The sequence below is a fragment of the Papaver somniferum genome, chromosome 5 (assembly GCF_003573695.1).
Source record: "Papaver somniferum cultivar HN1 chromosome 5, ASM357369v1, whole genome shotgun sequence".
Taxonomy (NCBI): Eukaryota; Viridiplantae; Streptophyta; class Magnoliopsida; order Ranunculales; family Papaveraceae; genus Papaver; species Papaver somniferum.
Genome location: NC_039362.1, coordinates 147,939,373 through 148,011,461, shown reverse-complemented (window position 1 = coordinate 148,011,461; position 72,089 = coordinate 147,939,373). Strand labels below are relative to the sequence as shown.

The 72,089-nt window shown below is 37.6% G+C and overlaps 4 protein-coding genes across 4 annotated transcripts; 2 read left to right on the top strand and 2 right to left on the bottom strand.

The window, feature by feature from the left end:
* Positions 1-29,311: 29,311 nt before the first annotated feature.
* On the top strand, positions 29,312-34,868 carry LOC113283140 (COBW domain-containing protein 1-like). The gene is made up of 10 exons (XM_026532301.1): positions 29,312-29,723; positions 29,880-29,945; positions 30,142-30,322; positions 31,300-31,496; positions 31,862-31,912; positions 32,054-32,145; positions 32,619-32,722; positions 33,059-33,144; positions 33,375-33,479; positions 34,478-34,868. The coding sequence occupies exons 1-10, from the start codon at positions 29,397-29,399 to the stop codon at positions 34,613-34,615; spliced, it is 1,347 nt and encodes a 448-aa protein (XP_026388086.1). The 5' UTR covers positions 29,312-29,396; the 3' UTR covers positions 34,616-34,868.
* A 413-nt stretch (positions 34,869-35,281) lies between these two features.
* On the bottom strand, positions 35,282-41,220 carry LOC113283139 (golgin subfamily B member 1-like). The gene is made up of 5 exons (XM_026532300.1): positions 40,793-41,220; positions 38,612-38,946; positions 36,312-38,298; positions 35,936-36,142; positions 35,282-35,843 (listed from the first exon to the last, which is right to left on the bottom strand). The coding sequence occupies exons 2-5, from the start codon at positions 38,884-38,886 to the stop codon at positions 35,523-35,525; spliced, it is 2,790 nt and encodes a 929-aa protein (XP_026388085.1). The 5' UTR covers positions 38,887-38,946; positions 40,793-41,220; the 3' UTR covers positions 35,282-35,522.
* Positions 41,221-47,828: 6,608 nt separating this feature from the next.
* LOC113283138 (protein unc-13 homolog) lies at positions 47,829-51,864 on the top strand. Its single transcript, XM_026532299.1, has 5 exons — positions 47,829-48,595; positions 48,689-49,552; positions 49,737-50,192; positions 50,471-50,657; positions 50,746-51,864. Exons 1-5 carry the CDS (start codon positions 48,017-48,019, stop codon positions 51,723-51,725), a joined length of 3,066 nt encoding a protein of 1,021 aa, XP_026388084.1. The 5' UTR covers positions 47,829-48,016; the 3' UTR covers positions 51,726-51,864.
* Positions 51,865-51,904: 40 nt separating this feature from the next.
* Positions 51,905-57,203, bottom strand: LOC113279833 (methyltransferase-like protein 6). Its single transcript, XM_026528484.1, has 8 exons — positions 57,200-57,203; positions 56,880-57,124; positions 56,662-56,771; positions 54,889-55,100; positions 54,655-54,746; positions 53,128-53,230; positions 52,830-52,972; positions 51,905-52,355 (listed from the first exon to the last, which is right to left on the bottom strand). Exons 1-8 carry the CDS (start codon positions 57,201-57,203, stop codon positions 52,257-52,259), a joined length of 1,008 nt encoding a protein of 335 aa, XP_026384269.1. The 3' UTR covers positions 51,905-52,256.
* Between the last annotated feature and the right edge of the window lie 14,886 nt (positions 57,204-72,089).

The window sequence follows — 72,089 nt, the reverse complement described above, 5'->3', positions numbered from 1 at the left end:
AAGAAAACCATTAAGTCATGGTTAAAGTGTATATCGTCGAAGCCAATCCAAGAAGCATTTTTTCTATCTTCCTTTGTCTTTTTCATCTTGTTCTCAAACAAACTCCGGTAAGAGATCAGCCTTGTAATAGGCAGTCCTACTTAGGGCTGCACATGGGAGGGTTTGGGCGGGTATTAGCTAAAACTAACCTCGCACCCACAGACTGCGAGTTTTTATTTTCATAACCAACCCCGCACCCACAAACAGCGGGCGGTTTTTGTTACCCGCCCTCTATGGATTGGGCGGGTTTGGGTTTAAACCCACTTAAACTCGCTTTATATTCAATATCTGAGATCGATATGTTGTTTACCCAGATCAATAACTCTCATTCATCCCAAATTAGAATCATAAGGAAAAGCAACAAAAATAGCCAAGACATTTGTTGAAGATGGGCAAAATAGTTGCCTAGTAGCAGTACTGTAATGAGGCTTATTCATCAGATATAAAATTAAATTGGCTGAATTACATATAACTAGTTTCTCAAATGCTTCCTGCACTAAAAACCCCGAAGAATCATCATATGCCATTCCTTCAAATTTCACTAATCACAACTTTTCTCTTTTATACACCCTTTGTACTACATGTTGTTCAATTAGTGAGGTCTTTAAATTTGATGTAATTTTTTTCACCACTGGGTATTCTTCTTCTTGAAAATTTATAGCTTATATTTTGAAAAAGACAATAGATAAGAAGGAAAAGGGATAGATTTGGAGTTTGGATTTGAAAACGAAAGGATTTTGCTCCTAACAGGGAGGAAAAGTCGAAGAAACTAGTACCACTAGGGAAAGATGGTTATCTATCTTATCTACAATCTACTAGTATCACTAGGGTTTTGATAATGGATGGATAGGATTAGTTTTATCAATGATGTATATTTAGCGGGTTTTTCAGGCGGGTTTGGGCGGGTAGTAGCTAAAACCAACCTCGCACCCATAGGCAGCGAGTTTTTATTTTCATAACCAACCCCGCACCCACAACGGGCGGGTTCGGATTAAAAAACCACGGTTTTAGCGGGTACGGGTGGGTTTATCTTGTGCAGACCTAGTCCTACTTATGTTACTTATGCTTTGTTTAATGGTGATCCCTTGGGGCACCCTCTTGTTAGTTGTACTAGATGGTAGAGTAAAGTTCAAGTATCTTTCCATTTTTTCCTTCTCATAAGTATTGCGTCATTTACATATTATAAACTGGTATCATTTTTTTGGTTATCGAGAATTGGTAATACAAACTGTCTTTCCTCCCTTGTCAATTTTGTACTCCTTAATTCTTCTTATTTCTTATATTCTTATTTCCATATGTATGACTTCTCCTGATTTTTCTCCTAACCCTCTCAATATTCTTCTATCGTTTTCAGTAATCTTTATCAGTTATTAATTAGAGATTCAAGTTTCTTTCGTGCATCAGTTATAGTGTATACCACTACAATACCAACAACAAGTTCACTAACAACAACTATTATTTCTTTCTTAAAATGATAGTATGTGAATTATATTCACATTTCTTAAACATATGAGCATTACTAACTAAAGAAATAAGTCAACAAAAGATCAATTCTAAAATACCCCAGTTATATAGAATATACAGTAAAATAGTAAATAATAATTTTAATATTACCATTTGTATTTTAGGCAGCAAAGGAATGGATCTAAACTGGGATTCGTTGTCGCTCTATTTAGATGATTATTGGTGAATTGGTGTTCGATAATGGTTGATAGAGGTTCAAGAATAATATCCTGGGGAGTTAAGATGATAATTTTTGGTAAGTAACATTGGTTACTAATACAACTTTTATTTTATGTCTCATGTTATGCATACAACAAAAGTACTTGTAAACGGAAAACTATCCTGGGGAGTTAAGCTGATAATTTTTGGTAAGAAACATTGGTTAATAATACAACTTTTATTTTATGTCTCATGTTATGCATACAACAAAAGTACTTATAAACGGAAAACAAGTGTTGTGATTGAATCCTCCTAAATACACCAAAATAATACGATAGCAACACCCCGAAATCAAGTCAAATTTTCACGTGTTTTCAAAATAGGATCCTCGTAACAAACTTCATGAATTCAAATGTGTTAGTTATACAAACAATGACATATTATGGTCGTGGCCAAGCAACTTTTAAAACCTTTACTCGGAGCTTGTCCGGTGTTAAAACTAAAAGTCGCTCACACCAAATATACTCAGTTTAAAAACAAAATAAGAAAAAGGGAAAAAATGATTAGTTGCAACTTAGAAGTACATGATTAATTGTAAAATAAAAAAGAGAGTCATTTAGGGTTTAACCATTTAATTTAGTGACATTAGTTTTCACTGAGTGTCCCATACAATTTTGGTCTAACCATTACTTGTACAAATTCAAGTTGTCACAGCCAAAATCCATCTTAATGATTCAAGAATACTTGCTCAACCTATCAATGTGGATTATGGTTCTAGTTGTTGGGTTGTTATTTCAATACTCACATCTATGTGTTATAAGAATTTTATAAAAATTGGTAATGGTGCTGGATTTTCCTTCTGGGACGATCCTTGGTGTGTCCATGTTTGTTTTGCCACTTCTTTTCCATCCTTGGTGAGAATTGTTGCCAATAAATTTGGGTCAGTACAAGAGCATATCGTTGTTAATATACAACCTGGAATTTGAACTTTAGAAGAAGTTTGTTGTTTATCCGAGATAAATCTCTTGTGTAATCTCTTTCATTTGCTTGGTACTAACCCCTCCAAGTTCTTATTAAACCAAGCTAGTATTAGTTGGAAATCTGCACCAACAAAGGGATTTACTGTTAAGAATTCATACTTGCGGTTACAAAGAGAAATTCTTATGCGATAGGCAAAAGAGAAAAGCGAATCAGCAAATTAACAAATTTATTAGTTTAGCCATTGCGGTTAATGAAGAACAACACATCTCTTGTTAACTCGTGCACCCATAAATCTTTCGCGCGTCCAAAGTAAGACCTCTAGTGTCCATACCAAATCCGCAGATTACAACTTTGTCAGAGCAGTCCAACTTTTTTAACTTTTAAAAATATAATAAATATTATTATATTATAACTTTTTAACTTTAATATATTATATATTTTAACTTGACTTTTTATCCTATATCTGAATGATTTAATAGGTAAAGTCTTAAACAAAGCTTTTGGCTGGTAACCTAGCAACAAGTTGGGCTCCAACAACTTTTTAAAACTTTATAATATTATATTAAAACTTTAATCATATTATATTCGTTAATCCTTTTCTTAATATAAAAAATTTTGGTAGCGGGACCTAAGTTATCAAGTTTGATCATTTTGAGTAGATTTCCCGTAGGGAAAACACGTTAGCCCGTTCACATAGCTTAACAAATATTTTGATTTAATGATTACCGTAGGAACTTCCCTAACAGATAGATTGATGATTGAAAACACCTCTTATTTTCCTAGTAATTTTGTTTGGTTTGTTAAAGTTCCCACAAAGATATGTTTCTTCATTTAGCAGACAATTTGAAACAATATCAGAAGTAGAGACAAGCTAGAGAAGAGGATAATCCACAAACTTCGGAACTTTGCAGTGCTATTGCAAAAAAAAAAATCCTTATTTGTTCTTAACTTGTTATTTCCATAAGATAAATGGCTATGGAATGAGTGTTAAAAACACTCATTCACTACTAAATCCAATGAGGGACTAGTTTGAAGGGTAAAATTTTGGACCATGGGAGAGCAAAACTAGAGACTAAGAGGCTTATGTTCAGTTGCTTGGAGAGAAAAACTCTCTCCAGGTGAACATGTGACTCATATGTATTTTTTTTTAATTTATTAACAAAGTTCCCGAGGAACCCGCGTTAAAGAATTCAAATCAAGTAAAAAATAAAAATCTCCTCAAGAGGATGAACATCAGTCATTTCAACACCATAAAAGCACAATTTCAGTCGTTTTGGGTGGACGACACGTTTTCAGCCTCCTAGTGAAGACTGTTGGACCCTCGTTCAGTTGAATGAGTGTATGAATGATTTTGGGTGAATGGCTGAGAGCTTTCATCCCACAATAACACCTAATTTTATCTATTTTGATCAAACTCTTTTAAATCGAATGAGAGATCTCATCCCATAGCCCTTGTTCCAAGGAAGTTTGGAATGAGTTGATACCTCGGTTGGTAGGCTTGAAATGGAATACACCTATAAAAATCATTCAACTTGTGGAGACATGGCGGAAAATTAATTTTAAAGGTGTTGCTGCTTTAATTTGAAAAGTTTTATTAGATGCTACACTTTGGCTTATTTGAAAGGAGCGCAACAATAAAGTATTCAACGCCCAAGTCTCAAACGTCCCACCAACTGGCTTTTAGTTTCAAAGCAAATGTTTAATCTTGGTTGAAAGTTTTCTTTTCTGATGATACTAATTTCTCTCATATTGTTATGTTTAGCTGGGATAACTAGTTTCAATAGCAACCTCCCTAATTTTCGATCTTGTACTTTTGTCTGTTTATTGTAGTTCTCTTGAGCATTTGATAATTGAACTCTTCTTGTGTTTTTGTACATTTTGTACTGTGTTTTTTTTTAATACAACCCCTATTTAAAAAGAAATACTTATACTGACCCTGATAGATCCATGGGTGCTATCCTTTGCCGAGGGTTTTGTGTGTCCATTTGATAAATCTTGCGTTTCCAAGTTACGAGACTAACTAAAATTATAAAAATGTGAATACATGTTAGATCTTGTATAATAAGTTTTTTTTTTGAATTTTCGTTATTTTCTGCTTCTATTTACTATGCCTTTCCTTTATATAGTGTAAGAACTTTATTCTCAGATTGAGAAATATAAATCGCTAAAGAAAGTTAAGAAGTAGACATTGAATTTTGTTGTGGCATCAGAAGTAGCTTCATCTCTCTGAAATGAAGCTCCAATTTAGGTATTTAAAAAAAAAATTATCGTTTTTGATAGTAATGGCGTTCAATAATTAACCGCCTTATTCTCTTTTACTTAATTCTCTTGTTTACATACTATTAAGCTTTAAACCTCCTTCCAAATTCATATCCACTATTGGAAATCTCATATTGCACTGTTTCTTTGTATATATAACTTTTTTAGATTTGCAAATGGATCATTTCATGCACCAGCAAAGCTTATCAAAAATTCATCTCTATCTTCTAAATCTTTCATGTGGATTCAGATACTGATGTTGCTTCATCTTTATCTTCTGATTTGATTCTGAATGTACTTTTCATCTCTTGTCTAAATCAAGACCAATTTATTCATTCTTGGCCACTCTGTGCTTTGGTAGATATATGTCATGTTCAGGTTCTCTGTAGTAAATCATTGTATGAGGTTCCGAAGATATTAGGAAAGGATGACAATGCTTCCTTTAGATCCAGACTGATGCAGTTGAAGACTGATTTATAGTATTTGCGAAAAAGACCAAAGTCCATGCAAGTTTATTTTAATAAAGATAGATTTATTTCTCATCAACTTACTCTGATATATCAGCAGAGTTCAATTCTTTCAAGACTAGTGCCAACACTCAAGTTATGAAGAATCTTGATAAAATTTCTAATACTGATTTGCTTGGTCTTTTTATTTTTGAGGATTCTAGGATGAATTTCAAAAAAAATCCTAGTCCCATAATTGATTTTGCTAATGTATCTCAACATCAATCTGGTCATTCTTCTTCTGTTTATCACCCTCCCACTAATAAGTGCAAAATTTACTATACTTTTGATAACAGTTTCATGCTTGTATTTGCTATATTTGTTGAATGTTACATTGTATGTTTTCTCTTGTTTGTCTCGGGTAGGTAGAAATCATCCAAAAAGGAGCTAAAAGAATGCCGACATGGACATAGAAATGAAGATGAACCAGGGACCAGGTGGAATTTGATCAAATTTGAAGTATATAGTTTTATATTATAGAGAATGAAGAGACGAAACCATCACAAAAAGAATATGGACAGTTTTATATTCATCATGTGACCGATCCCACACGGAAAAAGCTACAAAATCAGTTTTTAAAGGGAGAAAACTTGGTTTTGAAGTGGGCTAAGTCATATGATTGAGGGGTATTTAAGGGGACATCTAAGACTTCTTAAGACACATATTATTAAGGTTTTGAATAGGAGAAAATAATACAAAGAGCAAACACTACACTGTGGTCTTGGAGTTATACCAACATCGTATCCATTTCTCTTTGATTATCTCATATATATATATATATATATATATATATATATATATATATATATATATATATATATATATATATATATATATATATATATATATATATATATATCAAGGCTTTTAATAAATCCATGATTAGCTAAACTCTTATTTCATTGAAGATAAATTCTAAGTTCTAAACATGATTTGATTTAATATATGAATCTATTTTTATTTCTTCACATGATTATCGTTTGTTTCTACTTTGTTGAGTGTTTATGATTGATTATTCTAGGTGTCCAACTAAGTCAGTTTCTTGATTGATCCAGCGCTAGTAAAGAGTTCAGATATCCATAATTATTAAATAACTCATTACACAAAAAGCACGTGAGACCTTGCAAAGGGATTCCGTGGAGCAATCGCCTATAAAAACAACATTAGTAAACAAATTGAGCTTAGATGTTTGATGCTAGGATCAACCTAAGGTATTCAATACATTGAGAGTTTATTATTGGTGGCTAGAACGAATATAACATGGTAGTCGATCGCTTCCGTATGCGGTAACATTAGGAATTTATGGGATATCAGAGTTTATTGATATTTTACGGTTGGTGATAATCTGTGATTAATGAAGAATATACTTTGATGATTATTTAGTAACAAAGATGTATACTTGGTCATAATTCTCATATGTGATCACATTTTGATGTAATTGTGTTGCACAGTCTAACTACGAAGAGTTTGATAGATTTCAAAAGAATACACAAAATCTAAAGAAGAAAAAGTATTAATTTGTAGTTTTGTAACATGTTTTAGTATTGTTGTTTGTACTAAGATAAAATTAGTTGATCTTGTTGATTCCAGGTGACAAGTAAAGGATCCAAAATTGGATCCTAACATGTCGGTTCTCGAATAAACTCAGGTATGGTGATCAACCGAGAATAAAAATTCGAAGTAAATGATATTTTCCATGATTTTCGGAGAACATTGGTGTTACTTATCTCATTAGGAATCCTCTTTCATCAGCATACGAAACATATAAGGAATTTTTTACTTTCAGGAAACCGATGGCCGCTAAAATCAAAATTAAAACAAATTATATTGTAAAACTGATCCAAAATTATTTATTCAAATAACAATAAGATGATTAAGTTCAATATTTATTTACTGAAATTAGATTTCCTCTTTTATCTTCTCATATTCTTTGTCGCGATAATGTTGATGCTACTTATCTCACTAGGAATCTTCTTTTATCAGCGTATGAAATATATAGAGATTGTTTTTTACTTTGTCAGAGATTGTTTTATGATTTACAAAAAAAAAAATATATACGAATAAAGCTTCATTGGAGGTAGAATTATAAGTTGTAGTGGATCGTGGAAAAATTTGCATATGATGCATGATTTATAGGATATGATACTAAATACGTAATTGAAATGAAAAAATTGAAAGATAAAATAGTGTTCAAAAAAGATTCTAAAATTTTAATTTTTCTTTGTACCGTATTAGAGTTTGTTAGAGCATTTCTCAGTTAAACCCACCAAGTGTTGGTATGTCAAGTTTGGTTGTCATATTTTAGTATCAAAACTCAATTAGAGTCGCTTGATTAAATGTACTAGAAACCAACTTCGTTTAAGTTATACTAGAAAGTCTAGGAATGTTGAGACGTACAAGTATTACTCTGAAGACGTATCGACTACAACGAAGACGTCATCCTTCCACTTGAGGTATTGTGATACTGACTTGAATTTTTTCCATTCCTATTGTTGCTTTAAAGTCGTTTAAGATTGAAAACATAACATGCGAGGTTATAATACTCTAGTATTAGACTTGATCATTTTAGTATGATCAAAGTTTTAAGGATGAATATTTGATTATGAAGTATAACATTTATCTTTTAAACTTCGTGAATGTGACATCGATATAATATGTGTAACTCGTTACCTGATTATGTATTGGATATAGGTGTGATTTCATCCTAGGAAACATGTTTGATTATATATATTTAAAGGAAGTACATATACGAAACTTGTTTCATAATCGAAAGGAAATCAATAGTCATTTTGGTCATGTTTGCATTGAAGATCTATTAGATAGAAAATTCGAACCTAGGTAATAACTTTGGTAGAACCGATCTTGACCTATGTTGAGAGCTACGGTAGAACCGATTTTTACCTAGTTTGGGAGATGCGGTAGAACAGATCTTGACTTATGTTGATAACCTTGGTAGAACCTATCCTTATACCTATTTCGGGATACATGGTAGAACTGATCCTAGCTATTGTTAGGAGTGATGGTAGAACCGATCCTTACGTATATTGGGAAGCTTGGTAAAACTAATCCTAACTATTGTTGGGAGTCATGGTAGAACCGATCCCTACCTATATTTGGAGACTTGGAAGAACCGATCTTAACCTATGTGAGGAATCATGGTTGAAACGGTCCCAAGAGCAAAACCGATCCTTCTTATTCACATATTACTTTACAGTTTTGTGTGAGTATGGAATTAGGGTTTTCTAATTAGGAAATATCCAGATGTCAACATGATTTGGACATGAGTATAATTCTTATCTTTATTATCCAAATATATTCCTTGATACTCAAGGTGATCCCAATCCGAAATATTGAGAATCTTTTAATTAAGTATTTTCGGTTATATGCTTTTAATTTTCCAGAAAATCAAAACATATCTCGTGGAAAGTTATATTAGTTAAGTGCTAAATTGATATTAGATATTTTTTAATGAGAGATTTCGGAATTACAGGTTGGATATTAGTTGGAAATAGGAAAACCAAAATTAGGTACTTATTGCATATCTTGAGAATATTTTCGGTTTTGGAATTTTCTTGTTGTCCAAACAACCTTGGTCTATAAATAGTTGAGTTTGCATTTCTAGTAAACCATCCTAAGAGCCAGTAAAACTTCACTTGTGTTGTTTCTGGTGGAGCCGTCTATCCGAAGAGGAAAGTACCCTAATTAGGCGAAATCTTTTACGACCACTCATTCAAATACTTTTGTTGGATCGAGAAGCTCTACGAGTACCGTTGGTGGGAAACTAGATAATTGCATTGTTATTTTAGTTTTCGATTATTGATTGATTGACTAATGGTTGTTGATTGATTGACTAATGATTGCACCTAGTTGAATTAACTATTCTAGAGAGACTTTTCTTCTGACATAAGGGTCACTCAAACTGGATCAAAGTATTGACGGGATCTTTAGAAATGTTTTTAGATCTAAATACAAATTGTGATCGTCTATTGTTAACAAACTCTGTTCTGTGTGTGATCGATCATAAGTGGATTCAAGCTCGTGGTGTGCCATAAGAAGGCAATTGAATATTTGAAGACAAGAAGATTTTTCTTATTGGTTTTTGTATCTCGCGATTTGTGCATACATCTTGATCGGTTGGGATCTGACTTAGATTTGGTTTATCTTTTGATAGATTTGATCATAAAGTCGCTTAGATCGGCAACTATCATTTGGTAGTATTCTTCAATATCCAAATCTCATAGTTGTGAATCTGAATCTAAGTTATTTATTTGGATTGATCTTACCCGACAAAGGAGCTTACTTGTTCAAACGTAAGAGACTTTGTCATAACTCAACGAATCTTTTTTTTAAAGATTATTAGAGTAGATACCAAACAGCTTTGTTCCTTTGTTGTCTGGAAGACGATCAAAAGGAGTTAGGTGCTTAAGACTTTATATCGGTAAAACAACTCAAGATTGATATTTTATGTCTTGGGATTCACATGCGTGACCAGTAGGTCGTAGACGCAAGGATACTGAAGGAATTAAGTAACTAGGAGTAGTTTACTTGGTCTTAACTATACGAAGTTGGTATTGTACTTTGTGTAGCGGCTTAATTCTGAGGTGAAAATATCCCATAGTATGTTAAAAGCAAGGAAGTTATCCAACACCTTCTGAGCAAAAAAAATATCATGACAGTTTACATACTTAATCGTTCATCAACAAAAGCGGTTCTCAACAAAACTCCTTGAAAATGCAGGGGTACCAAAATACACCACCAACTTTTTCTTAGACAACATGTATGAAATAAACTCAAATACAATTCTGAGAGTTACAACATAATGAATCTCAATCATGAATTATTTTAGTAGTTTATATCTCTTCCTCTTACAATCATTATGTAAACGGAAACAAGTCCGTGAACCTAAATAAGCCGTGAGAGTTCTTGGACGATTCCAAAGATCAATATCCAAGATCAATTAAGTCATATCTAACAATTACGATGGACGTATCTACTTTGATTAATTTACGTACAACCCTGTGATATTTCGATTATAAAGATAAATAATATAATGCGTAAAAATAAATTACACAGACGCCAGAAATTTTGTTAACTAGGAAACCGCAATTATAGAAAAACCCTGGGACCTTGTCCATATTTGAACACCAAACTGTATTAAGCCACTGTAGACTCTAGCATACTATCGATACTTCGGACCGGAATGTAGTTGAGACCGAATCCACCGTCACAGTAATTTAGTTACAGTCGCGCTCCTTACGCCTCTTGTATCTCGCAAGACTCTGCAATTGATTCCCTTAGATGACGTCCTTTACAACCTAAGAGTTGCTTCAACTCAATTGAAGACTTTAAACCAATCTTCCTCCCATAGATAAGCCTATATGTGATATCTGTTTTGATCAAAGATCAAGGTGAGATAGGAAATCGTTTGCAAAAGACAAAATCTAGTAAACCTCAAAATATGGAACTTACAAATCTAAAGAGCAACCTAGATTATTATTCACTTCACAAGTAAAACTACTCCGGTTTCAACAAAGTATCATTATATAGGAATATACTTGTGGAATCACAAAGTCTGAGACGGAGAAACTTTGTGATTTCTATCCATCTTGCTTGATCGGAGTGAAACTCAACAATCAATAGCAAGATCAGGATACATTAACTATCAAGATAAAGATAGTCGGACCTGGCTTCACGAATCCCTAAGCAAAATCTTTTTAGTCGTTAAACCTAAAAAGGTTTAAAGGAGAGGACGACTCTAGTTTACTACTAGGACACATAAGAAAAATGTCAGGCATTCAAAGATCCTAGTTGATTGAGGTGCTCCTCAGATAGACTTTCAAAATCAAAGGTTGCTTTAGATTTAAGATATGGTAGCTTTAGAATTAAGCAATCAATATCCCCCGTTAGATGAATCAAAGATTCATACTTGATGAATTTGGTTAAAAACAATTTATTGTTCTTAAGATTAGTCAACATATTTCGAGAATAATTAATCAAGATAAACTTGACTCGAAACTTTTGTTGTATGTAAAGTCCAATTTAGTCATGCGATATTGTATCATAGATAGAAAGGTGAAAACTTGAGTAATAGGTGGTTCAGTCTTCACTTACCTTTTGTTGATGAAGTTCTCCAAAATCTTCGGTTGATCTTCACTTTTAAATGGTAGAACATAGTGATGTCTGGTACTCAACTACATACTTTTATCCTAATCCGAGACTTGACTAAATGTAGACTATAAATCAAGATATATTTTTGATCAACTAAATTTGACAACAATCTTGATATAGCAACACTTGTGAGTAGGACCGAGAAATGCCCTAACACTCCTTATGAAGCTTGGCATAAGAAAAATCCCTAGATAACTTCTTTTAGAAATTTTGATTGCATCGCGTATTCATATATTCCATCTCAATGCAGAGAAAATTCCGATGAAAAAGGAAAAAAACTAATACTCACCTACAACAAAAAATCTAAAGCCAGAAACAAAGGAACTGGTAATTTCAAGAGATGTTATCTTTGATGAATTCAAAGCATGGGATTGGAATGACAAACCAAAAATAACGAGCTGTCACTACTCATTGAAGGTGAGCCATATCAGCCGCGTCATGAACAAAATACTCAACCATCATGCACGAGATCTCTTAGTCCAACACAACAAAGTCCAAGTTCATCGGAACAAAGTGCCCCGCCTAAAAAAGTGTTTTCCCTAGGAGATATTTATGATGCACATAATGTTGCATTATAACATTAGAACTACAAAAATATGATAAAGCGACAAAAAAAGAAAAGCGGAGACACGCCACGGATTAAAAAATACGAGTAATTGAAAAAAAAAAAAAAAGACATGAAAGCTTGTTAATCAACCAATTAACAAAGAGATAATTGGTCTGAAATGGGTCTACAAGACAAAGTACAATGAAAAAGGTTCAATTTGAAAACACAAGGCAATATTAATTGCAAAAAGATATTTTTAACAACCGGGAATTGATTACAATAAGACATTCCCAGGTTAAAAGCTTTGGCAGCTTTACTAAAAAAATGAAAGTTTACAAAAGATAACGAATTTTCGCACTTCTGAAAGAAGCTTAACATCACAAATTAAGAGGGAACGTTAAAGATATTTAGTAATTTGTGATTTAGTAGTCTAGAAAATTCTACACATTTCTGACGATTCAGAAAACATAACCCTTAAGATTTACCTTAAATTAGATATCTTTCGGACTACGATAAGTCTAGCAATATCCAGGTCGTCCAGAGTCCAAAGAATGCTCAACTTTTCCTAGCTTAGTCGTCATATATTCTTTAAAAAGTTTGATCTTTAGATTTTTATCTCTTGGTCGGTCGAGTAAGAAGTTTCTAAAATCTCTTAAATAGTTTGTTATATAACTTATAAATAGTCGAGTCAAGTTCACTTGTTAACCATCCAAAAGTCAAGTGAGAAAGAGTGAGTGAGTGAGCTAGTAAGATCAAGTCTAAGTGACTGCGTTTGTAAGAAGAGTAACCTTAAGTGCTACACTAAAATGGTTGTAACATTTTCATCATTTAATCAAAGCATTCTCTTTTCAATTAACCAACCTCTTTCTTTAAATTATTCCAAAACCCATTACACTTGCGCAGTTGCGCCAACAAACAATGTGTAATTCAGAAAAACCATCTCTCAGTCTGTGATATATTACCTATCATTATTGGTGTACTGACATATGATTTCGAAGAAGAATTGCACCGGACACTAGTCTAGGATATTATTTAAAATTTTGTGTTGGAGCAGTCAGTGGTAGTTTTTCACCCTTTCGATTCTTTTGTTTTTGGGGATTTTAATAAAGTGACACACTTTAAATTTCATATTTAAGAAAGTGCCATCGTTTTTTCAAGAATTTATTTAATGCCACACACTTGACCTTTTTCATCCTGTTTTTTTCTTTAAAAAATTAACATTCGTTAGTGCATAGGTGGCGGTTATTCAGCCTTGTAAAAGACATATAATCCCTCAAATCGTTTTCATATAACCGAGTTAAATTGGATCATTGTAGTGAGTCATTGCCGATATATCTATTTACACAAGCGATACAATACCAACTTATCTAAATTCTTCCAAGTTCAGGCTCTTTCCTCACTTTGACCACAACACCACTTTCACCGGACCAAAAACACCACAACAACTTCTTTTAGACTGGGTCACGAGTCATGAACTACCCATTTACACAACAAATCATCCTTCACTGTCCTACAACTTGAAAACTCACTCAAATCAGAGAGTAACGTATGCCCAAATTCCTCCAAACTCTTCCCGGTTTCAGTAACTGCTCCTTAGTTCCTATCCTCCAAGAAACAACACAACTCGTTCTTTCCTCAACTGTCTCTACAACCAAGGTTCGACTCAAATCAAACCAAACTAAAAATTACACTTGCACCACCAGATCCGCTCAGTAACAAACCATGGATCCTCAACCAATTCAACCAAGCACCTTAGCAGCATAGCCAAATTTAGCCAACTGCCGGACCTTTTGAATCTCGTCACTAAAAATACGTAATCAAGTCCCTGGCCATTTCAGCTCCTTTCAAATTCAGTCCACAGACTCTAAACACCTCCACCAGTTAAACTAGTTCAACCATGTACCCTAAACTTCTTAATTTCGGCAAATAACACCTCCATCGGAACCCCACAACAACTGCTAGTGCCCATATTTGGCCACCACCAATTTATACTCTTATTCTCTCAGTCACAACACCATTTCCATTCTCCCTAGCCTGCTAAATTGATCACCCACTGGTTTCCTTGGTCCGAACCTAGCCTGACTTCATATACATATATAGCATACCCGATCACATTGATCTGCATTCCCAAGCATATTACAAGGCAGGGGATGTGATTCTCTCTGGCATAATTTGCAGCCAATATCATTCTTTCCATACCACGATTTTCAAAATCCTCAAGAACCAAAACACATGTTGTTAGAGCACTGCTCGGTCGAACTCGCAAGCGTTGATATCTCAAGCTTGTTTGTCAAGTTTAGTTGATCAAAATTATAGTCTTGTTTTCTAGTCTACTTATAGGAGTTTCAGACTAGGAAAGATTGTGTATTGAGCATTAGACTTCACAACGCCTTACAACTGAAGACGAAGATTTACTGAAGAACTCGGAGGAACTTCATCAACAAAAGGTATGTGGAGACTAAAACTTATCTATCACTCAGAAGTATTTTTTACTCTATTCTATCTCCTATTGAGACAAAAATCGTATAGTGATATAGACTTTCATATAACACACATTTGATATTTTGAGCTGAGTATAACTCGCTTATGTATTTCTCGAAATATGTGTTGGTAGCTTTTTTCTTTAGCTACATTCATCATTATTCTTGACGAGTTTAGTTGGAAACTAAATAATAAGTCGAAAGATAATCATGTGGAAATTGCCGTGAAACATCTTATATGATTTATGTGAGACAATCATTTGATGTCAACTTGGAAAGTTTCGTATTGGTCATTAGATCACTTGAAAATTGCTTATAAGTGAGACAGTCATTATCGTCTTCTAAGAATGTTTCAATGATTGAAATGGGAGTTCAGAACTAAAACCCATGTATGGAAAACATCACAGTATACGTACTTAGTGTACAAACTGTGTTGGTATGATTCAGGTTCGGAAACCAAGTTTGCATACAGGTATGCGAACGGTTTTAAATGAGAAGTCTGGGAACCAATTTTGCATACCAGTATACAAACGGTTCTACCTGAGTTAGGTCTGGAATGACAGTTTGCATACCCGTTTGCAAACTGTTGGACAAGACCAAAGTTTGGAACTTTAGTTTGTGTACCCGTTTGCAAACTGAGTGGTTAAAGTTCTAAAATCGGTTAAGTATGTTCTCATACTCATGAACAAATACATTTATAAACTAAGGAATGCAATCTTTGCAAACCGTGGCTTAATGTTCATGAAATGATTCTTGTACTTTGTACATTATGAATCAATCCGATTTTGCTTCAATTGAATCATATATACTTCTATGTAATTGTCAACAATTGAACAACTTTATGAAGCACAATTAGATTCATTTGATTATCTTTCATGATCATCATAGTTGATATAGATGTGTTAGATGAATGTGGTTAAGACAAAAGCGTTCATATGACTAACTTTGATTAACTGTTATTGAGCCAACTTAATATACACGTTTAGGTATGGTTACTCATATCTAAATGAAAGTATATTTCATTTGTGTGTGACAAGCTAAGAACATCTAACGGTGGAGAGATATTGCTTTGGTTTCAAGCAAACTTAGCTTGTATCTTAAATCAGATTTTCATCTAACGGTGAATATGAAATGCTTTGTTTCTAAGCTAACTTAGTAAACCCTGATTTGAAAGGCTACAAATGAGTTGAATTTTATAGGAATCCAAATAAAGCCATTCGGGATAGAGATTGAGTCGCGCAGCTCAACATTTTCTTGATAAACACCGCCTATGTATTGCTAGGAGGTGAAAGTTGGGTCGACCAACCCCATATATGTCGGATGTCTCATGTTAGTCGCAAAATCATCCACCTAGATGAACATATTCTTTATTTGTTCATTTCCATAAATGATTTGTCATATGTCATTGTAGTACATCGACCTTATGGTTTTCATGCTTCCTGTTGATACATGAAAATAATCAACCCTAAAATAGGTAGCCCCTTAGCTAATCAAGTGTCCCTTCTGGAGAGGAGGAACTAAGGGACTAGGCCTAACCCATTGAGATGGGATACATCCAAGGTTATTTTAAGGGTGATTGGGCCTTGATCTAAGAAAAAAGTCCCTTTAGGGTTTAGTATTAACTTAAGGAAAGGGAAATGGTAGCTTAGTAATATGTTGATCTTATGGGCACTTATCCATAAGAGGATCATTATAAAAAGAAAGAGGGTACACCTCTTGAGATTATCATTAATTCCCTATTACTTCCATAACCATATCTTCTCCTTGGGAGTACTTTCTGCGATTAGGGATAGTTCCTCCTTCCCACATTCTACCCATCAACATTGCGACCACAGTGGGGGTTCTTAGCTTCTTTTCCAGCACGATACTCCCAATTGCGAGCCAGGAGGTACCATCAGGTGGCACACATCTTAATCCGGACCATGTCACCGTAGAAGAAGTGCAAGGAGAAAGTGATGAAGAGATACATTTCCGAGCGGTAGTCAATACGCCTATTGTGCAAGGTGCAGGAGGACCCCAAGAAGCTGGAACATCTAAAAGGAAAGGAGACGGTGCTAAAGATAAGACTACAGTCGAAGCAAGCGAGCGAGAAATGCCTGAAATGCATGAGGAGTTAGACGCATCTATCAAGAGACAACAGGAATTGCGTGGACTCTTAAAGCGAGCGAGGGAGCAAAACGCGGTAACACCAAGAATGCTCAGTGCTAAGAACGCAATCCCGGGCATGACATAGGGTGCAATTGCAAAATATTTGGAGTCTAATTATCGGGTTACAAAGCATGATGCCTATGATTCGCTAGAATCACCAAACTCGGCGGAAGTCATTGACTATTTATACCTGGAAGACTATACATTTCCAAAGTTCAAAACACATGGAGGAAAGGGAAACGCGATAGAGCATATGAGTCGCTTCATGTCATCTATGAATGCTTACGCTCAGGATGAGAGTTTGTGCATGCGGGAATTCCCGAAGTCTCTGACCGATAATGCCTTTTCTTAGTATGATAATCTTAAACCCGGAAGCATCAGTTCATGGACCTCCATGGTCTAAATCTTTTTAAAGAAGTTATATTACGCACAAAGGAGAGTCACAACAATAGACTTGGGGAGATGTACTCAGTGGGTAGGAGAAGAGATCGAAAAGTATAACACTCGCTTTCGAGATTTTACGCTAGAATGTCACGGAGACATCCCTGAAGAGCGATTGGTGGAAATCTGTATCCAAGGAATGGACACCATCTTCCGATTGAACTTGACAAACTTCAAATTCCAAACCTTCGTAGAGGTCGAAGAGGCTGCAACCCGGATATCAGACTGTGCGTATGAACTCGGGGACAAGTGGACACAATTGACAGTTACATTCTGTTAACGCTGCATCCAATGACCAAGGAAGCGATAGAGGAAAAGGTGGAGATGCTGCTTTTGGCCCTTACCGAGGAGGACAGTCCGGAAGGAGAGGGGGAAGAGCGGATGAAGGAAGATTGAACCCGCCGCCACCACTACCGTTTAGTAGGGAGCAGATAATAGGACTTCTAGAACAATGGGTGGCTGACAAAGAAGAGACTCTTCCGCCCGTGGTTACATAACCTACCGCGACAGATAAGATGCACTAGCGATACTGCCATTATCACAGGAGGGTCCATCATCCGACTGTGGAATGTTTCTCTTTGCGCTACATAGTGCAGAGGAAACGATCTAGAGGAGAGCTAGAGATAGGAGAACAGAGCATCCAAAAGGATCCGCTCCCTCAACACCAAGTCATGATGGTTTCCCATGAACCTATAGAAGGAGAAACCTGGACACCATGGGAATCATTTGAAGCATCTGAGACAACCATCTTTTCAGACACAAATGGAGTCGCTAGCAAATTCACACAAACTGTTTTGGCCCAGGAATTCTTCGACTCTCTTGGTTTCAGTGAGGACCAAGTCCGCGAGGCATCAAAAGCTATCACAGCAATCGCATCTGGGAAGGTGTACAACCAGATGCCTAAGGAAGCTATCACTTTCACTGACGAAGATATATGTTATCCAGGGGAACACCTCCGACTCTTATACCTCACAGACCATATTAACATGCATCCCCACAAGCGAGCTTTCATAGACGACGGAGAATCCCTCAACATGATCTCCCTACACATATTGGAATCCTTAGGAATATCAAGAGCGTCAATAAAAATGTGCGCAAACTGTGAGAGGATTTGGAGGATAGACTCAGACGGCAATAGGAATAGTGCAACTGATGATGAAGATCAGACCTATTAGAGCACTCATTCCCTTCTACGTGCTTGAGGATGATACCACATTTCATGTCCTACTAGGGCGAGGATGGCTTCTGAACCACAAGGTATTAGCGTCTACATATCACCAGTGTGACAAGACTAATATTAGAGGGAAACAATTCCAGATCCCAGCTACAAGTAACCCGTTAGGTCCAGAGGAGGCTTACATGGAAAACGCAGTTTTCTACACACAACCGGTCACGGACCAAGGAGAGTAGTCGAAGCGCTTTACCACCCTCCCCAAGTGAGAAGATTTCCAACCTGAGGCACAAACGAAAGGAAAAGCTAAATCGGTCTTTGGTCCGATGGGACCTGTCGCAGGGAATAAGAGAGATGTAGTCGAAACAAAGAATAGTCAATTTAAACGCTTCTCCCTACCGGAGGGAGGACATGTTTACCGCTTATAACAATTAGTCGGGGAAGCTTCCAATCGATAACATGACTGCGCTATGTAATCAACAGACGAGGAAATAGTGGAGGCAACCCCAGTGATTGAGGATTTGCAGGAAGAGGTGAGCCATTGATATCGGAAGAAGAAATAATAAAAGGCTTACCTGAAGAAAAGACAAGACTCGACCCGACCCTCGACGGGTTAGAAGAGGTAAACCTTGGCACGGAAGATGAACCTCGCTGTGTACGCATTAGCAAACACCTGGAAGGAGAGAAAGGTCACGACTGGTCAAGCTGCTCCGTGAGTATCGGGATGTGTTTGCATTTACACATGATGAAATGCAGGGTCTTGACAGCAGTATGATTGCGCACAACCTCAATGTCTCGCCCGAGTATCATCATGTTAAACAGCGGAGGCGCAACTTTCCGGAGAAGATAAAGCTGGCGATAAAGGAAGAGGTAGAGGAGCTGCTGAAAGCCAATTTCATCAAACCGATCCAACACCCTATGTGTCTATCTAACATTGTACCAGTATACAAGAAGAACGACAAGGTCCGGTGTTGCGTCGATTACCGAGATTTGAACCGGACATGTCCTAAAGATGATTTCCCAGTACCAAACATCGATATAATGGTAAATAACACATGCAGATATAATATGTTTTCTTTCATGGACGGATTCAGCGGATATAACCAAATTAAGATGTCCGCAGAAGATGCGCAAAAAACAGCTTTCCAGACCCTATATGGGAATTTCTACTATATTGTGATGACATTCGGGTTGAAAAACGCGGGCGCGACCTACCAACGAGCAATGGTGGCTATCTTCCACGACATGATGCGTCAAATTATGGAAGTTTGCATAGATGACGTGGTGGTAAAATCTCAGGCAAGAAAGGATCACCTCAGCCACTTAAGACACGTCTTCAACATATGTAGAAAGTATCACTTAAAGATGAATCCTCTTAAATGCGCCTTTGGAGTCACTTCCGGAAAATTTTTGGGGTTTGTTGTTACCGAAAAAGGGATACAAATCAATCCGGATAAGGTTGAAGCAATAACTACTACGAGGTCACCCGCAAATGTAAAAGAGTTGCAGAATTTTATCGGCAGAGTGTCTTATGTCCGAAGGTTCATCCCAGGGCTGGCACAACTGTTATGTGCATTCACATCGATATTGAAGAAGAACAAGTAGTTTCAGCGGGGAGATGATCAACAGCAGGCCTTTCAGAAGCTTAAAGAATGTCTGATCAACGCACGGGTCCTGAGGCCTCCCGTCAAAGGCGAGCCCCTCTACTTGTACACCGCATTTACCAATATGGCAATCAGATCACTGTTGGCTCAAGACCTCGGCAATGACCAACTGTCCCTAATTCACTACATCAGTAGAGGGTTTAGAGACGCAAAGTTTCGATATTCGAAGGCGAAGCAGGCATGTTTAGCGCTTATTTTACGCCACACAAAAATTACGATCATATCTGCTTGCTCATGAAACCATATTGGTGGAGACAGCTAATCCGATCGCTTACTTGGAAACAAAACCAGTGTTATCCGGCAGAACGGCCCGCTGGCTACTATAACTGTCCGAATTTGAGTTAAAATACCAGCGGTCGAAAGAAGTACGCGGGCAAGCATTCGCAGATTTATTGGCTGCGTTCCCAGGTATGAATATGACGGAAATAAGTGATGAAATTCCCGGGGAAGTTGTGGAAGTCCAGGTTGAAGAGTGCTGGACAATGTTTTTTGACGGATCGTCGTACGGCTCTTATGGAGGATCGGGGATAGTGTTTGAGATGCCCAAGAAAGAATTGTTATCATTCGCTTTTAAGCTAGACTTCGAATGTAATAATAATGTGGCAGAGTATGAAGCATTGATTCTTGGGTTACGAATGACCGAGGAACTCAATCTAGGAGAAATCAACGTCAAGGGAGACTCAAAGCTAGTCACAAACCAGATATCAGGTGATTTCCAGGTAAAAGAGGCACATTTGGCACCATACCGAGCGGAATCTAAGGAACTAATAGCGAGAATAGGAAGCATCGTCATCGAGCATACTGGAAGATCCGCCAATAAGCATGCGGACGCGTTTTCTACCTTAGCGGCCAAGATACAGTTAAACGAAGCCGACAAAGGTACCATAGTGGTAAAAAGAAGGGCGCTACCCAGAACATGGAAAGAAGATGCAACGGTTGAATTAAAGGATGATTGGAGAACAGCATACATCGAAGATCTGACTAGAGAGGCGAATGATCAGTTATTGCCCGTTAAGGTATTGAAACAATTTGTTGTAATCCGAGGAGCGTTATATTATCGAACATCCGGAGGTGCTTTATCACGATGTGTGGGAAAGCCAGAAACGCAGGAAATACTGAATCGTGTCCATGAAGAATCATGCGGACAGGCAAGAGGGATCCCGTTGTACCGGAGGCTACAAAGGATGGGCGTGTATTGGCCAAATATGGCATTCCAGGCAGCGGTAATCCAAGATAAATGTGATGATTGTCAATCACCCCCACAACAGAGAGAAATATGTAGTGCGGAGATAGAGGACTGGGGACAACCTTATATAGACTTCATCCAGCACGAGCGCCTACCGCAAAATAGACAAGAAGCATTGAAAATTCAAAGAAAATATGGATGATTCTTCATGAGTGAAGGCATCCTCTATAGAAAAGGTTTCGGGGACAAGATACTACGTTGTACGTCACAAGAAGAGGCGGAGATAGTTATGTCTATAACTCATGATGCCGAGCACCAAGGGATGAGAAATCTCTTCCTGCAGTTGTACGAAGGAGGGTATTACTGGACCACGATGGAGTTCGATACAGCCGAGCATGTGAAGAAGTGCCAGCAATGTCAAAGCCACGGATCGTTAATCCACGCCCCGCATACCCTGCTGCATAGTGTCGTCACCACATGGCCTTTTCATAGCTGGGGACTTGATATTATTGGACCGATAAGCCCGACTTCATCCGTGTGTCACAAGTATATCATCACCGCGACCGAATATTCTACCAAATGGGTTGAAGCTATTCCGCTCCGAGACTACTCAGGCGCCACAATCGCTGCATTTATCAAAGAACACATCATATGTCGATTCAAGGAACCTATGATTATACGCTCGGATAATGGTACCTCTTTTGTTAATCAAACTGTCATGGATTTGTTGAACCAATACGGGATCAAATTCCACACCTCGACTGTCTATTACCCTCAGGGGAATAGGAAGGCAGAAGCGACCAACAAAACACTATTGAGGATACTAAGCCGGACAATACATGATCATCACAGGAGCTGGCACGAGCAACTACCCCTTGCACTTTGGGCATACCGTATCTCTAAGAGAAATTCAACTGGTGCCTCCCCTTATTCCCTGGTGTATGGAGAAGATGCAATAATGCCAGCATAAATTACAATACCGTCTGCACCCGTGGTTATGGCCAGCCTCACTACCCCGGATGAGGTCAGTCGTTTCGCTCATTTGGATACCTTAGAAGAACGACGAGCCAAGGCTGAACGTTTCGAGGATAAGTATAGGCAATGGACAACAAGATATTATAACCAGAAAGTGAAAGAACGAGTTTTCAGCGTAAATGACGTAGTGATGAAAATCGCACCACACGTCCAGCGCAATGAAAAGGCAGGAAAATTTGCGGCAAATTGGCAGGGTCCCTATATGATTAGCCAAGCAGCAGAAAGCGGATATTACTATCTGAAGCGAATGAATGACTCGCGCATCAATACTCCCATCAACGGTAAATGGCTTAAAACTTATTACGCTTAAGTAACTTAATGTACGCCGGATGGCTAAGAAATAATAAAGCAATTATCTTATGTTATACTTTGAGTCACATTAAATTCTCGCATATGACCCGATAGGGCGCTCCAATAGTCCAAGAAAGGGCTAGGCTACGTGCATGGATTAGATGAAGTGCACCAATAGCCCAAGAAAGGGTTAGGCTCCGTGCATGGCTTAGATGAAGTGCACCAATAGTCCAAGAAAGGGCTAGGATCTGTGCATGGCTTAGATGAAATGCACCAATAGTCCAAGAAAGGGTTAGGCTCCGTGCATGGCTTAAATGAAGTGCACCAATAGCCCAAGAAAAGGCTAGCCTCCGTGCATGGCTCAAATGAAATGCACCAATGATCCAAGAAAGGACTAGGCTCTGTGCGTGGCTCAACGAAGCGCACCAATCGTCCCAGAAAGGACTAGGCTCCGTGCATAGCTTAATGAAGTGCACCGATAGTCCCAAAAGAGACCAAGTCTAGTGTAAGATACAATGACATACACAAATAATTCTGGAAAAGGACAAGTTCTCATGCGGATAGTAAACTACGCCACAAGCCAACCGAGCATTGCGCGTAGAGTTCAATAAGGCCGTACAAGATACCATAAGTACGATTTAAGCGTTGGTAAAACACTGCATAGGAAGAACATTTCTAAAAGAGACTCTGCACGCATGTAACACAAAGGGAGAAACATAAATGATACATATCCGACGTGATACACAGAACATGTAAAATAATTCTAGAGCAAAACCCACTAAGACAAAAGAGCCGAGGATAGGATTGAGACCGAGCGTCTCAATCTTCCGCGCGCAACAACCAAGTCTCTTTCCCTACGCTCCATTTGGATGCGAGCATTATCAAATGCTTCAGAAGCCTCGTCCGAAGCCATCGTATTTTCTATTGAAGGGTTAATCCAACTAACACTCAGTCGATCTACGTAAAGATCCATTGCGAGTAAGTATTGTGTTTGACTAATCTCAAAAAGTTCTTCACGTTCACGAACAAGTCGGGCATTACCAGTGACGGTAGCTTGCAACAATTCAATCTTTTGCCTCTTAAGAAACAAACGTAAAGCACTTACTGATGCTTCCATTAATACCAATCCCTTTTATCAAAGAATACTTAGACTATATAGACCAAAAATAATTAATAAAAAATAATAATTCAGCTATGAGCATACAACAACGTGCGACTTCTTGTATTATATCCCGCACCATCATGAACACTTCTTCACATTAATAGTAGACATAGCTAAGGCAGCCTGCATATCACATAACACTTGATCCACTTCGTATAAAATCCTCTCGGATGTATTGTTACGGCGAGCCATGTTGGCGATCTCATCTTGTTCCTCGAATGATTTGCAGGCATTTTCTTGCACAATTAGCCTATGTGCCCGCAACGCCCTCACTTCACTTTTTAGGACCAACAACCGAGCTAATTCCACCTGTTTATCTGAAGGATGCACTAAAGCAAGTATGATGCATAAAGATAACGTGCAACCATGCATACGATGGCTTGACATATGTGAAGCGGACACATCATAATCCGTGATAACTTGATCAATATATATCATCATATGATTTATTTCTCGTAACAACTGATCAGCTTCATGGCGAGCGGAGACAGCATTGTCTAATGCATGTTGAATTTCGAAAGAGATTGGCCCGAACATTTGAGTCTTCCGAGCGATTGAGAACACTTTGTACTGTTTGTTTAATTGGGTGCGCGCTTCTGCACGATCCGCCGGTCTTCTTCCCCTAAGCAATTCTATCTCAGCCCTCATGAGTCGTAAGCGGTCTAACTCGGAAGCCCTTCTATACGGGAAGACCAATGTCGGCACAGAAATCAAAGATAATACGTAGTCGTGTAGACGATTAGCCATACCGAAAACACCACTATAAACAATGAAGACAGCAAAAAAATGAAAACATCATAATCACAAACATCGTTTATTTATAGCAAATATGTACATCAAGGCATTTATCACTACAACTTTTGCAAAACCCTAAAAAAAATGGTAGCAATTCCAAGTGCCATATGCACTTCAGCAAGAGTCATCTCAATGGACCTAATACTATGGTTTGCCTCAACACAGCGAAAATGGGTAATCAGACGCTGCTCACGGCAATGGCCACGATATTCCAGAAGGATCATGTCAGGAAGACCGCCTTCATGTTGAATCTTCCTCACTTGATAATCCGCAACAGATAGTTGTTCGTGCCAACTCGAATTCTCGACTTCAAAAGTATCCCGGGCAAGGCACATTATCCGGAAAAGGAGATTCAGATACTCCACTTCCAGCACTAACCTCAAACGTTTAGCCATAAACAAAAAATAGAGAGAGAGAGAGAAGAAGACTGAAGAAATATTAACCGTGGTTAACAAAATAACCTCTGGTATATATAATTAAGATAACACAACACCCAAGACAATTGTTTTACGAACCCTAAAAAAAACAAAAAAAAACTAGTAGTGGTTTATCTAAGAACGCTGAGCTATAAGAGAGCGGCAGTAGGAAATGTCCTCATCCAAGTCCTACATCATCAATTTTGCCTCACCATATTGAGTAGTAGAATCGGCATACGCACTACGCACCTCTTCTAATACTTGATGAATCTTATGCATAACCTCATCAGAAGCACAAGCCTTTCGAGTCATATCCAGCGTCTCTTTATGCTCTTCATACGCTTTGCGAGCCTTATCTAGGGCAATCAATCGATGAGTCTGCAACATCCCGACTTCATCTTTTAAAATCAATAAACGCGCCAGTTCCGCTTTCATGTTGGCAGGACGAATAAGCGCAGAAACATCACACAAAGTCAAAACACACCCGCGAAGATTTGGTCCTGCTTGTTGAGTAATAAAGGCACGACAATCAGCTATCGCTTGCTCAATATTAGTCATCATAATTAGCGCTTCCTGAAACAACAGCTCAGCTTTGTTCCGGGCGATTATAGTATCATCCAGCGTGCATCGTATGGCCAAAATCAGGTGTTCGGACGCCTGAGACCCTTGAGCCATGGAGTATGCGTTGTGATGATCGTCAAATCGCGCAGTATCCACTCTACTCGCCATTCTAACCTCTCTAAGCATTTCCACCTCAGCTTTTACTAACAACAAGCGAGCCAGTTCGCGATCCTTCTCATAAGGGACAACCAATATTGGCACAAGGGCAAAACCAAGGTATAACCATGAAGACGATGAGCCATCCGCTGTAAAAAACACACTGCTGCAAAAATATAACTAACAACCTAGAAAACAAGATGAAATAATCTTGAAAGATATTAGAGTAGTTTCACTCATCCCTATTTATAGAAACATATAGTAGCACCATATTAATTACCATCCAACCATAATAATAAATGCAATAAAACGTTTGGGAAAGAAAACAAACCAACCAAGTTCTTAGTTTGACCAGAATAAAAAAAAGAAATCATTGGTCAAAATCATTATCAGAAAATATCCAGGGCAACCAGCTCGGCCTTCTTCCTGTTCAGGCCCCCGTTGATCTCCTCGGCAACATCTCGAGCAATCTTCAAATCCTTGGAAGCTCGACCCACATCCGCCATCAACTGGTCATACGCTTCCTTCCTAGTATTGGCAACACCAAGCAAACGCCGGGGCTCCCGCTCCATCTCCTCGATCTCACGAGGAAGTGTGGTTCGCGCATTGTGACTCTCCTTTGCCAGTTCCAACAGATTCTTAAGCCATTGGATGGAGAATGACAGAGCTAGATAAGTTTGAATGATGGCATCCCATTTCCTCATCATGGCTTGATTGATAGGGGTTTCATCCTCCAGGGAGAGACCCTCCGCTATGATAAGCAAATCTTCGTTAGCCACGATCAGAGATTTGATAGGCATTTCTTCATGAATGCACATATGGCCAAACTTCTCCACTATGCGACGGTAGTTAGCTGCTTTAGAAGAAGGGACCCAAAACCCATGTACCAATTCATGATTGTTATCCATACCAGCTTTCGCAACGGAAATGGTACGAGGATATAAGAACTGAGGATCTTCCGGAACGACCATCAGCTCGGCATCCGCGTCCACGCTATGAGAAATCTTCAGGGAAGGTTTGGAAGGTTTTTGCCGTTTACCATTAGCACTCCCCGATCCGCTACCTTTGACTTGCTAGCTTGAGTCGCCTCCCTTAGCCTGAGCGCCGTCTCGTTTCCCATATCCTGAAGACAAGAAAGGCAGACATAAGCAAAATACTCCAACACAGAAAGGAAATAAGATCTAAAGAGCATAGTATATACCGGATCGTACGGAGGAAGATGATTGGTAGGAGAATGGATTGATCGACGGGAGGAAGAAGAGGAGCTTGAAGCAGCTGGCTCAGAATGATCTGATGAAAGAAGAAAGCAGAAGGAAAAGAAGATAAAATAATCTTGTCAAAGGGAATACAGGAAAGGAAGATATATATATAGACTATCAAACGCAATGTTTTGACCGACACATGTCGATATTTAATCTAACAAATAGGAATATAGTACACTCACGGGATTTAGAAGGGGAAGAACTTTGGCTCTTGACACTGCCTTTAAGACCACTGCCTTCTTAAGAGTAATCATGCACGGAATGATCTGACTCAGACTCATCCTCCGCGGCTAACATATCTGAAGGAGTATGAAGGGGATGGTCAAGATCTTTAACAATTTTTACAATCAAAGGGTGCGTGGATTGAATAACCATACGGGGAAAAACTACTTCATGATCAGTCTGACTGACTGATCGACCGAGTTGACGTTCCACGCGCTCGATAAAAGTGCTCGCGGATGATGACCCCATTTTTGGAGCCTACAGGGAAAATGAAGGGGAAACATTAGCAGTACGAATGGAAGGTAATCTCGGAATGGGCAGCACGCCAGCGTCTCGCTTCATCTTCTTAGCCAGGCGATCAACCCTCCACTCGTTAAGAAGCAGATTGATATACTTTTAAAAAACAAGACCCCTGGGCTTGCAACCGATAGCCGGGGAATTCTAGGACAACGTTGTAAACCGATATAAAAAAACTAAGTACAAGATTTGTAGGAAAAGGGATGAAAGATGAGGAGAGTTCAAATACCTTAATAGGAGGAGACACAGTCAAATGAACAATTAAGGGTTTTGTCGGACGAACGCGTTTCCTTTCCTTGGAACCAGAAGGAGGTAGAGCACTACCTTTCCCGTCCTCTTGAGAAGACTCGTTACCCGGAAGGGGATCCCAGCTGGTAACAAGTGCTTGAAGAGGGCGACCTTTGTTACTGGAAGACAGCTTGTACTTTTTGGCGATTTCGGCATTTAACTTCACACGGACCGAGGCATGCATCTCTCTAAAGTCTTGCTCAGACAATTTTGGAGGAGCGTACGGCTCCTTGATGAGAAGGTTCAGCACATTACGATTGATGCTATCACGATATCCGAGCCACTCGATGATAACACTGACCGGCCGACCAGGCTGAGGCGCCCCTGCTTGGGGACGAATAAGCCAGCTTGCGGACCCAAACGGAGGATAAGGATGAAGATTTAGCATACGAGCGATCCAGACATCATCAGCGGGGAAAAGAGTAGTGCCATCATCTGCAGCTGGTGGCCGTATCTTATCTCTGAGCTGGGGATTACTCCTAAACTCTTCGAGTGTGTATGATTCCGTCCGGGGAGGTGAGTCGTTAGACATGGTTAGTAAAAGAAGATAAGAAGAGAGAAAAGGAAGGCAGTAAAAGATGGGGACTCAAGAGAGAGGTCTCCTCTATTTATAGGAAAGTAAAAGAAGGAGTAGTTACTGAACGGACCAGTAACCGTGGCATTTCAAGAGTCGTGGTCTGAAAACCACCCACGACTCTCCGAATGTAACCGTCATAAAAGGGGTGGTTACTGAGCGGGTTAATAACCAAAGCATCCCAAGGGTCACGATTTGAAAATTGCTCATTTGGAACCTGTTGCGTCAACATGTGACTGTTGACACGGTCTTTGACCGGTCAAACAGTCAAGGGACTAATGTTGATACATGAAAATAATCAACCCTAAAATGGGTAGCCCCTTAGCTAATCAGGGGTCCCTTCTAGAGGGAAGGAACTAAGGGACTAGGCCTAACCCATTGAGATGGGATAGTTCTAGTCTATCCAAGGTTATATTAAGGGTGATTGGGCCTTGATCTAAGAAAGAAGGCCCTTTAGGATTTAGGGTCTAAGAAAGAAAGGGAAATGATAGTTTAGTAATATGTTGATCTTATGGGCACTTATCCATAAGAGGATCATTATAAAAGGAAAGAGCGTACACCTTTTGAGATTATCATTAATTCTCATTATTTCCATAACCATATCTTTTATCTGGGAGTACTTTATGTGATTAGGGCTAGTTCCTCCTACCAATATTCTACCCATCAACACTTCCTCCTTTGGAGGGGGAGGGATTCAATCCATACACCTTGTACTACGTCCCTAATATTTAGGAGCCACTAACTAACCGCTGTGCTAACCCATCAAAATAAATAAATTGTAGTACAATTATAAAATCATGATTTATATGGGCTGACACCAATACTACAACGGGATACCATTTATATAAAACAAAAATATTCGAAGCATTCTTGACCGTTAGATCGACCGAATTGTATGCCCGAGTTGGAGTGTAGGACTGGAAAAAATGAGAGAAAAAATTGCCTTGCGGATAAATGAATAAATAAATAAAATATCTCCAAATAAATTTCCAGAAAAATCTTAAACCCAAAGTCTCTCCTCCTCCTCCTCCTCCTCCTCCTCCTCATTCTGTCTTGTCCTCTCTCTAAAACCAGCCGAAGCAGCCATGGCGACAATCTCAATGGATATCGCAACAACCTTTGTAGGTTTATTAAAAAGACAAACATCAACCATTCCTACTACAACCACTGCTTTCCCTCTTCTATGGAGAAGAACCACCAATCGTCTCATTTCATCTTCTTCTTCTCCTCTTCTTCGAACATCATCTTCAAACGTATTACTCTCTAATTCTCATTTCAGGAAGAGAAGTATTCGTAGATTTATTGCTTCTGCTACACAGGCTGATACTTCAGATGATAGTGTTCTCACTAAGATTCCTCCTGATAATCGAATTCCTGCAACAATTATTACTGGATTTTTAGGTTCTGGAAAGGTATTGTCAAATCCTTAAGCTTAAGTTTCGTTAATCATCTTTTGGAAGGGGAAATGGAGTTTGTATTTATTCATTTTGAATTAGGGTTTAATAGAGTAATTGAGCTCGGACCGTTGTTTAATGGCTTGTTGTAATGTGTGGTATTGTTTTGAACAGACAACTTTGCTGAATCATATTCTGAATGCTGATCATGGAAAGCGCATAGCTGTAATTGAGAACGAGGTATGATTTTAAACTTTTCTTAATGTAAGAGTTTGATTAATGGATAGGCCCTCAAAGACCTTGATTATGGACTGGGTAGAAACCTCAAATGTAGATTAGGGAGTACAGTCTTACCCTGTTATATTCTAATGGGTGTTCTAATGCACGAGTACGAAGAAATGTAATAGTAAGTAATATAATTGTTAATGTTCTGCAGTTTGGTGAAGTAGATATTGATGGTTCCTTAGTTGCTTCAAAAACTACCGGAGCCGAGGATATAGTTATGCTCAATAATGGTTGCCTTTGCTGCACTGTGAGGGGTGATCTTGTTCGGATGATTGCAGAATTAGTATCGAAGAAGAAAGGGAAATTCGATCACATTGTTATAGAGACAACAGGTATGGGAACCGTTCGCTTTAGTAGTTTATTAGTGTTGCTACAATTCCAGTTGTACGTTTATGAAATCCGCAAGGATTTTGTCCAGTCTACTTTATATATAGTGAACGTTACTTAAATGGTTTTAGGCTAGTTGTTGCTAATGTTTCTTGTTCAAGATTAGTGGTGGGGAGATTGCACTTTTCTTTTATATCTTAAGTACTTTTTTTTTATGCTCTATGTATATTTAGATATGGATTCAGTTGGAGTTATGGTTGTGTAACATAATGGTTGGTTATGTATAGGGTAAATTATTTCAAAGTTGCAAAGTATGTACATGGGCCTTGAAGTTGTTTGTGTTTATACTAGATGGGTCTATATTGTATATGGCTTCTGGCCTCCTCTACACTTATTGTTTGCTTTGCTTTTGCTCAATCTATTTTTGAGGGTCCCATGACTGCCAGGACATGTGATCATAATTGTTTAGGCGAACGGGTTGAAAGGTGATACGTAGTAGAGCAAGATCATAAAAGAAGTTGTTGTTTTGTATATGTTTCCTTGAGGATGCTTAAATATCTGACTAATTCTCATGCGGAGGTGCATTATAGATAATTTTCAAATTATCTCATTCGTCAGTTGACTAGAGAGTTCTAGATTGTTTCTCATGCACATGCATGGAGAAAAAAATTACCTGAAGCAATCTGGAATGCTCTGGGAGTCCTATCCTATAGGATTATACTGTATAAGCAATACTGTATAAGCATAAAGCATTGCGGAAGAGTACTTGCGGTTTTCTCCATTGTCTGTGTGAAACTGTTCAATATTTTTTTTGACCTTTTACAGGAACTCTTGAGAATTAGTATTTTCCGGTGATATTAATAAATGACAGTATATTTTATTGATTTCATCTCCTTGCTATTGAAGTTTGCGATTTCTCTGCAGTTACTGGCTGAGCATGTTTTTATATTTATTTATCTTGGGTTCTGTTGAACTTTTGCAGGCTTAGCGAATCCATCGCCAATCATCCAAACATTTTATGCTGAAGATCAAGTTTTTGATAATGTCAAGCTGGACGGTGTTGTTACATTAGTGGATGCTAAACATGCTGCTTTTCACCTGGATGAGGTAAAGCCCAAGGGAGTAGTTAACGAGGCTGTGGAGCAAATCGCTTATGCAGACCGCATTATACTAAACAAGGTACATATGGATCATACTCTTGTTGCATATTCGGCTAGGAGTCATTAGGCTGGTACCCTGGTGGGTTCTTGCTCGGGCAGATAAAGTTGTTGTAAACTCCACCGATGCTTGTCGGGCTGGAGCTAGTTATGTGTTCATGCTCAACTTGGTTGAGTTCAAGATGATGCTTCTTTAACAATGTTGGTGGGTCTGTTCTTGGTATTAGGCAAGGAGTCGTTGACATGTTGGAACTTAGAAACATTCCTGATTTGGTAGTTGTTCAGTGGCACTATATTATGATCCTTTCCTGTTGAAATGTTAAACTCATTTTTCTAAAATCGAACTTATGTGAATTTTAATAAATTAATCTCTTCTTTTTTTCCTAGATTGATCTCGTGGATGAGCCAGCGATCGCTTCCTTGACCCAGCGGATAAGGGTAGAATTCCAGCTTCAAACTAATCTAAATTTTTTAGTTACCATAAGTTTTTTGATCCTTTCTTTCTAAATTTGTTCTTTTTGTGACCATATTTTCAATCCTTTTCTAAATTACCTATTATGTGAAACTCACTTTATGCAGACTATTAATGGCATGGCTAATCTAAAGCAGACTAAGTTTGGACAAGTAAATTTGGATTATGTTCTTGGGATTGGAGGCTTTGACTTGGAGAGGTTTTGCTTCTTATCCTTCTTGCTGCCGAAATTAGGCTACTTTTTATGGAGAAAAAGGAATTTCATTCTTCTATAATCTATTGTGTAGTTTATTTGGTTTGGCTACTGAGCAGTAATCGAACATTTTTGTGCCTTGCCTAATGTTTTTTCTCGCTCTACGCATACATGCCTTGTCTCCAGAGTTTCTTCTCTAAATGTTTCACTTACTTTACCTATCTTTGTCCCGTTAAATACCACCTACCATGATAGTCCTACTAACAGCCATTTGATGCTAATGCGATGATTACTTATTATCTATCCGATTAAACTCTTAAATTTGGAAATCGAACGTGTATTGATCCTTTTGAAGTATTATCTAATTCTTCTTAGGCAGTCTTGTTAGCAGAATATTCTCCTCTTAGTTCACGAAGCTATCTTTGGGTTCATATCTGCATTGAGTTCGGTATTAATAGTGTTAACTGGGACTCTGGCAGGATTGAGAGTGCCGTGGACGTTAAAGATTCAAAGGAAGAGCACCATAGTCATGACCATGACCACGGCCACGATCACCATCATCACGAACATGAACATAAGCACGGTATGCTAATTCTATTAACTTTTACTAGGAATTGCATGGCTTCTCCCGCCATATAATGTTCCTTATGCCTTAAACCCAACAAACAGATACATTTTTTTACTCTAGCTAGAAACTATCAGCGAAAAAAGAAAAGGCCCGGGCTTTACGTTCTGGTATTTAAGATTACAATGAATTAGTTCTATACCTAGAAATTGAAACCTATGCAGAATATTGATAATTTGATTTGCTTTTAACATTAACCTAATTTTCTTCGTGCTCCAGTATGTGCAGCTTTGTTGTGTATTATCTTACCTTACATAAGATACTGATGTGTTCTTTGCTTATTTTTACATGCAGAGCATCACCACAATCATGATCACACTCATGATCCTGGTGTTACTTCTGTCAGCATTGTATGTGAAGGTACCCTGGATCTTGAGAAGGTTAGTCTTCAGTTTATCTATTACAGAATGTTCATTTGTCCTGTACTTTTAGTTGCATGTTACTTTCTATCCCAAAAATTGTCATATTGTAGACATGTTCGACCATTAAGATTTCTTCTGGCCGCTTTTCAGCGAAATCTAATTCTTGATCTTTCACTGGATTTTTTTTCTTCTAATAAGTAGGCTATATTTTTGAGGAACATCCTTAATTGACTTAGAATATACTGCAGGCAAATATGTGGTTGGGTACATTGTTGATGGAAAAAAGTGATGATATATATCGTATGAAAGGTCTTCTTTCAGTTGGTGGTATGGATGAGAGATTCGTTTTCCAGGTATTAGCATATCCAAATATCTCTAGTTTACTCTATTATATATTTTTCTACTTGTTATCTCTTCTAGTTTCACGTGCGTTTAAACTCTATTTATGTTTTCATGTAGTTATTTAGCATTTGTGCCAATTTTATTTTTCTTGAGTCCTCGTAATCCAGAAATTGTACTGTATTACCTCACGAAGTTGGATTTTATTTTTTTATTTTGCTCCTGGACTTCACATAAGCCTGGACGCTGAACTCCAAATCCTAGTGGTCATTAAGTTTTGTAGGTAAAACATTGTAGTGTCAAATAATATGGTCTGGTCTACTAAGTGATTTTTGTTTAGGTTCTTTTTAGTTTTACCTTTATTTGGAAGAAAACTTGGTTATTAGTGCGAAGTTGAGCTGAATTCGTTTCAGTTAACTTCATATCTTAATTTCATCTACTTAAAGCCTTTAGCACCTAATATCAGTTTTTTACTTTTATTAGTTCTGTAGCTTTCTAAGTGAATGCCACAAGTTGGCTGTCGTAGTTTCGACGCAGATAATGGGACAATAAAGGTTCCGTGGTTCATTACGTTGTTCTTGTGTAATGTGGCTTATTTGCCCACAGATGCATAGCCATGAGTACACACCCAACTTGGAATAAAAAGGAAGAAAAAGATGTAAATCCATGTCTGGGTTTGTCAACTGATATAGAATCGTTTATCTTGGATATAGTTTAATATTTGAAATGAATGTCGTTCAGCATTCGTTGTTACCGTATCTCATTTTGTGAAAAATGTTCCTATCATCTATTTAGCTTGCATTCTGAAAATTGATAACATGATCCTGCAACCAAAATGACATTGGATTCATCTGAATTCTGATTACCCACCAGAATAACTGCGAAGTTTTTGTGGTTGTTACACGGGATAAGCAGCTTATAAGTTAATCTCTTTATCATGATGTTCCTTGCTTAAGGAGATTTTTATAATTGATTTTCGTTCAGTTAATTATGATTTTTTTTTTGGACACAGGGGGTTCATGACATTTTCCAGGGCTCACCTGATCGATTATGGGGGCCAGAGGAACAGAGAATAAACAAAATTGTGTTCATTGGGAAGAACTTGGACTCACACGACCTGGAGAAGGGTTTCAAAGCTTGTTTACTGTGATAAGTCAATATAGTCATTACCTCGTGACAGCTTCCATAAGGGTGCCATTTTTAGCCCTTTGATATTTCATCATAGATATGTATCATCTCGAGGATATATTTAGGAATTAAATTAGTTTGTTATTATTTTTTTTTTACATCTCGAGGATATTACTCTTATTTTCTGATCAGGATTCACGAAACATGAACAAAATAGCATGAAATATCATTGTAAACAAAAAATGAAGAACCATAGGGGAAGAGTTTGTTTTAACCATAGAAAGGAAGAACCTGCATTACCGCCCCCATCAGTTCTTTCCTTGAACAAACATAAAATGCCACATTAATACATTTGTAGCTCTGTAGGCATAAACCTTTCGAGTATCATCAAGTTTAGCTGTTGATTCTTCTTGTCTTTGTAAAATGTGGCAAGCACTACATCATTAGAACCTACAATCACCTGTCTAATATTACCTGAGAAGGGTTAGTACAGTATGGGCCAACTAATCCTTAACCTGTACGCATTTTTTACAGCTTTGGAAGATTGACTTAAATTCTTCTATGACGGAGAGTAAGAAATCCTCTGCCATGGTAAACAGTACTGCTATTACTGATAAGAGAAGATGGATTAGCTCACTGAAAAGCATTTATATACCTCCGGATACATAACAAAGAAAGAAGCTTAACTGACATAAATGAAAACTCACGCACGTCACTGGATAACGGAGTGCACTCTTATTAAGCCGTAAAATATGACAAAAAACTGTACAACAAGAGGATGGTTGGATGCAACTCAATAAGCAAAGGTGGTAGTCTTGGTCTTACCCACCAAAAGCTTATTAAAGAAAATCACAAAGTTTGTGAACAAAAATGAAACATGAAAACTTACTCAAGGCATAAGAAGAAGAAATATGGGATAGAGATCATCCTCAAAAATGCACATTCTCTTGCATGGAATTAGGACTATATAGAATGTCAAAGGGCTTTCTATTTCCAAGACTGTCTCTTAGAATTGTGATCTGGCCTTCTTTAATATGTAGATCTGCGTCCAAGGTTTCAACCTTCTTCCTTAACATGTTCACTTCACTATTCAGCAACATGTTCTTCTCACTGTAATTCTTCACTTCCTCCCAACACAAATCTCTCTCTTCAGTCATCTTTGAGAGCACTCCCTTTGTCGACGCCAACTCTTTTCCACATTGTTGGAGTTCACTTGTGAGTTGATGAAGACTATCCTCTTTCTTCATCATCTGTCATTAGTAAATATTAGTATAATTTATGAAGATTACAGGTGTCTTGAAAACAGATATACGTTAAGATATGATCTAAAATGTACACTCACCTTAAGTTCTAGATCCTTCATCTTGTGAGATGCTCTGGAAAGATAATCTAGTGCACCCTGGACCTCAGATCTAAGAATATCATGACCTCTTGCTGCTGTTGCTATCTCAGATTGCAATTGCTCGATTTCCTGTTGTTTGGATAACAACTTTTCTCGCAATAGGGTTGTCAACAGAGTTTCTGCCTTGAGTTTGAACCCAATATCATCCTATGTAAGCAAAGTAATACATCAAATGAAGAGGTCAGTGTGAGAGTCGAAAATAAAACAGCTAACTACATCAATATGCGTACTGAAAAGTGCAGGCAAGTGAATCAGATATTCAGAAACGTAGTGAAGTTTCAAGTGCACGGTAAAGGAGTTTTAAATCCCAATTTACCTCAGAAGCCTGATCCTTCAGTTTCCCTGATCTGCCATTCTCAGTGTGCGCTAAATGAGTATTTAATGGATCTCGTTTCGACTTTTCTTCCAATACCAGTGATATTGACTGTAAACTTCGTGTCAGATTCTCATTTCCCCTTTTGATATTTTGGACTTTCATATTGGCTTCCAGTATAAAGTACCCATCGAATTCATCCTTTCCAGATTCTTGAATGTGTCCAGCACTCTGATCTGCCTTACCGTTAAAGAGTCCTAGCAACTTTTCACACAACTGACAACTTTCACCTAACAAGGACAACCCTTGTTTCTGTAAGCAGAAGATTATATCCTTCAGCTCCTGCTCAAGCCTGAAGCCTGATGATCCGCCCTCAATACCACTGTTGTTTAGGCAATCCAACAGATTCATGTTCTCTCGCCGTTTGGATTCAACTTCAAGCCTATTTGACTCAACCTCCCTTCTCAAAACTTGTTCAACCCCTGTCAATCTCACTTGCTCCATTTTCCATCTATTAGCATCGTAATCAAAGGGTTCCTTTCTTTCAACATCCACAGCAAGTCCTTGCCGCAGACCCTTAATCGTCCTTTCTTGCTCATTGCAAGTCCTTTGCAGCCTTGCTACAGTTTTCTGTAACTCTTTGCTTTCCTTCTCTTTCTCTTTGTAGCTTTTTCTGATACAATCTCTATCATTTTCAGCCCCTTTACACTGGGCATGAAATTTTGACAGGTTTTGCTGAAGAGCACAGTTCTCCTCTGTTGCGTCTTCCAATTTTGCAGTTAGATCCTTCAGCTGGACCTCTGAATTAGTCATTTGGTTTCTATTCTCGGCCTCCCTGACATTAAAGGAAGAGACTTCCCTCTGGAGCGAAACATTCTGCTCTGCCAACTCCCTTACCCTCTCCCGTAACCTCTGCTCTTCCAACTGGTACTTCTCAAGCTTATATGACCAGTCGCTGGACCTTCTATCCAATTCCTTCTCCAATGCTGTCTGCAGCTCATTTTTCTCTCTCTCCAATCTTCTTGTCCGCGAATCAATTTCCATCATTGCCCCTCTGCGTGAACCTTCTCTCTCAGAAATTCGACACTGTATTTGGGTTAAGACCTCCACTGCCAAGCTTCTCTTCTCTTCACTGAGACTTCTAATTGTCTGAAATAATTCAGATACACTGAAATCTCGACTCCTAAGAAGATTATCCTGCTCAATCTCTTCAGAGATTAACATGACCCTCTCCTGGGCTTCATCTGCGTACTTGCGTAACTCCACGTCCTCTTTGGCCTTATACATGGAAACTGGAGCATCTGCCACAGAAAATCTTTCATCTGGGAAGTCCTTGCCTCCCTCCCCAACATAACCAGTCATGGCACCATAAGGTATATCAGATACACAATTTTTTTGGGTGATAACATCAGAATATGAACTGCGATTTGGGTCCACGAAGCTCTCAAAGATGTCTTCAACTGTGGTTGGGGTGTCAGGATCTAAATCTCGGGATCTGGTCTTTGGCTTATGAGGGAACACCTGAGATAGTCTCTCAACAACATTTCTTGCAAGTTTTTGTGGCGATTCAGACCGAAATTCTGTTCTTTTCCACTCTCTAGTTGAAAGCATAAGATGATCATCTCTGAAGGACTGAGACCTCCCTTCGTCTTTACTCATATCTGTGGGGGAAACTGGTGAAGTAGTTTGAATTCGCGGAGGTCGCCTACTACTAACTCTGCTATTAGATTGGCATCTAAAAGAACTGCTTCTTGTTGTCAAATTCATATCTTGATTCTGTTCCCCGTCTATGTAAAGGTCCAAAACATTATTTGAGACATGAACCAAACGCGCAGAATTGGCTTGAGGAGATCCATGAGTAGCATCACATGTCGAGTCAACGGAATTTGATGAACAAGGAAATTCAACCTTCTCTGTACCATATCTCTTCCTAGCAGCAAGACCATCTCTTTTCGCCTTGGACTGCCTATCCGGGGTAAGGGAACGACAACTGATACAAATAGAACCATAGAGACATAAGCGAAGCTAAGGGGTAAAAAATTTCTTCAATTGTGATTTAAGAAAGAAAATCCTCCAGTATAGCTCAGATCATTCAAGGGCAAACATCCCCTAGCAAAGGAATTGAACCACCCATCTTAAGAACCATCTTTCAGTGGAATTCAAAGTGTTAGAATGGTGTGACTTTATGTGAGAATGAAAAAGTTAGCCCTTACATATCTTTCTCGGTATTAAAGCTCACAAACAAAATTGCATCATGCCATAATTAAAAACAACCAAATAAAAAGAAGTTAAAAAATAATTACCCAACCAAAATATCATCAGATTGAGCAGGAATATTCCTATTATTTCCAGGAGATCCAATAGACGATGCTGATGAAAATGAGAGGCTCCTTCTAGGGCCTGCACATGGGGCCAAAATCTGTCTTTCTGGGATTTGTTTTAGAGTTTTGTTTTTGTCTTCACATGTAAAAGGTGCTTCCCAGTAGACCTCCTCATTGTCAAGTGGTGCAGGGGGAGGAGCTCGGTCGTTGATCAAGTTGCTAGAAGCTGAAGATCGAAAGGAGAAGAACTTCCTCATTAAAAATGAATCATGCAAATGAAGTGATCCACGCTACCACTGTGTTTAGTTCTGATTTCCCTGCATGAAAGAAAATACATATCATTAAACTACATATACTTCGCAAAAGAAAAACATTATCAGTTCTTCCTTGACCAAAGATAAAAGGGACCATGGTGAGGCTGTGCATTTGGTAGGTGATAGTCTGATAGAAGTATAGAACTGATGAACCATTGGCCCATTGCATTAGAAGAGAAGCTCGTGTAAGTAAACATTTAAATCAGAACACATCAATGAGTACAAAAAAAAGAAGACTATAGCCCTCACAAGAAAGAGCATGCTAATTCATACGAAAATTGAAATTTCCGAAGCTTACAGTAACAGAATGTATGCCATATTCCCTAAACCTTACTATCATAAACAGGTAACAAGGAAAACCCTAACCGAAAAAGAACTTAACTTAAGAAACCTGAATGATGAAATATAGATAAAGGTAACAAAGTAGAACTACAAAGCGGCATGACAACCTAAAGATAAGGAGAGTAGCTAGAACCTAAGAACGGCAAACATATACAATCTTATCTGGGCACTCTTGATAATGTAATCGGAGATACTGATGTCAAAAAGGTTATTCAGAAGCCTTGACTCGGACAGATAAAACAGAAGTACATGTACAATATAGTTTTCAGCAAAGATAATCAAGAAGGGTATACCAGTGAATTAAAATCAAGTGCCACACCATTTACCCAATTCAGGAAACTACACGAAAAAATTCTACAATCTTCGAAAGACAACATATATCAAAAACCCACTTCCAAAGTTACGCCCTATTATGTTTGACATCTAATGAACTTTTCTTCAAAAAATCGGACCAACAAAGAGTTAGCAGCACCCATTTTTAGGAAGCCAAAAGAGAAGAAAATAGGATTAGAACTAGATGTAGATGCTTCTTTTATCCAGTTTTACGGAGTTCAAATCCATTCCTTGCTTTCCAAAGCATACTGAAGAGAAACCAATTACTGAATCAAATTCTGCCAAAAATGCATAAATTCTTCAAAAATTCTAAATCAAATACTAGTTAGGGAGCACCCATTTTAAAATAAAAGATTCAACCAAGTTCTCAGTGGGTAAGGTAACTCCCCTCTGAAACCAATTCTCATAATTCTCAAATTTCATTCATATTATAGAAGCAATGTACAAAAACATTTTCAACAAAAAATAAGTTAAAAGATGATGATTTAATGTGATGACGGAGCTTTGCTTAACTGGCTTAATCAAAAGCAACAACAATGCTAGTTCATCCTTCACTTTACTAACAAAATTATTGTCAGGTTACGCGTATCGAGTACATACTGCTATACTAGAACTAATGGACCACTGCAGTACTGCAGTTGAATGAAGAAGAAGCAGATAAACCCAGAGCCGCATAATTAGTACCGCTCAGATTGTCATACATCAGTCGGTAGATAAGACTTAAGACTCTTCAACAGACATCATGGATCAAAACTGTAAACAAGTGATAATCATTGCCATCCACAACCATGACAAGCAAAAATCCATAAACTATGACAACCAGAGCCCATTAGCAGTAGTGCCATGATTAATTACTGTATCATTAGCATACATTAGCTTGCCAGATCACCTTATACAAATGAATTGAAAATGATTTACAGTAAGGTAATGTGTTCACCATGAAAAATCAATCACCTCTACATGGATAAAAAAAGATGTAGAAAAAGAAAATTTACATAGTGATATTAGCCAAAAGATTCAGAAGAGTGAGTTGACTCAGTCAACTCGATCAAGATTTGTTTCAATGATCCAGAATTAAGGATTGAAAGTAGATATATGATATGAAAACCTACAAAGCAAATTCCTTAAAATAAATCGAAGAACAGCTTAAAAGAAACAAGAAAAGAGTACTCACAATTGTCAGCCGATTCACGTTACTGTAGTTCCCTCTCTCTTTCTTCAAGAATGTACTATCAGCGCTATTCAAGTTAGACAGATATTCTTTATCATCCTTCTTTACTTAATTCTCTAGCTAAAACCACTGAACCAAAACCCTAAAACAAATTTTCAATCAATGAATCTAAAAACCCAAATCTTCTCCAAAGTTCTCCTCCAATTTAGTTCAGAAAGAAAGTTCTTGCCGTTTTCCGAGTAAACGAGGGAGATGATGATGATTTACAGTAGAGAATTTGAAACTCGTGTTGGAATTCTCAAAACAAAAAAAAATACCTACAAAATAAGATTTTCTGTAAACTTGGAAACTTCTTTATTAGTTAGTTTCTATATATCTCTTTGGAGATTTGAGGAGGAAGGGGAATATAGAAATACAGTAGAAGAAGAGGAGCGTTACGAAAAATAAAAAAACAATGAAAGAAAAAAGGGGGGAAGGCAGGAAGGGCTCAAGTTGTTCAAAAGGTTCCAATTAGCTAGTAGGGTCTTGATTACATCGTAGCTAGAAGGGTCCATGGTTGAATATTATTTCTAATAATTTTTTTTTTTTTTTTTTTGTGTATGGTAGTCTATTTTTTTAGAAACTGACGTAATATTATCTATGCACACGAAGGGGCGACCACGACGAACACTTTTGGTTTTTTCTATAGAAATCCAGAGAAATTTTCATGTTTTATCCATTTTCACACACTGCAAATAGGTAACGGACATCATCAATAGTAGGACTCTAATAGCTCCCAAATACAAGTTACTACTAGACATGTTAGAACTCCTATGTGCTGGCAATTTATATGCTTTCCATTTTGGCCAATAGTCGTGTCTTAATGTCAGCGGATGACAGGTGTTACAGATGTATAACAGAAACAGTTTTATGTTATAGTCGGTTCTTATTATCTTACTTCCTTTAATTCTTTACAATTCCGTTATGGTATTGTTCTTCTCTTGAAAAGTCATTGTCTATATAAAGACAAGTCCTGTAACAGTTGTAGGTTACCTTTTAACAATTAATACAAACCATTTCTTACATGGTATCAGATACCAAAGGGGAATCTTGACTTCCTCCAGTCCTTTCCTGAAAACTTCATATCACCATTAAACCTGCAACTATCATCTGACAATTGTTAAAACTACTCAAATTCAAGTTGCTTCTTCTTCTTCTTTTGCACAACGAAAACAACAACCTTCGTCATCTTTTTCTCAACCACCACCATTATTAACTCAACAATCACCACCACAACAACCATATTCTTCTTCCCCACAACTTCATCTACAACACACACCTATACTGTATCCACATCATACATCAGCACCACGGTTACAATTTCGACAACAACAACAACAAAAACACGAACAACATCCACATTTTATTTTTCCATCTCCATCACGACATCCACAACAATTTTACAATCCTTTTGGTTTTCAAAGTCGATTTAATATTCTTTTTCAGAATATCGCAAATTTTGTTTATGCAAAATTAGATGCTTGAAATCTTCTTGTATGGAAAGATCAAATGTACTCAATCTTGATATATACCAAAAAAAAGTTGTATATTTTGCTCTCATTCCTTTCCATATATGAAACAAACTTGGTCATTTTGCTAACATGTGTAGATTTCGATATACAGCTTCAAAGAATAGTGGACCTCCTTTGCAGAAATATTTTATGGGTCTTGATCTTAGTGTAGGAAATAGTAGTGAGTATAATTCTTGGTTTTCCAATGAATTTGATTATAATTTTTAACTTCCTCTTAGTGCTTTTTGAGTCTGGTGTCTATTGGGAACATAGTTCTTATAGCCCTGTGTAGATACCTGACTCTAGTATATCTAGTCATATGACAAATGATTCAACATTATTAAATACTTCTACTTCCTACAATGGTCCAGAAAAAAGTAATGTAGGGGATGGCAAGATTCTCGCAATCTCTCCCACAATTTCCTCTATTTTATATACTTCTACTAATAACTTTGATTTGCATAAAGTTCTATATGTTCCTCATCTTCAACATAATTTACTATATGTTGCTCAATTTACTTTGGATAACCATTGTGCCTTCATTTTTTTATCCATAGGGATATGAAATAAAAGTCTTTGAAGAACAACCTTATACTGGCTAGAGGAAAGGTACAAAATGGAGTCTATCGAATAATGCCCTGCTCTACCCCTAAGCATGTCGCATTTACTGTTGTTATAGCATCACTAACTATTTGACATTCAAGGTTAGGCCATCATGCTCAGAAGATAGTCTAGAAGCTTGCTGATGCTTCTAAGATATCGTGTAAAGTTGTTTATTTAAGTTTGTGGTTCATGTTAGTTAGCCAAAAATAAATATTTACCTTTTAAGTCCACTGATTCTGTTTTTAGTTCTCCTTTTTTGTTGGTTCATTGTGATATACGGGGTCCTGCTCTTGTGCCTCTCATATGGGTTTCATATATTATATCTTGTCTGTAGATGATTGTACCAAGTTCAGTTGGATGTATCATATGAAGAGCAAAACAGGTAGTCTCATTTGTTTTCAATCGTTTAATTCTCTTGTTGAGAATCTGTTTGATGTAAAGATAAAGTACCTTCAATGTAATGGAGCTTTAGAATTGGCAAAAGGTCCTTTAGAGAATTCAAATCATGTGGTATTGAATTAAAAATTTCTTGTCCTTACTTACATCAGCAAAATGGGTTTCTAGAAAGAAAACATAGACATATTACTAAAGTTGGAAATACATTGACTTTTAATTCTATGTCCAAGAAATGTTGGTTTGATTCTTTCTTAGCAGCTGTCTTTACCATCAATAGACTTTCCAGTAAAGTTTGGATTATAAATCACATTATGAAGTCTTGTATAATTCAAAACCGGATTATTCTATTTTGAGAGTCTATGGGTGTTTATGCTATCCTAATCTAGTTCCTTGCAGGAAAGATAAGCTTAATCCAAAATCTACAACATGTGTGTTTCTGGGTTATAGTATTCATCACAAAGTTACAGATGCTTGGATTAAAAATATCTAGCATATATGTCACTACTAATGTGGTCTTTGATGAGACAAAGTTTTCATTTGATGGTCAAGTTTCTTCTACTGTTGTGTCAGATGCTTCTTTTTCTGACATAATTTCTTCGTCACCTACTTCTACTGTTGTACCAGATGTTTTTTTCACAATATTTATGTCTGCTGAACCTACTTCTTCTACTTCAGCACCCATGTCTACTTATGCGGTTTCTCAATCAGCTGACCATTCTACCCTCATTACTGTTACAACTGCTTCTTCTTCACCAATTGTGTTACCTGCGTCTTTTGGTATTCATATAAGATATAAATCAAGTATTTGTGTTCCTAAACCTCTTTTTAAAGATTTTTTTAGAAAATATTATTCTCAAATATCCAGTTCCAACTGCTTTTATAAGTACCACTGAACCAATTTTTGAACCAAAAACTTTTTAAATAAAGAAAAGCATAATGAATACGGAGCCTTACATGAAAATGATACCCAGAGACATGTACCTTATGATCCTTCTATGAATGTTCTTGAGTGTAAATGGGTGTTTAAAACCAAACTTAATGCAGATGGTATTGTTGAGAGACATAAAGCAAGACTAGTTGCTAAAGGCTATCATCATATAGATGGTATTGATTTTGAGGAAACTTTTAAAGCCACCACAGTTAGATGTGTTCTTAGTCTTGCTCTTTCCAACAATTGGAGCATCAGACAACTAAATGTCAATAATGCATTTATTCATGGAAATATGACTAAGAAAGTGTATATGGAACAACCACCTGGATTTGTTGATCCTCAACATCCTAATCATGTTTGTATTCTACATAAATTTCTTTATGGTTTCAAACAGACACCAATGACCTGGTTTGAGAGGTTTAGTGGTTATCTCTCCACCTATGGGTTCTCTAACTCTGTCTATGATACTTCCATGTTCATCTATCATATTCATGGTGAGAGAATGATTCTATTAGTATATGTTGATGACATTTTTATAGTTGACTCCTCTGATGCCTTACTTACTTCACTCAAGACTGAATTTTCTTTGAAGGATTTGGTCATTCTATATTATTTACTGGGAATTAAAACATCTATTGATACTGCTTCAAAGAAGTTACTTCTGACACAGAATAAATATTCTCTGGAACTCTTGAAGAAACATGACATGCTGCGTTGTAAACCTTGTAAAACTCCAGTTTCCCAGGGACAAAGAGCTTCTATATCTGATGGTGTAATCCTTTCTGATGTTACAACTTATAGAAGTCTAGTAGGAGGACTTCAATATTTGACTCTCACCAGACCTGATATTAGTTATGCAGTTAACTATGTCAGTCAATTCATGTGTTGTCCCATTGATGTTCATATGCAATTGGCAAAAATAATATTAAGGTACTTGAAGGGTTTTCTAGGCCAATGTAATATCCAGATTTCGCAGTAGTTCGCCGATGGAATGGAATATAGTTAATGGTTTGTCCTTCCCTAACATCGAGACTTGATAAGTTCACTTGACTGAGTTGTGGGAAAAACTTCCCAGTTAAGCGTGCTTGGCCAGGAGTAGTCACAGGATGGGCGACCTCTCGGAAAGCTGTTGTTAGATGAACATTAGTTCCCTTAAAAATCCTACACTGCTGGACAACCGCAGTGGGTAAGTGGGAACAATATCGTTGTTAGTTGGGACACAATTAGGGACCGTTCGCTTTTGCTAGGTTGGGAGAGTATGCTGAGCGGTTACTACAGATACTGGTCTCATATGAGGCAAGGAACCTCTACATTACACCGAGGCCTTTTCAGCACAATTGGCTCCAGAGTCGGCAGGAAACTCTGCAGTTAAGCGTGCTCGGGAAAGAACAATCCAGGGATGGGTGACCTCCCGGGAAGTTGTTTCCGGATGATCGCAGCGGCGCCTATTGAAAACCCCACAGTGGGGACATTATCGGTGGAGGGATGAGTCATTACAACCAAGGTATTACACTTGGTGCTGATAATTGTAGTAAACTTATTGCTTACTGTGACAGACTGACAGTGATTGGGCTGGTAGTCCTGATACTCGCAAACCCACCTGTGGTTATTGTGTTTTCGCTGGTAGTAATTTAGTTTCTTGTCCTCTAAGAAGCAGCAAACTATCTCTCAAATTCTCCACTGAAGCTGAGTATAGGGGTCATGCAAATGTTGAAATTTTATATATAGTTTTCGTATCCGTTTGAGGAGTTATCTGTGCAGTTATCTCTTCCCTCCAAGTTATTTTGTGATAATATGGGTGCTAGCTGTCTTACCGCAAATTCAATATTTCATGCTCGCACCAAAGATATAGAGGTGAACTACCATATGATTCGATATTTGGTTAAGTTTGGCTTTCTGAAAGTGTCTTATGCGCATACCTTGAGTCAGATAGTTGACTTATTTACTAAGGGTCTCTCTAATATGCAGTTAATATTCTCAAAACCAAACTGATGCCTCCTGTGAAGCTATAGTTTGGGGGTGTGGGGGGGGGGGGGGGGGGGGGGGGATTGTTAGAACTCCTGTGTGCTGACGATCTGTATGCTCTCCTTCTCAGCCAATAACCATGTCTTAAATGACAGATGTTACAGCTGTATAACAGAAACAGTTTTCTGTTACAGTCGGTTCTTTTTATTTTACCTCCTGTAATCTTTACAGTTCCATTCTGTTATTTTTCTTCTCTTGAAAAGTCATTGTCTAATTATATATATATATATATATATATATACAAGACTGTAACAATTTTAGGTTAACCTTTAACAATCAATACGAGCCATTTCTTATAGGACAATCTTTCATATGCTGAACCCTGAAACAATCTTTCATATGCTCGCGCTCGATGCAGTAACAATAAATGTACCACAACGACAGATTTTGCGGCAAATATGTCTGGGATACGCTTCCAAAAGCCATTTTTATTTTATAACGAAAATGATAAATTTAGAAATCCAAAAGTCTATCCCGATATAAACAAGACTCTAGTTTAACCGCACCAATTCCAATGCAAAATCCACTGTGTAAAGATCATTGGATTTTTCTTTGTAAGATACTTCGGTGTGTCTAGCATATGTAATTTTATAACGGGAATTGTTGGTAATTTTACTTTTATAATTTTTTATTTTTTGAGTGAAAATTGCCAATCTCATAAGAAATAAATGCAATTTTTTGGTGGGACCGACTAGTGAACCTTTAACTCCCTATTCTTGTAGGATTACAGAGATTTTGAAATTCGTTCTTTACTTTTTTTTTGAAATTCGTGTTGAATTTCTCTAAGCAACCAAGGAAAAACTTCTACTAATACTTCTATTACTCTTTACATTCATACACAAGATTACTCCATTTTGTTATGATGTATATAGATTGATCGGCTGTGATAGACACACCGTGATTGTGCACCGAAAGGGGATCAAACAGTCCAGGATCTTCTCTCAACATCGGGATAGGGAGTGGGGCAGGAGTGGGCCCACTCTCCTCGCACACGGTACACACCGCACGGTGCACCAAGCTCAACCATTTTGGTAGATTGATGGAGTTTATGGAAAAAATTCTATTGAAAAGTTGACTCGTTGACTTTACTGTGAGTGAAAGCACCTCAGAGAGAATTCATCTATGTAGCCTGTGTGCATGTCTGTGCAACTTGACTACAGATTTCCTTTTTTCTCTTTTTGAGAAACATTTTGCACAAAGTCAAACTTGCGAGAGTTCTTAATTTTTGCACAAAAACGCTCATGAACTCCAAACTGCTGACAGAGAAAGAGAGAAGAAACTAATCTTGCAGTCCTGCTGCATGAAACTGCCCGGACGAATTCCAAAACCGCTCAGGTCTGGTGTTATTCTTGATTGACAGCATGTAATTGTGCGCTTGAGATAAAAAGTAGGAGCAAACGATATTTAGAAATAAAGAACGAGAGGATTAAGGGAAAACGGTTTGAAATCATTTTTACCATGTAAGACTGTTTAAATATAGCATTTTTTCCCACTCTGAAGTTCCAAATTTTTCTGACAATTCCTTCCATACAATATTGGCAGCTACTTAATTAGCTGTCAGATCCGCACCCATGGATGTTCGCACTAAAAAAAGCTGGCAAAACCAACTGAGACCCATTTGCTTCTGGTCTCTCCTTCTCTCTCTTTCTGCACACCAGCAAATGCAAACATTCTCTCCCGCATGATACATGGTGAAGATTTACAGCCACCCCATACGCCAATATGGGATATCATTCTCGTCGAGAATCCTACGCAGGAACTTCATCATTCTGCTCAACCCGATCAGACTTTGATCAATTGCTTGAAACTGTCGACCTTGATTGGCCATTCGGTAAAGTAGACGGTGTCGATAAAGATGATCTTCGAGAAACAGCATACGAGGTGTTCTTCACGTCATGTCGTTCTTCGCCAGGGTTCGGTGGGAGGAATGCATTATCGTATTACCCCTCTGGGCATGACAACAGCAACGGGGATGGTGGTAGTTTTGGCGGAGGAGGAAATGGGAGGAATAATAATGGGTCTGGTTTGGTGGCTACCAGTAGATTAAAACGAACTCTTGGATTGAAGTCGGTGAAACGAATGTCACCAAGGAGAACAAATTCAAATCCGTCATCGCCAAGATCACCGAGGTCGCCGAATAATGGTAATAATAATAATAATAATCATCCTACTTTCACCACTTTGCCGGTCAGATTTAAACGGCCAATGACATCCGCTGAGATTATGAGGCAGCAAATGCGAGTTTCAGAACAAAGCGATAACCGGCTCAGGAAAACCTTAATGAGAACACTTGTTGGTCAGGTGTGTTTTCATGCATGCGGATTTAATTAACTGCACAAATATATGATGAACTAAACTAATAAATTTATCAGTTCTTTGTTGCGATCTTAACAGATGGGCAGGAGAGCAGAGACCATTATTCTCCCTCTGGAGCTTCTCCGCCACCTAAAAGCCTCGGAATTCAACAATGCGCATGAATATCATCTCTGGCAGAAACGGCAACTAAAAATCCTTGAAGCAGGTCTGCTCCATTACCCGTCAATCCCGTTAGACCGATCAAACACCACAGCGATGAAGCTCCGTGAAATCATTGACGGCTGTGAAATGAAGCCTATTGATATTGGAAAGAATTCTGAGGCAATGCCAATATTATGCAATTGCGTCGTTTCGTTAGCATGGCGAAGCAATAATGGATCCTCTTCAGATGTATGTCACTGGGCAGATGGATCACCATTCAACATTCACCTATACTTATATCTACTATATGCAATTTTTGATATTAAAGATGAAACGTTGGTTCTGGATGAGGTTGACGAGTTACTAGAACTTATGAAAAAGACATGGTCTACTCTAGGAATCAGCAAAATCATGCATAATATTTGTTTCACATGGGTGCTTTTTCAACAATACGTAGCGACTTCGCAAACGGAGCAAGACCTTTTAGGCGCTTCTATTGCAATGTTGGCCGAAGTAGAGAACGATGTAAAGAGAGCTAATCGAGACGCTATGTACATTAAGACGCTATCGTCCGTCTTGGGATCAATTTATGCATGGGCAGAAAAGAGACTTGTTGATTATCATGGGAGCTTTCAAAAAGGTATCTCTGGAATGATGGAAAACCTTCTGTCACTTGCCTTAACTGCTTCAAAAATCTTGGATGATCTTAATGTGGTGCAAGAGAGGGGGGATGCCATAGACGAATCAGACGGCAAAGTGGATTTTTTTATAAGGTCTTCCTTGAGAAATGCTTTCTCAAAGGTAGGTGTTTATTTTTGCATTAATATTTAGCGACAGGCGAGTTAGGCGCTCGCCTAGCTAATAAAACGCCCAGGGCGCCAAAATGTTTTTTTATCTGGGCGCCTAGGCGCTAGGCGAGGCGAGCAATATCTTTGCAAAATCATACTTGAATCATTATTTTGACATCTCTTATTTTTTTAAGCAGATGTTGGAAACTGGGGCAAATAGTCTGACTAACGAGGAACAAGAAGATGATGCGAGTGAAGCACTCCTCCAATTAGCTAAAGAAACAGAAGAACTGGCCGCGAAAGAAAAGATAACGTTTAGTCCAACATTGAAGAGATGGCACCCAATTCCGACGGGTGTTGCTTCTGTGACTCTCCATAGTTGTTATGGAGCTGTCTTGAGACAATACTTAAGCGGGGTATCCACATTGGCAAATGAGGTAATAAGGGTTCTTGAAAGAGCGGGAAAACTAGAGAAGATTTTGGTTCAAATGGTGGTTGAAGACTCTGTTGATTGTGAAGATGGAGGAAAGGCAGTTGTCAGGGAAATGGTCCCGTACGAAGTCGACTCTATCATTTTAAACCTCTTGAAAACTTGGATCGGCGAAAGATTGGAAAAGTTGCATGAATATCTTGAAAGAGCCAAGGAAACTGAGGTAACTTTTGGTGTTTTTTGTGTGCAAGTAATGTAACTTTTGGTGTTTCTTGTGTGCAAGTAATGTAACTTTTGGCGCCTATGTTGTGTTAGGCGCCCTTCGCCTCGTCTGGCGCCTAGGCTCCCCTAAGGCGCCCAGAAAAAAAAAATACTGCTCACATATTTTTGCCTTGGGGCGTTTTAATAGCTAGGCGCCCCTTGGACGACTCGTGCGCCTAGCTTGCCTTTGACAACATTTGCCGCTTCTCTTAAGCATGGTTATGAATTTGTGTTTGACAGACATGGAACCCAAAATCTAAAACGGAACCATATACTCAATCTGCTGTCGACATAATGAGATTGGCCAAGGAGATTGCAAATGATTTCTTTGAAATCCCAATTGGTATTTCTGAGGATATAATTCAAGATCTTGCAGATGGCTTAGAACATCACTTTCAAGATTACATCAACTTTGTTGCATCTTGTGGTAAGATCTTGCATCTCAAGTTTCTCGAACATTGTTGGTATTAAGTAACATTGCAACATGTAACCCATATGTGTTGATTATATTGCAGGCTCAAAACAAAGCTACATTCCGTCTCTTCCCCCTTTGACAAGATGCAACAGAGACTCGAGATTCTTGAAGCTGTGGAGGAAAGCAAGTCCATGTAAGATGGTCCCTGAGGATTTGCATCGGGGTGGGATAACAGACGGTCACCATCCGCGTCCGTCTACAAGCCGTGGCACGCAACGACTTTACATTCGCCTTAACACTCTCCATTACCTTCTTTCTGAACTGCATTCCTTGGATAAAATACTATCTCTGTCTCCTAGGCATCAAGTTCCCTCCCACCGATCTCGAGCTCCTAATTGCCGCCGCAACCTTTCGTTTTCCCCTTCATACTTTGACCATGCTCGCTCCACCATTCAAACCGCCACTCAGAACGTCTCTGAAGTTGCCGCTTACAGGCTTATCTTTCTTGACTCAAACTCAGTTTTCTACGACAGCCTTTACGTAGGCGACGTAGTGAATGCTAGAGTACGCCCTGCAGTGCGCATTCTAAAGCAAAATCTTGTCCTTTTATCCGCAATGGTGACAGACAAAGCTCAACCTCTTGCTATAAAAGAAGTAATGAAAGCTACTTTTGAAGCTCATCTCATGGTTTTACTTGCTGGAGGAAGTAGTAGGATATTCACGAGGTCGGATCATGAAATGCTTGAAGAGGATTTTGAGAGTCTGAAACGTGTATTTTGTACTTGTGGAGAGGGTGTGGTTGCAGAAGATGTTGTGGAGAGGGAAGCTGAAACAGTTGAAGGGGTTGTAGGATTAATGGGTCAATCTACAGAACAGCTGGTTGAAGACTTTTCAATTGTTGCGTGTGAAACGAGTGGCATGGGTGTGGTGGGTGCAGGGCAAAAACTGCCAATGCCGCCTACATCAGGAAGGTGGAATAGAGCTGATCCAAACACTATCTTGAGGGTTTTGTGCCATAGAAATGATGGCATTGCAAATAGATTTTTGAAAACTACTTTTCAGTTAGCAAAGAGGTGCTAAGGAAAAATATTATTATTGTTTCATCTCTATAACCATTGTGATGCCATTAGCAATGCAAATAAACAAGTTATAATTGTCGTTGTCAACTGCCTATATTCATGGTATTCTTAACAGCTAAATTACTTATTTTGGTTCATTATGCAGAAAAGACTTTTCAATGTAAAGAACAGAAAGAAACGTAAAAGAAAAACTTTATGTTACTAACCTGAATACTTTAGTGTACATTTCGTATATCAAGATACAATTTTGTTATGGTTGAGACTGCTTGACTTCTGGTTTTCAAACGTCCCAGAAGATCTGACTCCCAAGGTGGAACATTATAGAATTTTGGTGTCGTACTCATAATTTTCTACTTCAAGATCATAACTTCTAACTAGAACATCTCAGTTGCACTTCATCTTTACACGAGTAATGCTAAAAAAAAAAAACTACAACGAAAATCTAAGTACAGCGCGCAACAGAAAACCGAAAAGAGGTGTAGGACGGAAGGAAACTCGTTTTCTCTGTAGATGCACCTCAATGCCTCGCTTATCAAATGGGTTTCTGAAACTTTCCATGAACCCAAACTCTCCGCATGCTCTTCCCATGTCGACGGTTCGCTGAATTGATGCAACAGTAATCAAGCTCAAGCTGCACCCAAGAAAAGAAAATTATCATCACATGCAATAAGGATTCCACTTTTCATTAAGAAAAGTACTTAAGAAGCCTCAACACCAAAGAAATTGATAAACCTCCGGTAAAGGTAAAAGTAATCGGTATATGGTTGGCTTCTATGCGACTAAACATGTTTACCTCACAAAACAGAACTACATATAGAAGCGTCTGGTACAGATACTACATGGGATACTAGTATAAAAACAAAATCTTAATCTGGGCGCTCCAAAATCATCCGAAATTCAAAGATGCCTAAATATTAAATTTTTCGTACTACGTTGTTACATTTTTATCTTAAATTCAAAAAGGCCAAGATGAAGAAAAGCGAGGTGGAATTGAGGTATATGATAGGTGTTAGCGGCAGTTCACCACAAAACTAAAAGAGGTGAGGTGATTCCACAATGTATTATAATCAGATTATCTGCTTTGTATTTCAGTTTTAACAAATACCTCAATAAAACCAGCAGCAACAAAAAGCTCCCTCACTGTTTCAAGGCAGAAGAAGTAAGAACGTGTTCCGTCAGATCGCACGTACTCCCTTAATCCTATTCTTTGGTTTGCTGGAAATCGAAGCATTGTCATGTCATAAAGACCTGAGGTTCAACAGAAAAGAGTTTCCAGCAAGGACCAGAAACCTGTGTCACACGAAGAAAAGTAGTGGAAAACGAACTATATAGAACTTGAAAAAAGAAATTTTCGAGACTAACAAACTCTAGTTTAAATTTCCATAATAGTTGAGAATATTTACCATAATCTCTGAATAGGAGCACCCCACCAGGCCTTAGAACAGCAAGGCATTCTGCAATTGCTGGTGGCATCTTTTCGGATGGTACAGCTGATAATGTGAATATCTAGAAAATAGCATGAAGGGAGCTCATTACATAGACATGAATTAACACATGTAATGTTAGAAAAATAATATAACATACAAGAAGATAACATAGTGTCTTTGATCCTTACTCTAGCAGAACATATTAAAAAGTCATCTCTTCAGAATATCTAGAGTATCAGACCATATGGACATGTGAAATTTAAACTACTTTTAGGATTTGTAAGATGAGACTGTATTTTTCCCTTTATTGTGTAACTTTTTACTAAAATTATATCTCATGGATACAAATTCATCATTAATAAAAATACATATATACTAATTTAAACATCAGACCACGCCTATTTGTCAAAGACACTACACTTTTGGCTGTATCTACAAAGAGACAGTAGTGTACAACACATGTGAACAGATCAGTGGGTACTTGCAGACAAACACATGAGCTGTTGTTTACATTTTGGCCTTCGCATGTGTAGCTGTTTTAGATATTACGTACAAAGTCAAATGAAAATAAAGCACAGAGACAAGCATGTATTTATTTATATGTACACCACTCTCACGCGGTACCTTTTCCCAAAATCTTGTGTTAGACACCTTGCATCAGTGTCGGAAACCACCACCTCACACTAGTTAAGGACAACGAAATACAATGCATGTTCTGGTTATTAACAACACATTGATATCCCGCCTACTAGTCAACACCAGTATCCCATTAAACAACCCCCGTCGACATTCTCGAGTCTCAAATATCGCAAGAGAAAGAAGAGTTTTATTTCGTGGAAGGTGTACTGACACTTGGTTCTTTATGGCGGGTTCTGCAGTAGGTTATTTTCCAGAGGACCGCTAGCCCTAGTACCCATGTGCTTACAAACTCATCCCTGGGATTGAAAACCAAAACTATACATACCTAAGTTAAAACGACCATTAAGAATCAAGTGTTATGTCGACACACTTGAAGGTGTGCCCACAGTAAAATACTCAGAAAAAAGTAGTATAGAGATGCCTAAGCACTTCCAAGCGAGTTCTAAGGAGCAAAAAATGCGAAAATTGGTTTTAGTTTTCTACTTCAAACTCAATTTGCTGGTATAGTGAATTATGAGTATATCACATACCAATAAATCAGTTAAGAGAATGAGATGTTTATCATTACCTAATACCCATACAGGTCATGAAACTATGAGTCGACATTTTTTTTAAAGTAAGGACATTGCCCTAAGAATCTAGAATAAACAGCTGCTTAAGAGGCCCTTGCCAATAAGGTACTTTTTCTTCAAATGCTTACTATATAACAAATAAAGAAATATATAAGAAAAGAAAAGGTAAACATGTAAATGCAGACAACCTTCAAGAACTAAGATTGGTAGAATGTCATCTGAACTAGATTAGCAAAGATAAAAGAAGTGTATAATAGTAATTAACAACAGTTGCCGAAAGAAGTATACTAACCAAGGTAACAAAATGAACCCCGCCTACACAACATTGGGCTTCCTTCAAGGCGGTTGACGCACCTAAATCTGTATCTTTGTCATCTTTAACATCTGACAAAACCATTTGAAGCAGCATAGAACTTTCCATGAAACACATATGGATAAAAACAAAAATATAAATAAATGTAAATGATTGATGATTGATGATTAGCCTTTGAATCTAAAGATAACTGACATATGATGAGTGAGCTACCTGTTTCACAATCCACTAGCTGTTTCAGAGATGTTCTACGACAGGTATTGCAAATCAACCAATTTGGAAATTTATTCGCAGAAAAGTCACAGACAAATGGACAAAACCGATGCTTAGCTGAGACCCCATCAGCTGTTTCTATTATTTCCTTCGCTCTATCAAGAGCCTCCGTGCTACAATCACAAGCATATACAATGGTGCTGTGTTTGCCACTGCGGAAGAAAAAGACATTTCGTTAGGCATATAAGACTCTGATGGATGAAACTATCCAAACAGCTCACGATCCTAAGAAAACTGATACATATATATAAAAAAAATATCCATTCAAGAAAAAGAGCAGAAAAGACGAGTATATATGATTCAAAGAATATGAATGAACCAAGTGAAAAGGCAAAGAAGAGTATAAATTATACAGTACTATTTAGAGGCAACGAATTCTATATACATTCCAACCTCCTCTCCTACAGTAATGTTAGTAAACTACAGACCTTATATAGACCTTATAGAGATACAAAAATTCATGACTGACTTTAGTGGACTATTTAGAGGATGAGTTTAAAACCATCCATGGTGGCAGATAAAATTATATAAGTTCCTACCTCAATCCGCTACGCACACCTTATGCTCTTTGAACTACTAAATGACCCGATGTCGTCAAAATCATGTAGAAGCTAAACTAGAGAGGAAACAGTACTTGAGTCATTTTTCAAGACTATCTCAAAATTGCCTATATTAACTAATTCGAGTATAATTTTTCGGTCGCAACACCGTGTTGGAATCGTTGTTTCGAGTACTACCACTTCACAGAATTAATCTAAGCTAATTCAAAACGCAAGAGTGTCGGAATTGCTGACAAACGAATTTGGCAGTACAAAATTACCCTAAATCACTAAGTCCCGTACACATATTTTGTCTTAAGTAGTGATACCCAGTTTCATAGTTTCATCAAGAAAGATCAACTCACCTACCCAATGAACTCTACTCTTATCGATTTTACCCAAAATCTTATCAAACCTGAATCTGAACATTCGGACAAATATGTGTAGTTTCAGCAATGCAAAGTAGTACATGCAGTCATTAGTGCATTAACCAGAAAAATAGGATTTCGATGTCCATGTTTGAGCTTGTCTCATAGATTGACCCAACACAAAAGAGCTTTCCAAATGTATAAAAACTTCATATAAATTTTGTATATTAAATCATACGTTTTATTTTGTTTTTTCTTTTCATCCTTTATGGATGAGGGGGTAAAAATTAATGAGAAAAGCTTAAAATGTACGGCGAAAAGGTTGACATGAATCGCTAATCGCTCGTTATTAGTTTCAGTTGCACCTCCCAACGGCATTCCCAACTACATGCAAGAAGTTATTCTTAAGTTGAAATCCCACATTTTTCTTTTGAACAAAAGGAAAACAAATAAAATGAAATCTGGACAGACGCTTACAAAATGTGAGTGGTTTCACAGCTTACACCTCCACCAAATTACTGCTATGCAACCCTCTTTCAGGAACTACTACATTACATCTAAAAACACATATCTTTGAATCATTCTATGTTCAACCCTTCCATCAATGATACCGCATTTATAATCCTAAAAATAATCAAGAACAGACAGAGACACTACTCACAACAAATACAAGTACGACAAGCAATTAACACGAAATTTCAAAATCAGGCGACTGTGGGTAATTTATCTAATTAGGTCAAAATGAATGGGGAATTCACTTATACACAAAACTTAAAAGGGGAACAAGAAGGATAAACGAGTAGTACCGTAAAATGGGCAGAACAGTGCTACCATTCCCACATCCAATCTCCAAAACCTTAGAATTTTCATCACAGTCAAGTAATTCTGGAAATTCTTTCAATAAATACCTCCTTTCCTGCCCATCAAGAAATTATTCAGCTGAGGCTTCAAAAGAACACCAGAAAAACTAACTAAGCAAATAAAAATGAAAAGGGGTAAAGAAAAAGGATCGACAGTTTGATACCTTGAAGAACCTTCCAGAGTAGTGACGACTGTGGAAGTTTTGCCATGCCTCAGAATCTTTTGAAAGAGAAAAAGATGATGATGGAGGGGATTCTAGATGGTAATGAAGAGAAATGTCATTTTCGATTTCTTCTCTGAGTTTTTCCCACTCGAAATCTTTCGAAAAATACTGCGCCTCCTTGAGTTCCATCCTCTTTTTCGAACTCTGCAGCGTGCAAACCAGGAGGAGTGATGATGGAGATGCTACTGGGGTGCACGTACCCTATCCATACCAGCCAATCCTATCCTACCCGCCAGTGTTGTAACCATATCCTATCATACCCATTATTTGGCGGGTAGGGTGACGGTTAGAGATTTTTTTACCCGCAGTTAAATGGGTAGGATGACGGGTAAAGCACGAAATTACCCTACCCTACCCGCCTACCCGTCTAATACTGAAAAGACAAAGTAACCCTTGTATTGTTTTCTCCTCCTGCCTATTTTTTGTTATTTTAAAACATATTAGGGGTAAAAGACAAAGTAACCCTTGAATGGATTTTACTTTCTATCGAACCATTTCATCTCTTTTCATTCGAACCATTTCTCTCTTTTCATTTGAACCATTTCATCTCCTCGTCTCTGCAGTAGCGAAGTGAAGTCTGGGTTTCGATCTGAAGCTGAAGATGTAAGTGATTTGTGTGTTCGATTTGTGTATCGTTATGTGTTTGAATTTATTTTTTGCTCAGTGTCAAGAATCAGGTCAGTGGTTAAATACGTCACAGCCTCTCCTGCTAGGATGAAGAAGTTCTTAGAAGCTGTATTTGACGAAAGAATTGAGTATAAAAAGGGATTAATATTAGATGTAAAAACAAGATGGAACTCCATTTTTTTGATGTTGGATTCCGCGGAAAAATATGAAAAATCCTTTATAAGGCTAGCACGGTCAGATAAATCATTTCGTGAGAGGTTTATCTTCGATATTCCCGATGAACCAGAAATGGGTGTTAATATTGATGCTATTGACAGTACAGATGTTCCCGATAAATATGAATCTACTTCATCTGATTCTGATGCTCCTGAAGAACCCGTAGCTGGTCGGAGAAAAGCCAAGAAGAAAAAGCCTCGTGTGCATGCTCCTGAAAAGTATTATTGGGATAATGCTCGAGTCCTAGTTCAGTTTTTACAGGTATTTTATCTTTCTTTATCAACCATTTTAGAACTGATTGCATGAAACAAAACAAGGTCTGAAACTTAGAACTGATTGCATGATACAAAACAAAGTCTGAAACCAGTAGATGGATTGTAGACTGCGATAGTCTATTGGTAGTTGCATCATTATTGGTAGTTGCCGTTAGCAATAACTGAACTCTCTTTTATATGAAGCGTTGCCTATTTTCCAAAAGATCTTCATTTTCAAACATCATCTTGTTTCCAGCAAAAAAACAACGAAAGATGAGACGATTATAATACGGAAATTGCTATATATATTGTTCTAGAATGAGCATTTGTCCATCTCTTAAGTATGACCCAGGTCAAGATTTTTTTTTTTTCCTTTTCTTGACATTCTATCTATTTGGTCTAAAGTTTGCCATTTGATCTTCGGGAACTGCACAAATGCTACTATATAAATTTGATTTTTTTTCAAAGTTTAAAGTTTTTAACACTATTGGTTCAGTTAGATTTTCTCCAAAATGAACAACCAGAAAAATGAACTTTAGGTTGACTGTTCATTTTGCTATATTGAATTGTTAATTTAGCAGCTCATTTGGAAGAATTAATGGAGGGATGAAAATTCATTTTGCTTTATGAACTGTTCGTTAGTAGTTTATTTTGGAGAATGGAATGTGTTGATGGAAGTTCATTGCTAGGTGTTGGTAATTTAACCGCTCATTTTGCTCGATGAACTATCAATTTAGCAGTTCTTTTTTTGCTAGATGAACCGGTGATAATCATTTAAGATGAACTATTACTTTAGCAGTTCATTTTGCTAAATAAACTCTCTTTTATAAAAACACATTTTCTAGGTGATCTCCGGTTTGTCTTTTAGAATATAACTCTCTTTAATTGCGGAACATTTTCCTTTGCTAAGAAGAAACTTAATTATTGCAAGTTTTTCTATGACAACATCCATCTCTGTGGACGCAACGGTCGATAACAATTAGTGTTGTATCTACAGGTATTTTTTGAAAACACTGTTGAGTTTTCTGGTTCCACGTATGTCACTTCGCATACATTTTTGGCGGAAATTTGTGATGTACGTGGAGAGTTAAATGAATGGCAAAAAGCTCATTATGATCCTCACTTAAGCCATATGGGTGAGAAGATGTTACTTAAATACAACAAGTATTGGGGTGAGTATAAAAACATGAATCCTTTATTGTTTATTTCTGTGCTTCTTGATCCAAGAGAAAAAGAACGTGGACTGCAAGTAATACTAGAAGACTTGATTTTGCATGATATTCCTTGGATGAAACAAAGATTGGTAAAAAATTGGTTAGATAAAGTGAAAGAGGATTTTAATGAATTATATACAGCTTATAAGGCAGAATATGCAGGTGTAGGAAGTGTGTTAGCCTCGTCAGAATCTGTAGGTGAAACTGGTGGTAGTCCTAGTCAAGAGAGCTCTAGTTCTAGTTCTACGTTACATAGAAAGAGAAGATATAAGGCCCAAAGAGAAGAACGTAAAACCCAGTTGTCTACAATGGAGGATTTTGACAAATCAGAGGTGGAAAGATACTTATCGGAGCAAATTTACTCACCAACAAAAGACAAGAAAGAAGGTTCAAAGTTTGATATATTGACTTGGTGGAAAAGCAATGCTGCAAGGTTTGATATTCTGTCACTTATAGCAAGAGACATACTTGCTATTCACGTCTCTTCAGTTGCAAGTGAATCTGCTTTCAGTACTGGAAAGCGAATACTTGGTCATTTCCGTAGTTCTTTAAGACCCCGAACTGTGGAAGCATTGATTCTCCTACAGAACTGGTTGAGGACGCCGATTGATATGGATCCATCTACACTAGGAGCAGAAGAGAAGGAGGATGACGTCTTAGAGTCAGGTATACAACTTTCATACATTGATTCTCCTACATTTTTCAAGTCTCTGTTGTTTTCAGTTTCTTAGAATATAGTATAACCATATGTATATTTCCATTAGTAAGTTGTGAATTTAGTTACTGGTATTGTTTCATAGAATTAGGTACAACACAATATGTTACTTTCACTTGGATGACATATTTGCAGTGGTTAGTTGTGGATTCTGAATTCCTTGATTGTTGATAGAGCATCTAGGTTTGTTTAGTTGCTTCCCTAATGGAATTAGGTATATTGAATACGTAGTTTGGTGACATTGACGGTTTTAGATTACTGGCAATACACATGGAATACGTAATTTTGGAGTAATGCGAACTATGAGCCATGAAATGAACCTCTGGATATGTCAAACGTGAATAATTTGATACTTTTGGAAGCTCTAACAACCAGCGAATAGCTTTCAATTTTATTGTTTCTCGCAGTAGTATTACTGTTGTGAAGTCTATTTTAGTATACTTACATGTGTTCTTATTTTCTACACTGGCCTGCACAGGTTAAATCCCTTGATACGTATTTGTGTTTGCTGGCCTAATTTGAGGTTGAATTTTTTCATGTATGCAGATTTATTTGGTGATCTTAGTACTTATTCCATCATCGTAGATGATGATTGAAGAAGAAGGTCAATATGATGAGCTTTTGGTGCAGGTCATATAACCGTTTGATGAGACATGAATATGAGGATCCTCTGAAGAAAAAAAAATTATCACACCAAGTTGGTTGAAAAAAATAATCAATACACAGAGAATTCTCTCTGATCACATTCTCTGCATAAGAATGGAGAAATAGATACAACATTCAATTACGACCATCAAGTTAGTTTTAACTCGTAAACTATCTAATTGTTATTGTGTTAAACGGCGGATAAATTAGTTATCTAACAGAATGAAGAAGGTAGAAGAAACTTGTTCATGACATAACAATCTCATTCATTCTAAGACATGTAATGATTATGTTATCCTTACCTTTTAGCCTGAGCTGAATGTTATATCATAAGTATGCATACCTGGATATAGAAAATTGTGGCACAACTATGAATGATTTTGAACAGACAAAAAAATAAAAAAAACAAATTGTACACTACTTGATTCCGTAGAATGAAGCACAAACTTGTGTATAGCTAAAACCAGAACTCTAAAACAGAATATAGAAAACTAAAAAAGAAAAAAAAGAAAAAAACGGTTATACCCGCCACCCTATCCTACCCGACCCGCCAATTAATGGGTCGGGTAGGACCTTATCCATTTAGTGGCGGTTAGGGTGGAGGGTAAAAAATTTCTTACCCGCCAGTCAGCGGGTAGGGTGGCGAAATAGACCATATCCTACCCACCCTACCCGTTGTGCAGCCCTAGATGCTACTGACGAACACAATTTTTGGGGGCGGGATCTAAGTGCTTGGCCCTCTCTTACTCTCATAGACCTGGGATTGAAAATGCTTTAAAAAATTTGAGCCCACATTAGAAAGGGGACCAAAAGAGAAATAGTCGATAAACATAATGAAATAAAAGACGGATCAAATTACCTTAAAGTTAAGAACTCTTGATCAGCATGTCGTTTCAGTAAAAAATCACATGTAGCTATCCTCCTCAGAAGATCCAAATCTCTTGGTATCAACAGGGTACCAGATGCTTTAGGAAAATATGCTAGAGTTAATCAGTGTAATGACCATTGGGTTTCTAACATTCCCAAGGTTATAGCCTCTCTCTTATTGCAAGACAAGGGTGATATGCAGTTAAATGTTTAGGTCATTAGATTTTTTTCTTTATGTTGTGTGAGCTTGTCTTAGATGTTGTGTTCTGTTGTTGTTCGTGTCAGGTTTGGGTGTTGTAGTTGTTGGTTTTATTTCTTGGTTGTTCTTTGATTTTCAATAAAATTATGTTTCTTCAAACAAACAAAAAAAGATCAAATGAATACTGAACCTCTCGTAAAGTTCTGAATTTCATCTTTTGTATCTGATTTAGACATAAACCTTACCACCGATCTGGTGCCATCTTTGTCATTTCCAAGGTTTCCGAGAATATTCTAGTTAGAGGTGGCATGGGCCGGTATGGACCGATTTTCACCTCATCCTTATCCAATCCAATTCACTGCGGATTTCAAATTTGGCATCCAATCCAACGGATTTGCATCCAATGGATATACAGATGGACGAATTAGATGCGTATGATCCAACAGATTTGTTTTATAATTAAAGTTCGTAATAGAGGAATAAAGACAGCAAGTTTACGAATGGTTTTAGAAATAAAACCACATTATTTAAGGGTTTAAAATATGGATTTGAGTATAATTCTTTGAAGTTACTCAAAATCTGAAGAGGAAGAACGACCCAACCCCTTTAAAAGAAAATCTTGTAAGCTCATCAAAGTATGACATGAAAGGAATACCTAATTTAGCAAAAAAAAAATACTAACTTCGTATTTGTGCCGATGACGTTTGATAAAAATGAATGTGTATGGAGGCCCAACGGATTTTCAATATCGCATCCGGGCCCAATCCATAATTCGTTGGATTTTAAAATTTTCATGTGCATTCAACCCATTAGCGAATGGTTCGGGCATACTCGCAAAAATACGGATGGTCCCAACTAAATCCGCAAACTTCGGGCCAAATTCTCACCCATAATCCTAGTAGTGAATAAAACTATCCCTTAGTAGGGGAATGGAAACCCATAGGGATGGTCATCCAAAGTTGAACATCGATCCCCTAATAGGAATTAGAACAATCTTCTAGTAGCAAAATGGATATCCCAAAGGGATGGTGAGTCAAGGTTAAACATCGATACTCTAGTAGGAGGAATAGAACGATCCCCTAGTAAGGGAATGGAAAACCAATATGGATGTTGAGTCCGAGTTGAACATCGATCTCCTAGTAGGAAATCAAATGATCCCTACTAAGGTATGGAAATCCCAAAGGGATGGCGAGTCCGGGTTAAACATCGATCCCCTGGTAGAGGAATCACTAGTAGTGGAGTGGAAATCCCATAAGGATGGTCAGTCTAGGTTGAACATCGATCCCCTAGTAAGGGAATAGAAAAACCATAGGGATGGTGAGTCCGGGTTGAACATCGATCTTCTAGTAAGGGAATATAAAACCCATAGGGATGGTGAGTGAAAACGTGGGGTACCAAAACACACCACCATTTTTTTCTTAGGAAATCTATATGGACAAACTCAATACAACTCCGAGAGTTAAACTCAATCAAGCAATAGTATCTAGAGTTATATCTCACCCTTTTGCGATTAGAACGTTTACATGAACCTAATCACAAAGAGATTTCTTGGACGGTAGCAAATATCAATGTCCAAGAATCAATCAAGTCGTATCCAACAAATTAGGTCGGATGTATCCACTATGATTGATTAGGGTACAACCCGTGATATTTTAATTATAAAGATAAAACAATATAATGCGGAAAAAGAAATAACACAAACACTAGAAGTTTTGTTAATGAGGAAACTGAAAATCCAGAAAAATCCCGGGACCTAGTCCAGATTGAACACCAAACTGTATTACGCTGCTACAGACACTAGCCTACTGCCAATTATTTCGGACTGAATTTAGTTGAAGCCTAAAAGGTATCCCACTGATTAAGGTACACTGGTGCTCCTTACGCCTCTTGAATCCCAGCGGGACTCCATGCAATTGATTTCCTTAGATGAGGTCACACCAACTAAGAGTTGCTTCAACTCAATTGAAGAATTTGAACCAATCTGCCTCCCACATATTAATCTTATATATGATTTCCTTTTACAATCAAATAGTTTGATCAAAATTTATGTAAATCGATAGCAATAGATGTTAGAGCATTGCTCGGTTGAACTCGCATGCGTTGCTATCTCAAGCATGTTTGTCAATGTTAGTGATCAAAACTATAAGTCTTGATTTCTAGTCTATTATAGCTAAGTCTCGTACTAGGATAGAAAGTGTAGTTGAGCTCAAGGACTTCATGGAAATTCATCATACAAGCAGAAGAACTACTCAAGGAACCGGTGGAACTTCTCTATAAAAAGGTATGTGAAGACTTGAACTTATCTATCATTCAAAAGTCTATCTACTCTATCTCCTACTCTTTGAGAAAAGAAGTCGTATGATATATATATAGACTTGGATTATACACATTTGGTATTTCGAGACGAGTATACCTCGCCTACCTATATCTCTAAATATGTGTTGGTAAGCTTTTCGCTTCGATCAAGTTTATCTTTACCATGTGACGAAAGTCATGATATGTTTCAATCATCTTGAAAATTCCTTTGACGAGAAATGGTGTAACAACTGTATAACGTCCTCTAAGAATGTTTCAATGATTGAAATGAGAGTTTAGATTACATAACCAATGGTGGACATAAGCATTATTGTGGAAACACATTTATGTATAAGTCATATTCCTTGAACCAAAGTTTGCGAACTTTGTTGATCAAGAGAACCGGAAGAATGGCGTGAGCCAAGTCCGCGAACTCAGTCCGTGAACTGCCAAAGTTCTCAAACCCGAGAATTTCTGTTGGAGTTGACAAACTACTTGCGTGAAGCTAGGTCCGCGAACTTAGTCCGCGAACCCAGTCCGCGAACCGGCGAAGTTTTCATACCCGAGAATTTCAGCTGGAGTTTGTAAACTCCGCCCGATAACTTAAGTCCGCGAACTTGAGAAGGTTATATATCTGAAGATGATTTCTGAACTTAAACTTAAAAAGACTAAGGAATGCAGTTTGCAAAACGTGGCTATAAAAGTTCATGAACCGATTCAAGTGAATCAAATCATCTTTGCTTCAATTGTGTCTCGTGTAGTACATAAGATTTCCTTGCAATTGAACAGCTCTCTAACTAGTTCATGTGAAGTCATTTGAACTAGTTATGGTGAAGAAGAACATGGTTGATATGAAATACTCATATGGCTAACCTTTTGGTTAACTATTGTTGAACCAACAAGTGCATACGTTTGGGTACGGTTAACAAACCTAGAAGCGTGTATTGTCAAATGTGTGTAACAATCTAAGTTTTCGATCTGACGGTTGAGAAATATTAGCTTGAATCTAAATAAGGTTTTCATCTAACGGTGAATATTGAATGCTTTGTTACTAAGCTAACATTGATTGCAAACACTGATTTGAAAGACTATATAAAGGAGACATCTAGTATTGTGCAAAACTAATACCCACACCTTACGTGTGATACTAGTTTGCATACTAGAGTCGATTATCCTTTAACCTTTGGTTTTCTTCTTCTAAAACCAGCTTAATGACTTAGAGAATTTATTGGGATTGTGAAGCCAGACCGATACTACTTTTATCGTAGTTGTGTGATATGATCTTGCATCTTCTATCGTATGAGTACAATCAGATTGATTGGATTGAGATTGATATCTCCGTGGGCAAGATATAAAAAGTAATCACAAACATCTTCGTCTCATTTTTTGTGATTCCGCAACATCTTGTTTCGCTACCATACGATTAAGATTGTTGTGAGGTGATTGATAACTCTAGGTTGTTCTTCGGGGATATAAGACCGGATTATCAATTGGTTCCTAATCACCTATATTATTATCAAAAGACGGAACAAAACCTTTAGGGTTTATCTGTGGGATACAAGTTGATCCTTTGATAGACTTGTCTGTGTGAGACATATTTGTTTATTGTCAAAGCCTGCGATTTTGGATCGTAACAACTCTTAGTTGTGGGTGAGATCATCTAAGGGAATCAAGTGCGCAGTATCCTGCTGGGATCATAGGCGTATGAGCATAATTGTACCTTGGATCAGTGGGAGATTGATTGGGGTTCAACTACAGTCCAGTCCGAAGTTAGCTTGGAGTAGGCTACTGTCGGTAGCGGCTTAATACAGTGTGTGTTCAATCTGGACTAGGTCCCGGGGTTTTTCTTCATTTTCGGTTTCCTCGTTAACAAAATTTCTGGTGCCTGTGTTATTTCAATTTCCGCATTATATTGTTTTATCTTTACAATTGAAATAATACAGGTTGTGCGTTAGATCATCAATTAGAGTAATCCAACCTTTGGTTATTGATTGTCATTGATTTATCCTTGGATATTGGTCTTGGTACCATCCAAGTTATTCCTTGTATTTGATTAGAACTCGCAGTTCTTGCTTGAGTAAATTAAATCAAAAGAAAGATATAAACTCGTTGATATACTTTTAATTGATTGAGTCTTGTTGATTCTCTTAAAAGTATATTCGAGTTTTTCCATACAGATTGCTAAGCGAAATATTGGGTGGTGTTGTTAGACTCCCGATTTTTCAATAGACAAAGTCTAGCTAACCTCAAAATCCGGACTTATGCAACCCAAAGTGCAGCCTAGATTATAATTCACCTCACAAGTATAAAACTTGCAGAATCAATAAAGTGTGAGACTAAGAGAACTTTGATGATTTCTATCTATCTTGATCAAGTGACCATCTCAACAATCGATCAAAATCAGGATACACGAGTTATCAAGGAAAGATAGATGGACCTGGCTTCACGAATCCTTGTGAAGTCTTTGTAATTGTTAAACCCTAAAAGGGTTAGGAAGAGGACGACTCTAGCTACAACTAGGACACACCAAAAATTAGTGTCGGGATTCAAATATCCCAGTTGCTTGAAAAGTTTCCCTTTTATATACATTCAAAGCATAGTTTGATTTAGGTTTAAGCTAAGATAGCTTTGGAACCAAGCAATCAATATCCAGGAAAGATGAATCTTTGAATCTGATTTTCATAAACAAGATATACACTCTAGTTAGGTGAAACCGTAACCGAACCGTGTATAAAGACTATGTTCAACATGGTTAGCCGAAACTAGCCGATTTGAACTTAAAAGCTTAATACTAACACATAAGACAATAACCTTGATCCACAAACATGTGATCAAATAAGTATAGTGTTTTAGAGAGTTAATCGAATGATAATTATCTAATATAAATAATTTCAATCGCACTTGAAAATAATCGACATGGTTAGTAGATGCACAAGGTACACATACCATTGTTGTTCGTGAGTCGGTTCAGTCACAGTACGTGTACTGGTTTGTGAACTAACAAGCTAAACCACGTTCCGGAGTTAACAGAACTATTTAGGTATGCGTACCGGTAGAGATACCATAAGACTATCATCGGTTCCCGAGTTCACGAAACTATTTTGGTTTGCGTACCGGTTTGGATACACAGCCGAGTTCGGGAACACATAACTATTTTGGTTTGCGTACCGATTTGGATACTAATCCCGGTTCCGTAACCACAGTTCCAAAATGGATTGCATACGAGTATGCGTACCAATCTGGTTCATGATTTAAACAGATTTTCACATGATGTGCATAAGAATATGCGTACCACAAATCTGTAAGTTTATATATAGCTACTCCGCTACGTGTACGAGTACATGTAATACGGGTTCAGAATTATAACAGTTTTCTCATTTTGTAAGACTGATAACTCTATCTTGTATCTCAAAATATAGTAGTTCTGTATTTCTCTCTAAATCGGTTCTAACTATTCCCGAATAACATCAATGACACATATCATTGTTCCAGGATATTTTCGAATGATAAAACTAGAATCATGATTTTGATCCCGAACAATAAATTGTCCTTAACCGAAATTCATCAAGTATGAACAAATGTTCATTAAGCTTAGTCATTATATTTCGAGAATTAATTACCAAGATAAACTTGACTCGAAATTCTTGTCTATGCATAATAGGCTAATTAGTTACGCAACATCGTCTCAAATGATAGAAAAGTGAATATAACTTGAGAAATAAGTGGTTTAGTCTTCACTTACCTTTTGTTGATGAAGTTCTCCAAAAGCTTCAGTTGTTCTTCGCCTTCAAATGGTAGAACGAAATGATGACTGTCGTGATCCACTGTTTCTCAACTACATTTCTATCCTAGTCCGAGACTTAACTAATTGTAGACTAGAAATGAAGATATAGTTTTGATAACTAAGTTTGATAACAAACTTGAGATAGAAACACTTGCGAGTTCGACCGAGCAATGCTCTAACAGTGAGGCTGGGTTGAACATCGACCCCCTAGTAGGGAATCCAACGATTCCTATTACGGGAATGGAAGCCCAAAGGGATGGTAATTCAAGGTTGAACATCGATCCCCCAGTGGGAAAATAGAACGACCCCCTAGTAGCAGAATGGAAAAGTCATAGGGATGGTGATTCCAGGTTGAAACTCGATCCCATACTAGAGGAATAGAACGATACCTTAGTAGGGAAATAAAAAACCACATGGATGGTGATTCAAGGTTGAACATCGATAATCTAGTAGGGGAATAGAACGATCCCCTAGTAAGGGAATGGAAAAACAATAGGGATAATGAGTCCGAGTTGAACATCGATCCCCTAGTAGGAAATCAAATGATCCCTAACAGGGTATGGAAATCCCAAAGGGATGGTGAGTCCTGGTTAAACATCGATCCCCTGGTATAGGAATCACTAGTAGGGGAGTGGTAATCCCATAGGGATTGTCAGTCTAGGTTGAACATCGATCCCCTAGTAAGGGAATAGAAAACCCATAGGTATAGTGAATCCGGGTTGAACATCGATCTCCTAGTAAGGGAATATAAAACCCATAGGGATGGTGAATGAAAACGCGGGGGTACCAAAATACACCACCATTTTTTTCTTAGGAAATCTATGTGGACAACCTCAATATAACTCCGAGAGTTAAACTCAATCAAGCAATAGTATCTAGAGTTATATCTCACCCTTTTGCGATTAGAACGTTTACATGAACCTAATCACAAAGAGATTTCTTGGACGGTAGCAAAGATCAATGTCCAAGAATGAATCAAGTTGTATCCAACAAATTTGGTCGGATGTATCCACTATGATTGATTAGCGTACAACCTGTGATATTTTAATTATAAAGATAAAACAATATAATGCGGAAAAAGAAATAACACAGACAGTAGAAGTTTTGTTAATGAGGAAACTGAAAATCCAGAAAAATCCCGGGACCTAGTCCAGATTGAACACCAAACTGTATTACGCTGCTACAGACACTAGCCTACTGCCAATTATTTCGGACTGAATGTAGTTGAACCCTAAAAGGTATCCCACTGATTAAGGTACACTGGTGCTCCTTACGCCTCTTGAATCCCAGCGGGATTCCATGCAATTGATTTCCTTAGATGAGGTCACACCAACTAAGAGTTGCTTCAACTCAATTGAAGAATTTGAACCAATCTGCCTCCCACAGATTAATCTTATATATGATTTCCCTTTACAATCAAATAGTTTGATCAAAAGTTATGGAAATCGATAGCAATAGATGTTAGAGCATTGCTCGGTTGAACTCGCATGCGTTGCTATCTCAAGCATGTTTGTCAATGTTAGTGATCAAAACTATAAGTCTTGATTTCTAGTCTATTATAGATAAGTCTCGTACTAGGATAGAAAGTGTAGTTGAGCTCAAGGACCTCATGGAAATTCATCATACAAGCAGAAGAACTACTCAAGGAACCGGTGGAACTTCTCTATAAAAAGGTATGTGAAGACTTGAACTTATCTATCATTCAAAAGTCTATCTACTCTATCTCCTACTCTTTGAGAAAAGAAGTCGTATGCTATATATATATACTTGGATTATACACATTTGGTATTTCAAGCCGAGTATACCTCGCCTACCTATATCTCTAAATATGTGTTGGTAAGCTTTTCGCTTCGATCAAGTTTATCTTTACCATGTGATGAAAGTCATGATATGTTTCAATCATCTTGAAAATACCTTTGACGAGAAATGGTGTAACAACTGTATAACGTCCTCTAAGAATGTTTCAATGATTGAAATGAGAGTTTAGATTACATAATCAATGGTGGACATAAGCATTGTTGTGATAACACATTTATGTATAAGTCATATTCCTTGAACCAAAGTTTGCGAACTTTGTTGATCAAGAGAACCGGAAGAATGGCGTGAGCCAAGTCCGCGAACTCAGTCCGTGAACTGCCAAAGTTCTCAAACCCGAGAATTTCTGTTGGAGTTGACAAACTACTTGCGTGAAGCTAGGTCCGCGAACTTAGTCCGCGAACCGGCGAAGTTTTCATACTCGAGAATTTCAGCTGGAGTTTGTAAACTCTGCCCGATAACTTAAGTCCGCGAACTTGAGAAGGTTATATATCTGAAGATGATTTCTGAACTTAAACTTAAAAAGACTAAGGAATGCAGTTTGCAAACCATGGCTATAAAAGTTCATGAACCGATTCAAGTGAATCAAATCATCTTTGCTTCAATTGTGTCTTGTGTAGTACATAAGATTTCCTTGCAATTGACCAACTCTCTAACTAGTTCATGTGAAGTCATTTGAACTAGTTATGGTGAAGAAGAACATGGTTGATATGAAATACTCATATGGCTAACCTTTTGGTTAACTATTGTTGAACCAACAAGTGCATACGTTTGGATACGGTTAACAAACCTAGAAGCGTGCATTGTCAAGTGTGTGTAACAATCTAAGTTTTTGATCTAACGGTTGAGAAATATTAGCTTGAATCTAAATCAGGTTTTCATCTAACGGTGAATATTGAATGCTTTGTTACTAAGCTAACATTGATTGCAAACCCTGATTTGAAAGACTATATAAAGGAGACATCTAGTATTGTGCAAAACTAATCCCCACACCTTACGTGTGATACTAGTTTGCATACTAGAGTCGATTATCCTTTAACCTTTGGTTTTCTTCTTCTAAAACCAGCTTAATGACTTAGAGACTTTATTGGGATTGTGAAGCCAGACCGATACTACTTTTATCGTAGTTGTGTGATATGATCTTGCATCTTCTATCGTATGAGTACAATCAGATTGATTGGATTGAGATTGATATCTCCGTGGGCAAGATATAAAAAGTAATCACAAACATCTTCGTCTCATTTTTTGTGATTCCGCAACATCTTGTTTCGCTACCATACGATTAAGATTGTTGTGAGGTGATTGATAACTCTAGGTTGTTCTTCGGGGATATAAGACCGGATTATCAATTGGTTCCTAATCACCTATATTATTATCAAAAGACGGAACAAAACCTTTAGGGTTTATCTGTGGGATACAAGTTGATCCTTTGATAGACTTGTCTGTGTGAGACAGATTTGTTTATTCTCAAAGCCTGCGATTTTGGATCATAGCAACTCTTAGTTGTGGGTGAGATCATCTAAGGGAATCAAGTACGCAGTATCCTGCTGGGATCAGAGGCGTAGGAGCATAATTGTACCTTGGATCAGTGGGAGATTGATTGGGGTTCAACTACAGTCCAGTCCGAAGTTAGCTTGGAGTAGGCTATTGTCTGTAGCGGCTTAATACAGTGTGTGTTCAATATGGACTAGGTCCCGGGGTTTTTCTGCATTTTCGGTTTCCTCGTTAACAAAATTTCTGGTGCCTGTGTTATTTCAATTTCCGCATTATATTGTTTTATCTTTATAATTGAAATAATACAGGTTGTGCGTTAGATCATCAATTATAGTAATCCAACCTTTGGTTATTGATTGTCATTGATTTATCCTTGGATATTGGTATTTGGTACCATCCAAGTTATTCCTTGTATTTGATTAGAACTCGCAGTTCTTGCTTGAGTAAATCAAATCAAAAGAAAGATATAAACTCGTTGATATACTTTTAATTGATTGAGTCTTGTTGATTCTCTTAAAAGTATATTCGAGTTTTTCCATACAGATTGCTAAGCGAAATATTGGGTGGTGTTGTTAGACTCCCGCTTTTTCAATAGACAAAGTCTAGCTAACCTCAAAATCCGGACTTATGCAACCCAAAGTGCAGCCTAGATTATAATTCACCTCACAAGTATAAAACTTGCAGAATCAATAAAGTGTGAGACTAAGAGAACTTTGATGATTTGTATCTATCTTGATCAAGTGACCATCTCAACAATCGATCAAAATTAGGATACACGAGTTATCAAGGAAAGATAGATGGACCTGGATTCACGAATCCTTGTGAAGTCTTTGTAATTGTTAAACCCTAAAAGGGTTAGGAAGAGGACGACTCTAGCTACAACTAGGACACACCAAAAAGTAGTTTCGAGATTCAAATATCCCAGTTGCTTGAAAAGTTTCCCTTTTATAGACATTCAAAGCATAGGTTGATTTAGGTTTAAGCTAAGATAGCTTTGGAACCAATAAATTAATATCCAGGATAGA

Excerpts from the sequence above, each read along its gene's own strand:
- LOC113283140 (XM_026532301.1), top strand. The coding sequence starts at position 29,397 with ATGGCGACAATCTCAATGGATATCGCAACAACCTTTGTAGGTTTATTA. Across the intron at positions 31,913-32,053 it reads CCTTGACCCAGCGGATAAGG|ACTATTAATGGCATGGCTAA; the intron begins GTAGAATTCCAG and ends CACTTTATGCAG. Across the intron at positions 33,480-34,477 it reads ATGAGAGATTCGTTTTCCAG|GGGGTTCATGACATTTTCCA; the intron begins GTATTAGCATAT and ends TTTTGGACACAG.
- LOC113283139 (XM_026532300.1), bottom strand. The coding sequence starts at position 38,886 with ATGAGGAAGTTCTTCTCCTTTCGATCTTCAGCTTCTAGCAACTTGATC. Across the intron at positions 38,299-38,611 it reads TCTGATGATATTTTGGTTGG|TTGTCGTTCCCTTACCCCGG; the intron begins GTAATTATTTTT and ends TATTTGTATCAG. Across the intron at positions 35,844-35,935 it reads TGAAGGATCTAGAACTTAAG|ATGATGAAGAAAGAGGATAG; the intron begins GTGAGTGTACAT and ends TACTAATGACAG.
- LOC113283138 (XM_026532299.1), top strand. The coding sequence starts at position 48,017 with ATGGGATATCATTCTCGTCGAGAATCCTACGCAGGAACTTCATCATTC. Across the intron at positions 48,596-48,688 it reads TGAGAACACTTGTTGGTCAG|ATGGGCAGGAGAGCAGAGAC; the intron begins GTGTGTTTTCAT and ends CGATCTTAACAG. Across the intron at positions 49,553-49,736 it reads TGAGAAATGCTTTCTCAAAG|ATGTTGGAAACTGGGGCAAA; the intron begins GTAGGTGTTTAT and ends TTTTTTAAGCAG.
- LOC113279833 (XM_026528484.1), bottom strand. Across the intron at positions 54,747-54,888 it reads GCTAGTGGATTGTGAAACAG|ATGTTAAAGATGACAAAGAT; the intron begins GTAGCTCACTCA and ends TGGTTTTGTCAG. Across the intron at positions 53,231-54,654 it reads GGGTTCATTTTGTTACCTTG|ATATTCACATTATCAGCTGT; the intron begins GTTAGTATACTT and ends GCTATTTTCTAG.